The 70,918-nt window shown below is 34.8% G+C and overlaps 1 pseudogene; it reads left to right on the plus strand.

The window, feature by feature from the left end:
• Positions 1 to 44,048: 44,048 nt before the first annotated feature.
• Positions 44,049 to 44,187, plus strand: LOC145263981 (U2 spliceosomal RNA; annotated as a pseudogene).
• The last annotated feature ends 26,731 nt before the right edge of the window (positions 44,188 to 70,918 follow it).

Here is a 70,918-nt window from a genome sequence, read left to right on the forward strand (position 1 = left end):
ATATATATATTTAAATTATAGCTATAATTATAAAATTTTATTTTAATTATAACTATAACTATAATCATAAAATTGTATTTAAATTGTAACTAAAATTATAAAATTGTATTTAAATTATAAATGCCAAAGATTAATTTTTTGTAATAAACCACATATTTGTATGGACAACAAATATTTTTCTGCGATTTATTCTTAGTTGAAGAACAGTGCATATGCTGTGAAGTGCACGGTTAACACTGGTTATCTTCCCTTTTAGTAATTTTTAGGATAGTTCTATATATACTCTTTCTTACATATATATTAATTAGCGTTTCTGAAACGTATAGGTTTTATACATTTCATCTACTGATTGCTTCATTTTCGCGATAAAGTGGAAAACTTTAATTCGTTACCACCCGGAAAAAAGAGCCGCTAAGGGGTAAAAATTGAAAAAGTGGTACATGGGAGTCATCGGATCTTTAGCTGTTTGTCAAATGTTTCACGAATGTGCATGCGAGTTCACATTACAGATTTCTTATATTAAAAATAATTAGTTTGAATAAAAGCTTTTAAATTTTATACAATGTTACGATTATATTTATAATTTACATACAATTTTATAATTATATTTATAAATTAAATAAAATTTTATAATTATAGTTATAATTTAATTACAATTTTATAATTATATTTACAATTTAAGTAAAATTTTATATGTATAGTATTAATTTACATTACAATTTTATAATCATATTAATAATTTAACCACAATTTTATAATTATAATTATAATTTAAATACAATTTTAGGATCATAGTTATAATTTAAATACAATTTTATAATTATAGTTATAATTTAAATAAAACATTTTAATTATAGTTATAAATTGAATACAATTTTATAATTATAGTTACAATTTAAGTAAAATTTTATATGTATAGTATTAATTTACATTACAATTTTATAATCATATTAATAATTTAACCACAATTTTATAATTATAATTATAATTTAAATACAATTTTAGGATCATAGTTATAATTTAAATACAATTTTATAATTATAGTTATAATTTAAATAAAACATTTTAATTATAGTTATAAATTAAATACAATTTTATAATTATAGTTACAATTTAAGTAAAATTTTATATGTATAGTATTAATTTACATTACAATTTTATAATTATATTAATAATTTAACCACAATTTTATAATTATAATTATAATTATAATTTAAATACAATTTTATGATCATAGTTATAATTTAAATACAATTTTATAATTATAGTTATAATTTAAATAAAACATTTTAATTATAGTTATAAATTGAATACAATTTTATAATTATAGTTATAATTTAAATACTATGTTATTATATTTATAATTTAAATACAATTTTATAATTATACTTACAATTTAAATACAATTTTATAATAGTATTAATAATTTAAATACAATGTTATAATTATAGTTATAATTAAAATATAATTTGATTATTATATTTATAATTTAAATAAAATGGTATAACTATAGTACAAATTTAAATACAATTTTATAATCATAGTTATAATTTAAATACAATTTTATAATTATATTTTTTATTTAAATACAATATGATGATTATATTTATAATTTAAATACAATTTTACAATTATAGTAATTGTTTAAGTACAATTTTATAATCACAGTAATAATTTGAATACAATTTTATAATTATAGTTATAATCTAAATACAATTTTATGATTATAGTTATAATTATATATACAATTAATACAATTTTATCATCACGATGGTCTAATGGTTATCGTACTAAACTCACTGTCCTCAGTTTTGGATTCGATCTCAGCCCGAGTATTTTCTTTTACTTACAAGATGTGTATTGTTTAGAAATAACATAATACTAGAATGCACATGTCTCAGTTTCTGTATTAATTAAAATATAATATCTATGCGTATTTTTCGACCGGCCAACGCCAGGCGACCTGCTAGTATATATAATTCAAATCGTCTTTGCTTGTTTAAACCGTGAGTCTGGTTTAGGAAGTCTGGTTTGATACATACAGACGATATAAGTGAGATTTATTAATTAACAACAAATAACGATAAGACGATTGTTTAAAAGAAATAAATTAAGAAAAAAAGATAAATTTACGTGATTTTAAAAAGACATTTTCTTTGCCAAAGTTGTGCGTGATTAAAACAAGAACTTGATTAAAAAAACAAACAAAAAGAAAAACTGTCCTTTTTCGTGTTTGAACTTTTTTTATGTACGATTATTTTATTTGTATTTTTATCATAAACAACACAAAAGCAAACATGTTTTTCTAATGTAAAATAAACCAAAAAACAAACTAGGAGCTGCTAGAAAGGACTTGTCCTGCCTTGATAGAGTTCAAAATAGACTTCGTAGCCTCGTAGGAGATGTCCTTTTCTCTTCCCTGCAACCTCTATCTCACAGAAGAGATGTTGCGAGTTTGTCTCTGATGTATCGTTATTTTCATGGAAAGTGTTCGACTGAGCTTCAATCTATGGTCCCCCCCTCGCCAAACTTTCACAAGAAACACTCGTCTAGCTGTAAACACTATCAATAATTCCCCCCACTCTTTATCTGTGCCTAAACCTAAACGTAGATTCCATGAACAAAACTTCTTTCTTAGAACTGCACGCCTGTGGAATTGTCTTCCGTTTTCCTGCTTTCCGGCTGACTACAATATGGTTGTCTTCAAGTCTAATGTAAATAAGTTCTTGATGAGCCGTTCCATATAAGTTATCAAATTTACCAAATTTTCATTACTAATGATTACTATATTGTCCAATTTCTACTGTACACTCTTTAACCCTTATCCTCGAGTGGCCTCTTGGCCTTGATATTGTGGTGATGCCTATGTAAAAAAAAAATTAAAGAAAAACTATTGTTCATATTAATTTATTTTTATTTCGGACTATTATTCTCATCTTTATTAGTTGCTGTTGTAGCGGTTTCAATCCCACCCAAAGCGTGCCAGAGGTTTACTTGGCTAAAAATGTGGTGAGACGACAACAACTACGGATGGCAGTGATGGCTGAGAATGCAGTTAGGAGATTCGAAGTTCCTATCCGTCGCGGTTACCACCTGACGAAGGCCAGAGGAATAGTTGGCCGAAACGTTGTGAATAACCAAACCATAAAATATGTAAACAACAACTAATAAAGATGAAAATAATAGTCCGAAATAAAAATAAATTAACATATATAATGCTCATCTCAAAAATGGATTCCAATTAAGGAATAATATATAAACTATTGTTCAATTTACATATTAAAAAAATATTTGGGCAGTTTACCTCCTAAAAGGACACCAAAATCTACTTTTTTTGTCTAATATGTTTCAACGGCCTTTAAAAATGATATAAAAGGATTTTTCTTAAATAATTAAAATTTAATATTTTGGAGTGGGAGATAACTTTTCTATATAAATTTAATGTAAAATGAGACCCCACTTCTTTGCGACGTAGCGAGACTTGTAATCGTTAGCATTTTTTTTTCAAGTTTGGTGGCAGAAGGGGAGGGGGAAGGAAGACAGAATACGGAATGAGTAGGGGTGGGTTCATAAGTTCCAAGCATTTTAAAAATATGTAGAAACGCTTTAAAATGTATGCGAGGGGACTTTTCATTAAAAAAAAAAAAAGATTTGCTTCGAAAGGGTCTCACCATTAAATATTACTTCATTAGTTGATTATTATTTCCTGATATTTTAAAAACTGTTAACACACACACACACACACACACAAATAACTAGAGTGGACCTGTACAATGCACGCTCCCTCCTTTTATTTGTTCTTTTCGCTTTTATAGTTCAATTTTTTTCAACGGATTACGCCCCTCTTATAAAAAGGAATTTTCATTTAATCTAAGAGCACTGATTTTTATCATCCAATATATTCGGTATTGTTTTCACTGGTCGCCATGTTTGTTTTCGTGCGCGCGTGCATTCATATTTTTCATGCGCGTGAAATTGCGTATTGTTTTCACTGGTCGCCACGTTTGTTTTTGCGCGCGCGTGCGTTCAATTATTGCGCGTTTGTACATTAATTCTGTATACTCATTATTCCACAGCTAGCTGGAACATATATTGACCCAACGGGTCACAGGTAGCCTATATATAATTCGCGTCTTGGTGTTTTCCTTCGGAGGTAAGAATTTCGTCAGCGTGGCAACATACAAGAAACATTCAAAGGTGAGAGAAAAGGAAACAAGGCAACAAGGAATGTGCCTTATCTCGGCATTTCGGAGCAAGATATATATATATATATATATATATATATATATATATATATAATATATATATATAATATATATATTATATTATATATATATTATATTATATTATATATATTATATTATATATATATTATATTATATTATATATATATATCATATTATATTATGTATATATATATTATATTATATTATATATATATTATATTATATTATATATTATATTATATATATATATTATATTATATATATATATTATATATTATATATATATATATATATATATATATATGTAGTAAAAATGTTAATTAGTAAAAACATGAAGAAAGTGCTCAATACTATTGCAGAGCAAATATATATATTTTTTATTACCATTTTATTACCGAAACATGTGTAACTAAGCAGATAAAACGGTAATATATATATATATATATATATATTGCGCATTGTAATATATATATATATATATATATATATATATATATATATATATATATTCATTTTCAATTTTATTTTTCAATTTTATTTTTCAATTTCATTTTTTATTTTTTACTACTCACCTGAGGATGACCAATGGAGGTCGAAAACGTTCGCGATTATGGGAAATTTCTTTTTTCACTCGGAAAAAATGTTCGGAAAATGGTCCGACAAAGAGAAAAGGAGGATTACAAGAAAAACAAGCAAGAGTTATCTGTGCTATTTAATGAAACGTGCATAAAAGAAAAAATGCTACCTAAAAATACTAATATATATATATATATATATATATGAATTTTAAATGCAAAGGAAGAAACAACATGAGACGCTATCCGTTTAAAAAACTGTCCCGTTAAGAACCGATTTATAAACTTTTATATGTCCCGTTATAACTGTATAGATATATATGTGTGCGTGTGTAAATGTATATATGTAAACACACACACACACACACACACACACACACACACACACACACACACACACACACACACACACGCAATGAACATTATACACACTAGTTGATTAGACATATGCATGATGTGATAAACAGATAGTTAAGCATACAGTTATATAGACATGAATAACACCCGCCAGTTATACACACAGTATATAACTAGGGCTATGACAACAGCATATTCTTTTCATTGTTTTGGCACTCGAGTATATATCCGACACAGTTAGACGCAGTTAATCAACCGAGCATCGCATCACTCTATTTAAAAGCATATAAGATATCAACGGGTATACATTCGAGAGTCAAAACAGTGAAAAGGATATGCTGTTGTCCTAGCCCTATATATAACATATCACGATTTGGTGCTCGTTGACCAGAGGCTCCCCGAGTTTGTATAAAAAGAAAAATATGTTTACTAAGAAGAGAAAACGAAAAGAAAGGAAATATTAAACTGTAAGTGTACTTTAGAAGAAAAAAGACGAAAAAAGAAAGAGACGCATACACAGACATGTGGTGGGGGAAAAAGTCGATACATGTATTGCAATACTATTGAAATTGTTTTCTATAAGTACATACGAGTTGTTTTTGATTATTTGACAGCTTGCTGCTGTTGCAAGCATTGAGTCGGGTCAAGAATTTGTTGTCATAAAAATGAGATATCTTTGTATTTCGTATTATTTCGATTCTTCGTCTTCAGTGCCATTTTCACAACTTTATTTGGATTTTTCTCATCTCGATTGTCAATCTCACAACGTTTCGGTCAATGCAACCTCCGACCTTCTTCAGGTGTATCTTGTCGAACCCGGGAATGTTTCTGTCGAACTCGGTAATTTGAAACCCCTTAATTATTTCACGGGGGGTAGCATGCTCTCATTCCGTCAACCATGACTGGACAGAAATCCTAAGTGATTGGAAATTGTATTTTTCGGTTGCCCACATTGGGAATTGAACCTGAAACCTTCAGTAGAATATCACTTTTACAATTGTTTTTTTTTTCTTTCCAATTCTCTAATCACTGCGCCACGGTTCCATGCCAACAGAAACGTACTGTTTGTATTTTTAAAGTTATATAAATGAAATATACTTTTGTTTCGTATTACAGTATGTAATATCACTATATCTGTCTCTCTACCTCTGTTTATCTACCTCTGTCTCTCTACCTCTGTTTATCTACCTCTGTCTATCTACCTCTGTTTACGGCTCTGTCTACCTGTACATTTTATTTCCTTCTCCGACAGACCTAAATTTCTCGCATGAAGATCTAACCAGGTTCACCGTCTTGCATCTATTTGATCCTCATTCGAATTTTGAAATTCATTCTAGCCCGCTTGATCATGCATTATTTTGTCATCTGGTGCTGTGACAGTGTGGTTCGTGGCAATAGATTAGAAATCCATAAGTAGTTCACCGCACAGGTTCGAACCCTATTGGCTACGCCATTGTTCTGAGATAAACAATTAGCACTGCTTAGCACTTAGGCAAGCTTCCTTCTTGACCATTGAGTGACGGTTTATATACGCACTTTCTTACACTTAAAACATCTATTAAATACTAGCTGGACGCCCGGCGTTGCCTGGTCGTACAATGCGTTTAAACATGATATTTTGATTCATGCAGATTGTGTACGCATTATTATGAAATCAGTCCTCTATTGATTATTATATTGTACGAAGAATAATTTGCAAAATAAATAAATAAATAAATAAATAAATAAATAATAATGTCGTTCATCAAATTTCGTCTGTGTTTGTTTACAATACCACATCATCTGATATTTGGACTTGACGATGACTGTCCTGGAAAAGTCACTTTTGATTAATATTTAGTTTTAAAATATGCAAACGAAGAAATGATTTGCGGCGATTTTAAATGGTACCTTTTCTTTTATCGTAAATTGAAATCATTAATAAGAAAAAAATTAAAATAAAATGGTGAGGTAGACCCGGGCTTGAACAGAGGAACATCCGATCTGTAGTAGAATGCTCTACCAATGAGCTATATCTCTAGATGACAGTAAATCTGTTCTTTTAAGAAGAACTGATTTGTCTGAGATTGTATTATATCTCTTGGCTGGCGTAACGTAAAATATTCACCTGTAAACAATAGACTATAAAAAGAAAAACTTGTGCGTAGACGTGGGATATCGTCAGAGAATGGAAGCGGTATTTGAAAGAGATTCGAAAGACCGAGGATCACGTGAAAGAAGGACAGAGGTGGATGTGTTATGCAAGTGATAGGAAAGGACATGTAAATAAATGTCTGTAAATAAATGTCGGTTGTTTCACTTAAATAAAAAATGAGTCCAGTTATTCCTTTTCTTTTGTCCCTTGTGACGGAGTTTACAACGTGTTGGGTCTCTACGTATTAACGACTTAACACGCGCTAACACGTGGGTAGTGTTACACAAGGACATAGTTGTAAACACACCCAGACTTACCTAGTCTTATGGTGATTTGATGAATGCAATCGAAACCGCTGGTGAAACAAACGAAAAAAAACCAAAACAATGACACAAAAAACAAACAAACAAACAAACAAACAAACAAAAAAACAAAAGCAAAAAAACAAAAACAAAAAAAAACAAACTAGGGAACTTATATAAAGCAAGTTGACTAAAATACTAAATAAACAAAAGAGTAAATTCTAAATTAAAAAATATAAATAATAACAATGAGTATAATCAAGCAGAAACACTTCGTGGTATTTACTGTACACCTCCACCCTACACACAGATACCCGGTATACCCAGTGAACCAAGTGCCAGAGCGGTAAAAACAATTGCGCTTAATCGACGGTTAGAATCTTAAACAAAAGATGACTTGGATAGAAAATATGAGATAGAAGGTGAATGTTTAACATCCGATAGGATGCTTCATCGCCAGCTTGAAGAAAATGCTAAAACACCCACTTACACATACACACGCTCGTGCGAGCACACACATATATTTGTGTGCTTGTATGTGTAGTTCCCTTCAGTCTTGGCAGACTATGGATACTCACTGTAAGGGGGCCTGCGCGTGGAATTCTTGTGGCAAGAGTTGCGCAATATCTAATCACACCTCTCCTGAGTCGGCATTGTTAAATATCAGTGGACAAATGGAAGTTCAAGACAACTGAAACAATGCCGAGATAAGCAGAGAGCACACACAGCGGCTAGAATTCCCAAATGGTCGCCCATCTTGTACTAACCAGGCTGATGTTGCTTAACTTTCGTGATCTGACGAGATGCGGTGTGCGAATGTGATTATGCCGTATACTCATATACACTGATAAAAAGAGGCACACACACACACGCACACACACACACGTGTGTGTGTGTGTGTGTGTGGTGTGTGTTTCTATATATCGGTGTATATGAATATATGCACACAAATACACACACACATATATTTATATGTGTGTGTGTGTGTGTATTTGTGTGCATATACTCATATACACCGATATATAGACACACACGCACGCACGCAGATACAAAAGCATACACGCAATTTCGTGATTGCAGCAAATTTAAGAAAAACAAAACGAAGAAACTCGTTTTTTCGATAAAGATGACTCGGTTTGACAGGGGGTCGTATACGGCAGGTTGAATCACGCAAAAAAAAAAAAAAAAACTTTATTAAAACTTGTTCTGTTTCTGCCGGGACCTTAACGCACGGTACCCTGCACCACAGGCACGCGTCGGCGGTCCCCAACTCTCCACGAAACCCCAATGCTGTCACGTGTGGTGCTTCCTCTTCTTCTGGTGTGCAATTTGCGCGATCAGACCGACCGGCAACGCGGTCTAAACAATCAAGCGCAAATTATAGACTACGGTTTGCCGCAGACTGAATTCAAGGATGCGACCCCGTTCTGGTTCTAATTTAAGAAGAAGAAGAAGAAGAAGAAGAAGAGGAAGAAGAAGAAGAAGAAGAAGAAGAGGAAGAAGAAGAAGAAGAAGAATAACTGGGTGAATGGGAGGGGGGCACAAATGTTAGGGATGGTCCCCTTTTTTGTTTGTTCTATGAGTGGGAGACTGGTTCGAGCTATAAATATAAGTGGTTCAAAAGAATTCTTTCCTCTTTTACATCAATTTGGCGGGAGAAATTAAAAAAAAGGCCTTTGAAATAATTTATATAGGTTTTATCGCTTTTAACATAATTTTTGTTTTATATGAACGAGAATAGTCTAAATTTAATCTAATGACAATAGCATAATATTAATCTAACGACAATAGTCTAAACCGAACCAAAGAATACTAGTCTAAAGGCCACCTAAACTTAATTTACTAATGACAACGAATAATTACCAAAAACTAATCTAACATTAATTACCTAAACTTAATCCAACGATAACAGCCCAAACTAACCAAATGATAATCGTAAAATATAACGATAATACCGCAAGGCTAATGATAGCTCCAACCTACTCTAACGATAAAAAAATAAAGATAATCGAATAATAATAGTATAAAGGTTGGTTAACAATAATAGTTCAAACTAATAAAACGCTAATTTTCTCAAGCTAATCTGACGATAATAACCTAAAGCTACTCTAACGATAACCGGTTAAAGCTAATATGACAATAGCTTAAATCTAGATAATGAAGATTTACATACTTAAACCAAGCCAACCTAATTAAACACCCTCAATAAAACATCTGCTTAAACTCTGATGTTTCTTATAACATGTTCTTGTGGTATCATTTTCGTGCTCAATAGATGGATCTCAATAATTAACTAATCTTCTCCCCTAACATATATTGGGACAATACTCAATTATCTGAAGATCCCCAACAATATAATGTAATGGATAAATCTAGGAAATGAATACAAGGAATTACTAAAAAAAAAAAAATGACATGAGTCAAAAGTAGTAAAATATTTTATTTAGATAAGCCTAACTAAAGAACTCACAAGGGATTTTGGGTAGAATTTTTGGAAATCTTTGGAAAAAACCCTGGAAAATGATCTAGATTGGGATATCCCATTTTATTCAATAAAAAATAAGTTACTCTGACTTATATCCCTGGATCTCACAGCGTATGTTAAAATATCACGAAAAATGCAATTTTCCCCCATTTCTAGTAAAAAATTATGTTTAACTATAAATAAATGTCTCCTCGATTAATTTTCATAATATTTAGACATATTGTTGCATAGTATTTTGGGCAAAACCGGAATTAGTGCTGGTTGTACGCACACGCAATTATTGTTGACAAATCTTCAAAACAAGGAATGTCATCAGAAATCATAACATTAGAAAGGATGCACAAAAGCCTTGGAATTCAACATTCTTCAGCTGACCAAGTTTTCGAAAATGTAAACAACCACTTCGAACGTTGCTTTGCTTCGACAATATAAACAAATGAATTCGGGATAAAACAGATAGAGGGAGAAAAAGACAGCGGAGGAAGCCGACCGGAATCATCAGTCGTTAACAAGCCGCCTGTCACTTCAGATCTCTCTTTACCTCCTTCTATAGCATATTGTGAAATTATTGTTGAGAGAATAAATTGTTACTTTTTATGTACCCCAAATTGACAGTGTCTGTGATATATATTCGCCACGCATTTTGGCACTTGACTTATGAAGTAAATAGATGACACGGTAAAAACTATAGAAGTACAGCATAGCGTAACAACATTATTATTTTTTTCGCATGACAATTAAATAATATTATTTTTCCTTACGAGGACATATTAAAAAATCGATTTGTCGACTCTATCTAACAAGCACCCAATTATAATTTAAGAATAGTTGTTGTATTGTCGGGTTTATATAACTGTGTCTGTGCATGTATAGTGTATATAAGGTATATGTGTATCGGTAACCGATGCTCGTGTATCGTCTAGTGGTTAGAATTATAAGGATAGTTACTTTTCTTTGTATATGTGTTGATTGTCACGAAAGCCACATCGTTGTTTACTAAAACAAATACCAAATTAGATGTGTTCATGCTTTTTCTCTATTCATAACATTGGTCTTTGAGCCAGAATTCCCCAGTTAAATATTTAACATAAATATTTTAACTAACATTCTTTTTTATATATAAAAGAAAAATTCTGAGTATCTTTTCAACCTAAATAATTTAACAATTAATCATAATTATCGTTCTAACCCGCGGCAATGCCTACCACAACATAACATATATACTTTGATCATAGCCAAAGGGCCACACCCTAACTTGCTGTTTTCAGGAAGTTTCACAACTGTTTGTCTAATGTGACAAAGGATTACTTGAATTGACTTGAGTGAGTTATCAATCAATGCTGTAACACGTTTTATCTATTTTTGGTAATGCTACATGCGACCCGTAATTTTAAAGAACGAGGCCCTACAAATCAAATAGCACGGATACGTCAACTAGTGAATGCAGTTTTATAGTTGTTACAATGAAGGCTATTTGGTTCTGTCCCGCTGCAAGAACTTAGACATCAGGGTCGAAAAAGTGGGATTGAGAAGTCAGCTTCCAAAAAGGAGGAGGGGACACTCTGACCCGCAAAAAAAAATGCCTTGGCAGTCCGGTCGTTATTCCCCGGTAAGGGCGCCTCAGACGATTAGAATAAACTAACGACAGAGATGGCAAAGCCTGGGAAGGTGGACCTCCTAGAACTGCACAGGAATAGCATTATCCCGCAATCAACAGGGACCGAGTCATTTCAGGAATGATATAATCTAATGTCGATAAAAATCTATGGCGAATATTTGTTAAGCATAAAAGAAATGTAATAAAGAATTAAATTAACAATGACAAAATGGAATTTGATAATCATGAAAAGGAAACGACAAAATAATAATGTTTACAACTGTACGAGGTGCCTTCAGTACATTTCAGACCTTTTTCGTATGGATACTTTTAGTAATGATGCACATATGAAACTCTAGTCCCATTCGAAGTAATCTCCTTCGGCTGCAATGCACTTGTTGTACCTTCCAACAACTTCTAGAAGGCCCCATGGAAGTCCTCTTGTGTGAGCGTGTCAATAAACCTTGTCACAGCCTCTTCGTCGGTTCAATCGTCTCATAACGACAGCCTCTAAGATTTCCCTTAAGCTTAAGGAATAACCAAAAGTCACATGGAGCAAGGTCTGGACTATAGGGAGGGTGAGGAAATGTCTTGATGTCCATCCTGATCAAATAATCTGTGACATGGATAAAATTGTGGACTGATTTTCTTCGAGCAGCCTTGCGATCAAACTTTGCGCAAATCTTCCGCATCTTCAGTTCCACGCGAATAATTGACCTTGTAACGAGTGATGTAACCACTTTCCAGTTTACGACACCCGGTTACGCATGCGCGCATAAATATTAACCCATAACAACGTAAACAAATAAACACAGATCCCTTATTTTGCAGATTTTGACCTGCGCACTGAAATATTAACGTTATTATTTCGAAATTATTATTTAACATGGGTAGAGTGGGGGTGTTTTGCAACTATTCTTTATTACAACTATACTGTCGCTATTTTCTAACAACTAAACAACTTTAACCCGTTGAAAAACATAAGAACAATTGTAGTAAAGCCAAGACGACGACTACTACTACTACTACTACTACTACTACTACTACTACTCTATCCGTCCCTTTTCCTTCCTTCCTTCTTTTTTATTTTTTGTTTACATCAAAGTGTGCGTTTATTGTCTCAACAACGATCCTTATCCATGAAATTCTTTATTTGGCTAATCAACTCTGGTTATATGACTGCGTTACTCCTCCCACACCTCTCATCATCACTCAAAGACTGCCTGTCTTCCTTGAATCTCTTATGCCACTCAAAAACTGATGCTCAATTTGTACAAGACGGTTCAAAAGCAGTCTGAAGCATTCCATACATTTGTGTGGCATATTTCCAAGTTTAAAACAGAATTTTATTGTATATCGTCCTCACATACAGATTGCATTTTAGAAATTCACCAGTTGTGACAATTGGGCTTTAGTAGGGTGTATTCCAATTCCTGCTGTAGCTGTTCATTTGAACCTGAAATCATAAAAATAGGTCAGTCATCTCATGAGATATATAGAAATAACATATGGAATTTTCAAGAGTCCGCAACAATTTTAAATGCCTTTACAAAAAAAAAGTCTAGAAATTTAAGGAACCTCGTAGTTTTATGAGAAAAGAAGAAGAAGAAGAAGAAGCTTAATCTTAATCATAACTCATAATAACGAAAAAAGAAAATTTCTAAAAATATTTCCATTGTTAGAAAGAGAATAAAATAGCAGTAACAAAAGACAAAAACTTCCTTTCTTTTCATTTAAATTATTCTTATTTTAACTAGCGGGGATCCTCGGCGTTGTCTGGATGTGTAGAAATTTTATGGTAAGGTAAGCTCATAAAAATGTTTCAAAACGCCGTAAAAAATGAAAATAGCAGCGAGAACCCGTGCGAGAGGGGCAAGTAGTAGGCAGGTAGACAGGCTCGAACCTGTAACGCTAAGAGGAAAAGGAAGTGAAAAAAGCATAGAAGTTTAGTCGCCGCACTCACTGCGACAGACGACGTCTCCGCCGTAAGAAATTAACTTAGTCATTGCAAGGCATGAATGACTTTGCAAAAATGTCGACGAAAATCCTAGCCTCTCCTTGTAAAAAACGGCCTGGTTGACAATCAAAGATTTAATTTTTTGGCCAGTTTTTGGATATTTGTTGTCCGAGAGACTGAACTTTCAAACGATACCTTTTTTGTCAGTGTTGGTTGCGTGGGTCGAATGTTTTTGGCAGATATACACACAAACATACATTTTCCTTTTTATATTATAGATTTAATTTAGTTTAATTTTTTTTTTAATATATTAATTATATCTTCCTTTTTACCGATTAGTTTTGTTTCAATGGCTTCAAGTAGTAAATAAAATTAAATTGCGAAGAGATGCCGAGTAGACGAAATTAGCTCATAAGAAGATAAATAAATCTATAATATAAATCTCACCTGCCTGTTTAAATGTATGTATGTTTGTATGTCTGCCTAAAGCTTTCGACAGAGGCGACAGATTTTCACGAGATCGGTATCGTTTTGAAGCACGACCCTTCCGACGACAAATATCGAAAAATTGGCTAAATAAATTAATTCCTTCACCCTCAACTAGACACTTTTCTATAAGGAGGGGGTCGCCTTTTCGCCGAATTTTTCGAAAATCATCCCCTCTTTTCAATTGACTACCTTAGTTTAAACCTTCGCCACTTCCGGTTTGGCGATGGACACAACAACAAAGACGTCACGTCTTGTTTTTCACTTTCTTTTCCCCTACCTGCATACTACCATTTTATTTATTTTTTGCTCTTGCTCAACACACACCTCCAAACACCCGGGCAACGCCGGTCACCCAGGCTAGTTATAAAGTTAGTTTAACTTTGGAACGTAGAATATTTTGGGGGAATTATTATTGCAGTGTCGATGCTTCATATCTAATCTATGATTCGCCCACAAAAGATTATACTTTAAACAATCCAATATGTTCACCTTCTTTTAATCATCCCCAAAATACGTGAATTACCCAATTTTTATCATATTTTTTCCATTTATTCAATCAGTTATAATACATATTTATTTTTTAAAAACATCATAGTAATTTTTAATAATGTGGGATTTCAGTTTGAAACAGACTGACACACAATGCGCAGTTGGGCTTGTATGTTATCTCATCTATACATTAAAGTCAGTCTGTTTCTTGATTTTTGTCATCGATAAATATTTTTCTTTTACAAAATCAATATTCAATTCTGGTTTGTCAGTACTTTAGGTGGATCGTTGCAGCAAACACTCGACTATCTACCACCAGTATCAGCAATTCCCCTTACTTTCTATCTGTGCCTAAATCTAAGCGAAAATTCCAAGAGCAAAGATTTTTTTCCCTAGAACTGCTCGTCTGCGGCACAAAATAACGCAGAGCTGCTTCCCAGCTGACTGTCACATGGTCGTTTTCAAGTCCAACGTAAACAGGTTCTTCATTAACCGTCCTCTAAAATAAATTAAATCATCCAATTTCTCACCTGACTCCCATTAACTCTTATCCTTCAGTGGCCTCCGAGCTGTGATAATAACTGATTATATGGTAAAAAAGAACAATAATTTGTAGTCCCAAAATATACTTAGACCGAGTCAGAATTATTTTTATACGCGTACTACATTAAAAAACAAAACTACAAAAAAACAAAAACAAAAAAACCCGGACATAACTCTGTATTAATCAACAGAGAGTTATTTCCCCTTGTTTAGATAACAAATAATATCTGTAAAATCAACAACAAAATACGGCATTTATAATATAAACCTAACATCTCTGTTTAAGTGTATGTATGTATGTATGTATGTATGTATGTATGTATGTATGTATGTATGTATGTAGGCATGTCCGCCTAAAACGTTCGACAGATTTTCACGAGATCGATATCGTTTTGAAGCTCGACCTTTCGGATGACAAATACCGAAAAATTGGCTAAAAACATTACTTCCTTAACCATCAACTGGGCACTTTTCTACAAGGAGGGGGTCGCTTTTTTCGTCGATATTTTCGAAAGTTATTCCCTCTCTTTTCGATTGACTAGCCTTAATTTATACTTTTAAACCTTCGCCACATCCGGTTTGGCGATGGACGCAACGCCAAAGACGTCACGTTTTCCTCCTTTACGGTACGGGTTCGAGCATGCCTACGACCACTTTTTTTTCTTTTGCTCAACACACACTTCCAAACACCCGGGCAACGCCGAGCACCTAGGCTAGTATTAAATAAAACACAAATTGCAAGTAAAATATTACCGGGCAATGCCGGTTAGGTACAGCTATTAGTAATCTAATACAGGAACCAAAGTGTGTATTTTTCTCAGTTTTTGTCATCGATAGCTTTCTTTCTTAAAAAATATTTGATTCTGGTTCGACAGTTCGTTTGCTTAATCACCTTAACACTGTTTTACTTAAACACATCGAAGTTAAGCAAACATTGCTTGTCCAGTATCAGATGGGTGTCTACTTAAGAATATTAGACGTCGTATGTTAATTACATTCTAAAATAAAGTGGTTATTGATTAGATCATCGAAGTTACGCTGTAATAAAGAGCTAGCTAACAAAGGTTAAAAACGCTTTCTAGTGCAGACGGAATTAAGGGGTCAAACCAAATCAAACTGATTGATTCGGGCTTAAAACTGGAACAACTTTGACAAAAACGAGCGTTGAGTGTATTATGACGTGTTAGTGTCAGTGTGGTAGGGACCCATATCTCTCCTCTACCCCTAAAATATATATAGCAACGCACATGGGACATTTTGTTTAGTCAGTTGGTCTTAAGTTCGAGTCCGAGAGTCAGAAGATGAAGACTTCTCGTGGAAGCGACGGGAGGTAGTGATGTATGGCAGATGAATCGATAGAGAAATTCCCACCCTCCCCCTAAGGATAGGCAGAGAACAGTGGGGGGGCGACTGTGACCGTGAAACAAATAAAGTTCCAACTGTCCAGAGAAATGTTATGGGATGCGGAGACAAGATATAAAAGTACGTTCTGTTTCGTTCTTATGAACCCCTCAAAAGGGATGGTGTGTCGTAAAAATAAGCACTGACTCAATATAAGCAGACACCTCTTTCCCCCCACGCAACAACGCGCCGTGAATTTAATATTCCCTAGAAATCTCCACTTTTCGTGGATACTGAAATTCTTATCTGCATAAATGATAATATTTTCAAGTCTCTTAGATCAAACAGAAAAAGACACTTGTAATAATATGAGGGACGTTCCAAAACGCAGATTCCATGAAGCTTCTTTCATAGAACTGCCGGCCTGAGGAACATTGCTCCGCTGACCTGCTTGTCGGTTGAATACAACATGGCAAATTCTACCCAATTTACATCATTAACGATTACTAAACTACCACCTTACATTCATTAATCCTTATCCTCGAGTGGCCTTCTGGTCCTGATAAGTGATGACCTTCAAGTAATAAAAAAAGAAAAGAGCTAGATGGATGTTTTTTTATGAAAGTTATGCAACGGAAGAGGGCTATAGATTGAAGCTCAAGTGAACACTTGCCATGAAAATAACGATAGAGCAGAAACATCTCTTCTGCGCGAAAGAGGTTTCAGGGAAGTAAAAAGGACATCACCTACTAGATTTCGAAACCGGTTTTGAACTTTGTCAAGGCAGGATAGGCTGCTCCGAGCAGCTCCACCCAGGCCAAGATCACAGTGTAGTATCTGTTCTGATGCTGCACGTCATTTTTTTTTTGTTTTCGGTTATTGGAGGCGAAATCCTTCATGACTGAGATATAATTTATTTTTGTTCCTATCCAGAGTGCCCCTTTTTGGGAGCTGGATTTTCCCACATTAAAAACTGATCTTGTGTCTAATTCTGCCCTCGTGGGGAGGCAAGGACGTATCTGGCTGTTTTAAAAAGAGGTTTTGTTTTTCTATGTTTTCGTTTACTATTAATATAAATACATGCAATTCTACATGTTTAAAGGTCACTTTCTTGATTTTGGCCATCAATAGCCCCCCCGCCCCATCAATATTTGATTCTGTTTATTAGGGTAGAAGCAACTAGCTACCATTAAAACGGACAGGTTTGTATTACTGTACACATACATTCGAAAAAGTTGTCAAAAAACAAATATATAACAAATAAATGTTATCAAAGGCAAGATAAGTTACTTTCCTACCTAACTGGATATTTTTAAGTGCTTTTATTTAATGGAACATATTCATTCAGTTCGAAAAAACATACAGTGTTTACCGATGTATTGGAAAATTAAAAATAGCGCCCGACTCTCTCTTTGACGGTAAGTTTGGGAAAAGGAGATAAAAATGAAAAACTAGACAACATACTGTTAAAAACCCATCAAATATATGTCAGCCTATGTCACAGTACCATATATTGAGCGAGTTTCTAATTGTATTTTATCTAGTTTTTTTTTAATTCCTTTTCCCAAACTTATCGTGTCAAAGAGAGATTCGGGCGCCATTTTTAATTTTCCAATACATCGGTAAACACTGTATATTTTTCGAGCTGAATAAACATGTTACATTAAATAAAAACACTAAAAACATATCCAGTTAAGTAGAAAAGTCACTTATCTTGCCTTTGGTAACATTTATTTGTTATATATTTGTTTTTTGACAACTTTTTCGAATCTGTGTATAGTAATACAAACCCAAACCCATCTGGCATCAATTGAAATGGATGGCTCTCGTCTTGGGGAGGCTCCATGTTTTGGCAATCTTCTGGAATTGACCTTTTAATTCTGATCCGAAATGGAACATGTATATCAAATCTGTTGCCAAGGTCGCTGGAAAAATGGTGGGATCTTTCTACTGCTCCAGTAGATATCTCACTGCTGATGCAATTCTCTATCTTTATAAAAGCCAAGTACGTCCAAGGATGGAGTACTGCTGCCACATCTGGGCAGGAGCTGCTAAAAACAGCCTATCCTGCCTTGACAGAGTACAAAATAGACTTCGTAGCCTAGTGGGGGAATGCCCTTTTCTCTTCCCTGCAACCTCTCTTCCATAGAAGAGACGTTGCGAGCCGGTCTTTTTTTTATCGTTATTTCTATGGCAAGTGCTCGTCTGAGCTCCAATCTCTGGTCCCTCCTCGCCAATCTTTCACGAAAAACACCCGTCTAGCTGAAACCACTGTCAATAATTTTCCCCGCTCTTTATTTGTGTCTAAATCAAAACGTAGATTCCATGAACAAAGCTTCTTTCTTAGAAGTGCACACCTGTGGAACTCTCCTCCGTTTGCATGTTTCCCACTTGACTACAACTTGTATGTTTTCAAGTCCAACATAAACAAATTCCTGATAAACCGCCCCCTTAAGTAAGACACTTGATCAGATCTCTATTACTAGTGATTACTACGATATTGTCCCATTGATTACTGTACACGCAATAACCCTTATCCGCGAGTGGCCTCCGGGCCTTGATAAGTCGTGACTTTCTTGTAAAAATAACAAAAAACAACAACAAAAACAAACTTATATAAATTTCACGGCAATTTAAGAAAAGCGCCAAAAATAAATTTCCGATCGCGAAGTTCGTAGATTAGTAACGCTGATCTTGATTGCTATTAAGAATACTTGTCACTCATTCATTTTCTTATGAATCAGATGATACTGTTGTTGGCATTGGTTTTCCCGATATTTTTCTAGTTAGAATTCTTGATTCTTATTCAGAATTCGACTTAATGAAAAAAAAAAAAAAATAAATAAAAGAAAAGAAAATACAGAAAAATCTGGTACTTCTTCGTTATGAGAGCGAAATTCGAAAACCGAAATATTGAATTTCAAGTAAAATCTATGGTATCTACTTGTCTACTTGGCACTAATGAACATATCCAAAAATTACGAAAAACGATAAGGTAGAAAATTAATTACTAACGAAAACAGTTTTCAAAGACAATTAAAGAAAATTGAGTTTTGTTAAGTTGGCCTAAGGTTTTAGAAAAGAGTTATCTCTCTTGTTGTCAATAGAACTCGCCGGTTTTTGTATTTAGCGAAACTTAATTTTCACAAACTGTCTTTGAAGACTATTTTTATGAATAGTTAATTTTCTACCTAATCGTTTTTCGCAATGTTTTGATATGTTCATTACTGTGACATGAGAATTAAGTAAATACCATTGGTTTTACTTGAAATTAAATATTTCACTTTTTGAATTTCGCTCTAATAACGGAGAAACACCGAAAATCTTTATGATATACCTACTCGTCACGAAACGAAGATATTATATTCCAAAAATCATATAAATAATTGGTTAAGTGTTTTTTTTTAACAAACAACATTAAAATCTACGATTTTTAGCGATAACAAAGTGTTAATTATTTTGAATACAAAGAAAATCTAGGTAGTCGAATTGAGTTCTCGCTCTTGAATTTTAATATTTTCTAAAACAACATGGCGGCTCTCAGCTTTTGTTCCGCTTGTCATAAATTTGGATTTTCTTAGTTAAAAATATGTGAGCAATTTACGTGATTTTTAAAATATAATATTTTCGTCTCGTGACATCATAAGGATTTAACTATATTTTTTCTCCAATTAAGTCGAATTCTTAATAAAAACCGAGTTCTTTCTAGAAATACACATAGAAAGGACCATGTGAAGGTTGCCAATATCCTCAGTTAAAGTGTTTCTTTGGAACGAACTGGATTTGAAACTGGCACACCCAGGTTGTCAGCCTGTATAATTAACTCTGCGTTAGTCATCTAGGTGTTCCTAGCTTTGTTAGTCTCATATGGTGTTTATTCAAAAATATTTATAGTGTTTACTGCAGTCCCTATTGAATCGTTTGAATCACTTGTATCTTGTTGATATTAATATAAAATAATACAATAAAATAAATTATAAAACTAAAGAAAAAATTAAGATATTACATTAGCTAATCTTATAGTTACAAGACTTAAAAAGTAATAAATTGTAAATAAAATAATAATCCCATCAAAATTTATGATAAACAAAATACGAGAACATATTAATTCCATATTAAATATTACAGAGTAACCCAATGACACATAATATGCGCTTATATCTGCAAATTTTCATTCCCACTAGAAAAATACAAAAATATATAAATCATAAAATCATACCTACGTTAGTCAGCTAGGGTGACTGGACACCCAGAAGAACATAGTGACGTTACTTCCAAGGAAAACTGAGATACAACTGCGTCGTACCACGTGTGCTATATCCTGACCGAGTCAGGAGAGTACTGGGAGGGAGGAAAAGAAATAAGTTGTCAACTAGGAATTATGAGCATGCCCCCCCCTCGCCACACTTCAAAATAGACTTCGTAGCTTAGTGGGTTGGTTGGTTGGTTGTTTTTGTTTTACGGCATATCAACCCTTTTCAGGTTATTTAATGCCGAATCCAAAGATTTTGGAAAAAATTTTTTTAATAGAATATATTTATTGTTTTCAAGTCGGTTTCTATTTAACCCATAGTTGGGACCTTAACAGGTACTACCACTCCGGGTCAGAGCGGACCTGGGAGCAATGGCAATTAAAGGGTGGCTCCACACTCCCCAAAGTCCGCAAGCTGGGGCCTCACCACTGGATATAGTTTAAGGTCATATCCAGAACCTCGTAGCTTAGTGGAGGATGGCCTTTTCTTTTCCCTGCAACCTCTTTCCCATAGAAGAGACGTTGCGAGCCTGTCTCTGCTTTATCGTTATTTTCATAGCATATGCTCATCTGAGCTTCAATCTATGTTCCTCCTCACCAAACTTTCACGAAAAACACTCGTCTAGCTAAAACCATTATCAATAATTTCCCACACTCTTTATCTGTGCCTAAACCTAAACGTAGATTCCATGAACCAAAGCTTCTTTCTTAGAAGTGCACGCCTGTGGAATTCTCTTCCGTTTGCCTGCTTTCCGGCTGCATACAATATGGTTGTCTTCAAGTCTAACGTAAACAAGTTATTGATGAACCTTCCCCACTAAGTAATCCAATTTACAAAATTCCCACTACTTATATCTATTACGCTATAATCACAATGACTAATGTATACCCATCAACCCTTATCCTCGACTGGCATCTAGGCCTTGATAAGTGGTGACTAACATGAGGTTAAACACTTAAGCACCTTCACCTTATTGTCATTAAACGACATAAAGTGTAGTATCTTTTCTAATAGTACACTTTTCCTGTTCTCAGTCAGCGAAGGAGATATCTGGATTTTTCCCACATTAAAAACGGACCCTGAATCTAACACTGCTCTCGTGGGGAGACAAATAATTAGGGACACCTAAGTAGCGGGGGGTGGAGTGTGGTGCAAGAGACACACATAAGAGCACCTAGGCGTGTATTCTTTTATGTTTTTACGGTGTTCCCGTTAAAATATTTAAAACCGTGATTACCACAAACCCCACCCGTTTCGAAATAAAGCGGAGGGGGGTAAAGGTAGTTAAATAATCGCGTTCGACCGACGTACCCCAATTACCACCTTATCATCCCTTTCCATTTTTATTTAACCTTCTCTTCACCCATCCCTACTCCACCCCCAAAACCACCCTCGAAGCCTGTCACGAGAGTTGTAATACAAATCTTACTAGTTTCGCATATCAGCTATTGAACCGCTTGGAGAGTTCATAAGGAAGGGAGTGGCTGGGTTTCAACTTCCCTCCATCTACCGCAGAAAAAAAAAAAAAAAACACCCCGCAGCGTCAGCGACTTTGAAACACATGACTTTCCTCGTTAATGAAAAATAAAGTGACGCGAGAGTGATCGCACCTTAATAATAGAGATAATAAAATGTGAGATTTTTAACTGGAGGCCTTTTCTCTTTTTTTTTTGATTCTTATAATTTTACACAACTTTATATGCAAATGGTAAGTATTCTAAAATATGGAAGCTTTAAAGAGAAGAAATAATAATAATAATGATCATAATAATAATAATAATAATGATAACAACAACAACAACAACAACAATAACAGCAACAACAATAATAACAATGATAATAATAACAATAGTAATAATAATAATAATAAAAACAACAATAATAATAGTAATAATAATAATAGTAATAATAATAATAGTAATAATAATAATAGTAGTAATAATAATAATAATAGTAATAGAAATAATAATAACAACAACAATAACAATAGTAATAATATTAATAACAACAACAACAATAATAACAATAATAGTAATAATAATAGCAATAATAATAACGATAGTAATAATAATAATAATAACATTAGTAATAAAACAATAATAATAATAACAACAACAACAATAATAACAATAATAGTAATAATAATAGCAATAATAATAACAATAGTAATAATAATAATAATAATAATAATAACAACAACAGCAATAATAATAATAATAATAATAATAACAACAACAGCAATAATAATAGTAATAATAATAATAATAACAACAATAGTAATAATAATAATAACAACAACAATAATAACAACATTAGTAATATTAATTGCAATAATAATAACAATAGTAATAATAATAATAATAACAACAATAATAACAACAACAATAATAACAACAACAGCAATAATAATAATAACAACAGCAATAATAATAATTATAAATAATAATAACAATAGTAATAATAATAATAATAACAATAACAATAGTAATAATAATAATAATAATAATAATAATAATAATAATAATAATAATAATATAAACAAAAAACAAATACAACGCAACCTTTTGTGATGTAGTATCTATTTCTTGTTGTTGGTCTTACGATTTTACCAAACTTTATATGATATGCAAACGGTAAGCATTTTAATGTATAGAAGCTTTAAAGAGAAATAAAAAATAAAAAAATAAACAAATACAACGGAATTTTTTTCCTATACAGTATCTAATTTTTCTTTTTTTTTTTTTTTTGATCTTACGATTTTACCCAACTTATATGCAAACGGTAAACATTCTCAAGTATGGAAGCTTAAAAAAAAGTAAAAAAAAAAAAATATTATTATTATTAATAATAATAATAATAATAATAATAATAATAAACAAATACAACGCAAGTTTTTGTTATCTAATTTTTCTCTTTTTTTCAAAAGTGTCACTCAAAGAAAAGAGTTAATGAGTGTACGGTAGTCATTGGGACAAGTAATCGTTTGTAATGGAAATTTGATACATTCGATTACGTAAGAGGACGACTGATCAAGAACTTGTCTACGTTGTAGTAAGCTGGAGAGCAGGCAAACGGAACAAAGTTCCACAGGCGGACAGTTGTAAAACAGAAGCTTTGTTCATAGAATCCAGGTTTAGGTTTAGTTACAGACAAAGAGTGGGGGAAATTATTGACATTGATTTCAACTAGACGAGTGTTTTTCGTGAAAGTTTGGCAAGGGAGGACCATAGATTGGAGCTCAGACGAGCACTTGCCATGAAAATAATGATAGATCGAAAATAGGCTAGCAACTTCTATTCTGTAGGAAAGATGTTGCAGGGAAGAGAAAAGGGCATCCTAAACAGGCTACGAAATAATAATGTTTAATGTCCAAGACCTATTGTTAAAAATTCACAAAAATCTGTTCTGGTTTTCCACGAAAAGCCTCACACCTCTAATATATAAAATAAAGTTAGTCTATTTCTCGATTTTTCTCATGGATAGCTTCTAACCTACAAAATCAATATTTTATTCTGGTTAGTATTTTTTTTGGTGGATCGTTGTAGCATATATGTTTTAACAAAAGAGTTACGACATATAAAGGCCCGGAGGCCACTCGAGAATGAGGGTTAATGTGTGTATTGTAGTTATTGGGACAGTTGCGTTATAATCGTTTGTTGTGAAAATTTGGTATAATTAGATTATTTACGAAGATGGTTGAATAAGAACTTATTTACGTTGGACTTGAAGACAACGATATTATAGTCAGCTGGAAAGCAGATTAGCAAAACAGAGTTCCACAGGCGGACAGTTCTAGGGAAGAAGCTTTGTTCATGGAATCCATGCTTAGGTTTAGCTACGGGTAGAAAGTGGGTGAATTTATTGATAGTGATTTTGGCTAGACGAGTGTTTTTCGTAAAAGATTGGCGAGGGAGGACTACAGACTGGAGCTCAGTCAAACACTTTCGATGAAAATAACGATAGAGCAAGGACAGGCTCACAACATCGTGGGAAAGAGGTTGCAGAGAAGAGAAAAGGGCACCACCTACTAGATTACGAAGTCTCTTTTGAAACCTGTCTGGGCAGGATAGGGTACTTGGAGCAGTTCCTGCCCAGATGTGGCAACAGTACTCTATCCTTGGACGTATTTGGCTCTTATACTGGTAAAGAATTGCATCAGCAATAAGATATCTACTAACCATTATCCCAGAGACCTTGGCAACCGGTTTAATGTATGTGCCCCATTTCAGATCAGGAGTGAAGGTCAGAACAAGAAGCTTGTTTAAACATGGAGTGTCCTCAAGGCGAGAGCCGTTCATTTCAATAGGGGCAAAATAATGTAATTCAATTTATTTTCCCCCAGAAAATACTTTAATCGGGTCGGATTTATTTTTATAGAAGCGAGTTTTCATAAAATGGACCTAATTTTTTTTATCCGTCATAAACCATGACTGAAATAGAACGCAGAGTACTGGAATATTGAAGAGAGTTACAGTCAAGCAGATTTCAATGCAATCCACCGGTCGTTTTCAGCGATAAATCACTGGTAACGGTTAGCATAAAAACTCGAAGCGTGTTACAATAATACTTGGTATTTGGTGTCATTCGGGTTGTAGAGAAAAACCATTAGTTATTTATCAGCAGAAAATAAGTCACTGGAACTATTACCACTACTACTACTACTACTACTACTACTACTACTACTACTGAAATCTGACTGGCTAGTGTATTCGTACTAGGGGAATCATACTACTACTTTTAATCAATTTTCACCCCAAACAAGGCACAGTGCAACTTTGAAGTAGGGGGCTACTATCGGGGACACAAGTTGCAGGGGCATTATGAGGGGAGGTGAGTAGCAAGATGTCTGTTCACATTACACTTGAACGTCTGCATGTCAGTACAGTTGGGAAAGCAGAACCCCGCAAGAGAGTTACAAAGTCTTGCAGTTCTGGGGAAGAAACTATTGGAGTAAAAGGCTTTCTTACACGTAGGGATCACCACTGTAAAGGGGTGAGACTTAGTTGCTTGTCGGGTTTGTCGGGGGGGGGTAGTCACGTCGAGGAAGTACAAGTGGTTGTAGTTCGTCAGAGCATTCACCATTAACGTACTTGTAAAACAGGCAGAGGGATGCAACATGTCGTTGATGGGACAGAAGCTGAAGCCTAGATGACAGTTCAGGACCTATCAGGTTGGCGACTCTCTACTGAACCCTGTCCAGGAGTCAGAGACAAGCAGCAGATGCACCAGCCCAAATGTGACAACAGTACTCCATACACGGGCGAATGGTGGCCTTATTGAGGTACAGGATACTTTGAGGCGTAAGTAGTTTTCTAGCACGGTAGAGAGAGCCCACCTTCTTTACAGCAGCCTTGGCAATGCTCTCAATGTATATATTCCAGGTCATGTTTCCTGTAAACGTTAGGCCGAGGATTTTGAAGGAAGTACTATCAGCTAATGTGTTCTTGGCCATTGCTATTGGTGGTAGAGAAGGTTTCGTGTACTACTACTGATACTGCTGCTACTACTACTATTACTAATGAAAAAGGACTGGTAGTGGCTAGTGTATTCGTACTAGGGGAATCATACTACTGCTACTACTATACAGCTATTACTACTACTTCTACTGATAAATACCATCATTATCATCAACATCATCTATATACTATTAAAAGTTATGGAGTCTGCTCGTACGAAAATAAAAACATATTATTTATTCCCCCCCCCTAAAAAAGATTAGGATGAGCACACATTATTAAGATCATATTTCTTTGACAATACAGGAATTCGAATCTCAAGCAAGTCTAAAGATTTTATTCAAACGGGATAAAAATTTAAATCAATCAATATAACATAATAACATAGAAACATTATAAGCATTTTAAAAACTAAATGACCTATTTTTAGAAGCTACTAATAGTAGTATTATTATTAATCTAATATATAAAAATGCTGTATGTCTGTTAATCTGTCGTTATATTTTCAAACTCTATCTCCTCCGAAACTAAAAGTCGCAAAACGGCGCTAGGGGTCCTCAAATGATTGCCTTCTTTACGGACTACTCTTTTATGGGTCTTTAGCCGATTAAAATAGTTTTTAATGGGTCTTTAGCCGATTAAAATAGTTTTTAATGGGTCTTTAGCCGATTAAAATAGTTTTAAGGGGTAAAAAAAGGACTCAAATTTGAAAAATGTCGTGATCCATTTTGTACATTCATCTTAGTTCATTTTTAATTTAAAATTTTTTAAACAGTTAATCCGCGCGTCACGTTAGTGCAGTAGTAACGTCACCAGCTTTCAATGCTCCAGTTTTGCTTTTGGTTTCGATTCTAGCTGATGGCATTCAAATACCTTTTTTTTTTTTTAAATAACGACTCTATAATGATATGTACAAAATCTGGACAAATTAAAATATCATATATAAGTGTATTTTACGCCGAGGCAAAGCCAGCACCCCGCCTATTTGTAATGATATAAATAATAATATAAATAATAATAATAATAATAATAATAATGATAATAATCCCCCCCCCCCTAAAAAAAGATACCAAAGGGCCGAGAAGGGTCAAGAAGGACTGAAAGACCGAGGAGCGAGCGCCAACCAGACCTCGGCTGGACAAGCGCAAAGAGAACTGGGACCTTGGGGAGGTTGAGTGCCACTCAAATTCCAGCATAAACCAATGGCCACTACCAGCGAGAAATCAATGGTAAGCGGCTGTTGCGATGATGCAAATTCATTTGCAAAGTCTATCGAAGGAGGCGGAGAGGTCTGGACGTCTGAACGTCTGGGGAGACTTGTTGTCACTCAGCTTCCAGAGAATACCACAGGTTTCCAATCAGATCGTTTGCTGACTTGTGTGAAAGCTCCATGTGAGCCAATAATAGTAATGTTGGAAAAAATCTATCAGAAGAAAAAGTATTATATTGAAGGAATCTCGCAAAAAGAATAAATATCTTCGTAGTATCACTAGTAAGATATTAAGGACAAAAGAATTGGGGCATTGAAACATAGATTTAAAACTATTATTATTAATAATAATAATAAATATTCGTCCAAACTCCTTCTTGCCAACTCCCGACTTCAACTGTAATCTTCACCGACCGTTCTCTCTCTCTCTCTCTCTCTTTCTCTCTCTCTCAGCTGTCCAAAAAAGAAATGCTTTCCCCTTCATTCTTCATCACAACAGCCATTGTTCCCATATGCAAATTAATGCCATATGCATATTAATAAACCATCTATAGACGAAAGTTTTTTTTTTCTTTTCCCTTTCTTGATTCCATCACCCGAGAGGAGAAACAGAGGCGCCATCGCTATTATAAGTCACGGTTTGTATTACTTTTGCCGTATCTGACTAGAATACTAGGAAACTAATGATCATAAATAATCTACTACATCCGAAAGGTGATGCCGCCAGACTTTACCTAAAACAGAAAGGAGGAAAGAAGACTCGGTGGACGACACATATAAAAAAACTGGAAAAATTCATAACCCCGAAACGGTCAAAACCTAATTACTACAACAAGAGACAACAATAAAAAAAAACACAGGGAGCTGCGAAACGAGATACAAAGAAAGACATGTGGGGAGAGGAACAGCTACATGAACGATTCCTGAGTATGATAAAAGAAGCTAAGATAGATCAAACGAAAGAAACCAGTAAATATAGAATCTGTGGACAAAGTGACAAAACAGTAAATTACATAACAAGTGAACGAATACAAAAACAGATACGGCTGTGCAAGTATAAGGAATGCAGCACACGACTGCATTTTAAACACGCAAACAAATGGTACAAACACAAGCCAGAATCACTAGTGGCAAAACGAAAATCACAAAATCCACCGAGACATGGAGATAAACACATTCAAGCAAGAATACCAGATGTCCTACTAAATAAAAAGGGGAAAGACTTTCAAATCACAGATTTTGGCGTCCTAGCAGATAACAGGGTGACAATCACTGGGTCAGAAAAACGAAGCAAATATATGGACCTTGCTAAAGAACTTAAAGGGAGGTGGAGCATAAAGAAAGTCAATAGAATGCCAATAATCGTAGGAGCATTAGGAACAGTCCTCCAAAAACTGAAAAAAAAAAGACTAGGAGAAATTGGAATCAAAGGGAAGTTGAAACTATACAATGGGTGACAATAATGAAATTCCAGCCGTTTTCATCATTTCTGTCCGTTGGAAAATCCTTTAATACGGAAACCAACCCACATAAATTACAAACGCTAACCAAGCACGTGGAAGATGCAATAGAAATAAAAGTAGAATATAGAAAGAATGCCAAACACAACTAAAACTACAAACATTTTCATTTAACTACCCCTCCCAACACAAACACAAAATATTCGTGAAAAGGAGTCAAGCAAGATGTAAAAACCGTGGAAGCAGAGCACTGACCAGACTTCCACTGAAAGGATGCGGAGAATGCATGAAGCACAGAAATCCCAGCGCTGCGCTACAAATAAATTGCAAGCGATTGTTGCGATAACGTAAATGACTTGACGATTGTTATCGAAAGTACTGGAAATCTTGGAAGATTTGCTGTCACTCAAAATCCAGGAAACACCATTGAGCAATCACTGATGAAAACCTCTATGAGACCTCCTAGTGACTAACAAAAACAACAAAAAAATCAATAATAATAATAATAATAATAATAATAAAATAATAAAAAGAAGAAGGAAAAGAAGAAGAAGAAAAATAGGAGAAGAACGTGTAACAGCTGAAACTAATTGTAAGAAGAAACAAAAAAATCAGGACTTTGTAAAAAAAACATTCGATTTTTGTTAAGCAACGCAACACGTGCGTGACTAAAGGGCGAAAAAGTTGTTCGGGCATGTTTTACCATCTACATAGATTCGAAAAAAGTGGTCAAAATATCAAATATATAACTAATAAATGTTATCAAAGTCAAGATAAGTTACTCTTCTACTTAGCTGAATCCGTTTTTAATGATTCAAGCACTTTAAAGCCTTTATTCGTTTCGAAAAAACATGTAGTGCTGAGCGTTAGATGAAAACTAAAAAAAAATGGCCGCGAATTGACACCTAAATATTTAAAGTTTTAAAAATCCACCGAGTAAAGGTCACGCTAACATATATAAACGTTTTGCTAATTTTGATAGAAATTTATCAATCTTTGAAATAAGACCATAAAGAAACAAAACGTTTGTCTACGGGATCAAAACAATCACTGAAGTTAAAAACAATAAAAAACAAAAACAAAATGTGAACAAGAGAATCGATCTATGCTCTATCGTTATTCTCACAGCAAGTGCTCATCTGAGCTTCAATCTATAGTCCCTATGAAAATCTTTCACAACAAACACTCGTCTTTCTACAACCACTATCAACAATTTCCCCTACTCTACCTGTGCTTAAATTTAAAGGAAAACTTCGTGACCAAAGCTTCTTTCCTAAAACTGCCTGCTTGTGGAACTTTGTATCGCATGCCTACTTTCCAGCTACTTACAACATGGTCGTCTGCATGTTCAATATAAACAAGGTCTTATTGTCATCCACTTAAGCGAATTTTATCCAATTTCCATCAACAACGACCAATATGCTGTTGTATTATTGACCACCTTACACTCATTACCTCTTATCCTCAAGTGGTCTTCGGGCCTTGATAAGTGGTTACTCTCTTGTAAAAAAATAGCATGAGAGAAAGAGAGAGAGAGAGAGAGAGAGGGAGAGAGAGAGAGAAGTGAGATAGAGAGATAGAGATATTAAATAATGAAACGGCTCTATTTCAATGGCGAGTAAATAATCTAGTGTGGATTTTGACAAGGGTCACATTAAGTGCATGTTATGATGATACGAAACTTGCGTTTCCAGAGATGTAAGGTTAGTACGAGGGTCGTTCCAAAAGTAAAGCATCCTATGTTTTTAACTGTAAAAGTTGAAGAGATACGAAAACGGAAGTGCTACCATTAAAACGAGCGACCTTTTGTACCCCATAATTTATTTTTTCCACATAGTCACCACCATTCTCAATGTACTGTTGCCAGGAATTTAATGACGCATCTCTGCACCTGACACACGTCCATGACAGTGGTTACTTTCTTAGAGTCTCACGCCGTCAATATCTGCAACGGAGAGATGAAGCTTTCAAGTCATGAATGCATAAGTTCAATCATCATAGCAATGTAATTTGCAAAACTCCTCTGAGCCATTCGGGCGGAATAAAAATAGGAGGCATTACTTATTGGAACGACCATTATGCAATATAAGAGATTAAACGGGGTAGTCACATCAGGATGGTACCATCGCTTCCCCGGGGAGGGTTATTTGGTTGAGAAACGTTCTGGGAACGCAGCCAGCCACCCGGGGGTAATAAATGATATCCACGGATAAGCACATGTTGGAAACATCAACAAAATCGGGTCAAGATGTCGGTGTATCGAGAAGAAAATCATACCTGAAACGTTGGATGTGAGTGTGTGGCTCTTTCTCTCAAGATGACCTCTTCACCCTGGTGGCATTCTGGTTGCAATCTTCTTTCTTCGTCCTCAGGGCCACCTTTCGACTTAAGACATTAATGGAGACACTTATGGCAGACACAGAAAAAAAAATACGACACGCGACACAATTGCAATATATATATTATATAATCTTAACTATTTATTTTACAAAAATATATATCACAATACTGTTATACCGGCCTTCCTTGAACAGAGGAATTTACACCGATTAGCACTATAAATAGCGCTAGTAATTCCAACACCGGTGAGAGAGATGCGACTGCACTTCAACTGCTAGCCGAGTGCCCAGCAGATATACACGCTTTCCTATCTTTGTACATTATTGTTAATACACTTGTTCCTTAACCGAACCTCGACTTTATTGTTCTTATTTTCACTGTTGTTCCACGTCACAATAGATTGGCGACAAGGAATCGAAACGACCATCACTGCAGAGAATCAGCAAAAGTGATTGAAATAAAAATTCGTAAAATCTTTACGGCGGAACACCTTCGTCATTTCAATAGACATTTGGATACGCAAGGATTAACAACGAATTAATTACTGCAATAGTAATTTGGCGACGGGGAAAAAACTGGTAAATTTATACAAACACCGTGACAGCGAATTAACCCTAACCCTAACCCTAACCCTAACCCTAAACCCTAACCCTAACCCTAACCCTAAACCCTAACCCTAACCCTAACCCTAACCCTAACGCTGTCACGGTGTTTGTATAATAGTACCAAAAAACTTGCTACCAAAATCTACAGCGAAAAACGCGAATGTTGTCAATTATTTAATAATTGAACACACTTACCAAGTGTTTTAGAAAGAGAAAAAGGGTTAATTTTGTCTTCACCAGAAGCTATTTTTCCTACGGTAAGAATTTTATTCTGCAAAGTATAATGTCCAAAACCAACTAGCAAATACCGTGTAAGCTAATCGTTATTTCAATAACAACTGGGATTTGAAAAAAAAGAACACGCTTGATTTTGTCAAGAGAAAAAGAGACAGACCGTGACAAATAATTATTCGCGTACGTCATTCGTGCTTAGCAAACACGTAAAGAATCAAGTCATTTTTTGCAAAAGGCAAAGAGGTTAACCCCCCCCCCCAAAAAAAAAACCCCTAAAAGTTTCCCATTCGAATTCGTCGGATATTTAAAGCGACGGATTTTATTTTTGCTATGTAAAAACGCGTGCAAATAAAAAATATTAAACAAATGTTATTTCGCGGGATTGTTTCTAGTAAGACTAGAAATATAGCGTTCAACAAATTAAGTTACAAAAGGACTGCTAAACTGTTGTTCTTCAAATAAAAGAATTGGGAAAGAAAACTTGGTTGATTTTTTTTTCCTAAGAAATATTTATTTAATGCAAGCGTAAATTGTAAACTGAATTCGTATGATGGATACGAAATTCAAAGATTCACTGTTGGAATTGTTCTAATTCCAGGCAGAGCAAAATCTCGCGTTGTAAAAGCAGCAAATTCAACAAGTAAAAAGAGAAGAAAGATTTTAAACAAACATTTGAAGAAAAAATGCTTCAACAACAAAAACGCTTCGAGGAAATATTGATGAAAACACAGGAGGAACAAAGAAAAATTCTGGAGGCGACACAGTTAACTAAAGCGGACGATAATCATAACGCATTTTCTCAAACAGCTGTGTGGGCCGCTATTGAAAATTTCAATTATAATCTAGAAGACGATGTCACTTTCGTCCAGTACTATAGACGATGTGAGGATATTTTTATATCAGATTGTAGTACCTGGTCAGACGCGAAAAATGTTAGGCTTTTGCTAAGGAAATTGGAAACAGCTGAGCATACAAAGTTTGAATTTTTTTCTCCCAAAAAGACCAGTGAGTTGAGCTTCCAAGAAACAGTTACGCCACTTACAGAACTGTTTTCTGCATAAACGTCTCTTTTCCATAGGCGATATAAATGTATGAATGTTACTAGAAGAGAGGAACGCGACTACACTACTTATGCAAGTATAGTGAACAAGCATTACGACGATTTTAAACTGGAGGAATTATCAGCAGATAATTTTAAATGTTTAATATTTGTGCAAGAGCTGGTCTTTAATTAAGACGCTGAAATTAGGCGTCGTGTTTTAATTAAACTCGAAAACGAACCGAATTTAAAACTACAAGTCTTAGCGGAAGACTGAACAGTTTATTGCGTTGAAACAAGACAGTCGTGACATAGAGGAAAGCGGAGTGTCGCATATTAAAAAGAATGTGCTGCTGCCATTGCACACAGAAATCACTTTTTCCATAGCTACCAACGTTATAGATGCACTGAGACTAAAGCTGCTTTCAGGACCGCCAGCAACCACTGTAAAAGAGTAATATGCAAGAAAGCTATATGCCTAATCCGTTAAATCCAAAGTAGCTGAGCTGCGGCTTGGTTCCCACCAGTTCTGGCAAATAGCAAATAGGATCCTGAATAGGATCGTGCGTTCTATCCCAACCATTATCAATGGTCCAGAGCCTGTCTGTTTTATCGTTATTTCCATGGTAAGTGCTCGTCTGAGCTCCATTCTCTGGTCCCCCATCGCCAATCTTTCACGAAAAACACCCGATTAGCTGAAATCACTGTCAATAATTTTCCCCACTCTTTATCCGTGCCTAAATCAAAACATAGATTCCATGAACAAAGCTTCTTTCTTAGAACTGCACGGTTGTGGAACTCTCTGCCGCTTGCCTGTTTCCTCCCCGAATTCAACTTGGATGTCTTCAAGTCCAACAAACAAATTCCTGATGAATCGACCCCTTAAGTAATGACACATTATCAAATCCCCAATACTAACTATTACTACGATACTATCCCATTGATTATTGTACACACAATAATCCTTATCCCCGAGTGGCTCCTGGGCCTTAATAAGTGGTGACCCCCATGTAAAAAAGAAAAGATCCATAAAAAAAAATTCGACTTCAAAAAATAATCAGAAAGAAACAGTGAAAAGATCCACCTGGACCATGTTGGAGGTGTGGAAATAAACATTGGTACAATGAGTGTCCCTACAAATTCAAACAATGTGACAACTGCCACCAGAAAGGGCATAAAGCATCGCATTGTAGAAAAAAAAATCTGGTAGAAAGACATCCATTAAACTTACGAAAATTTAACCTGAGGAACAAAATATCCGAAAATATGTACAAGTCAAAATGTTTAAAAATCAAGGCTACAGCTTGATAGTGGGTCTGACATTTCCATTATTAATGTACAGACATGGAAGAGGCTTGGGAGACCCACTATGATTTAATCACATAAAACGGCGAGAAGCGTCAGTGGCGAAAAAATTACCTTCGAAGGAGAATTATTGACGAATATTTTTTCCAGAACAGGGCCGAAAAAGCAAGTTTAGATTATGGGATCTGCCTGTAAGCTCATTTTGCCAAAAGATTGAGGATTCGAATGCGCAGGCAGAAAAACTTAAGTGGGAGTTAAAAAGAATTTCCCAGACGTATTTTCAGGCGGTTTGGGAAGGTGTACAAAAGCGGTAGCAAAATTTGACGTAAAAGTAAATGAACAGCCAGTGTTCAGAAAGAAAAGAAATGTTCCATACGCCGCTATAGAACAGATAGACGGGGAACTAGAAAGACTCGAAAAATTGATCACAGTGAGTGGGCTGCACCAACGGTTTTCATCAAAAAGAAGAGTAAGGAGATTCGGGGTTGCGCCGACTGCGCGACAGGCTTAAACAGGGCATTACAAGATCACCATTATCCTCTTCCGAGCCCTGAAGAGATATTTGCCCGAGGAGGACATCATGGACACAGTGTTTGGTACTTTTCAGGTGTCCATACCAGAGACAGCCCCGGAGAACAGAAGATCAAGCAGAAAACGGAAATTTACAGAATTGATTAGGATGAACCCAAAACAAAAGCTTTATTAATCCCAGACGGGATATTTTCAAAGGAGGGTGTTATACCTGCCTTTCTTGAACAATTTACACCGATTAGCACTATAAATAGCGCTAGTAATTCTAACACCGGTGAGAGACGCGACTGCACTTCAACTGCTAGCCGAGTGCCTAGCAGATATACACTCTTTCCTATCTTTGTACATTATTGTTAATACACTTGTTCCTTAAACGAACCTCGACTTGATTGTTCTTATTTTCACTGTTGTTCTACAACACAACAAATACAATTTATATATCCTACAATTATTAAACTAACTATGCTTAACTAGTGCTGAGGGGGAGGGGTCGCCCCCTCTTGTTCACGGGGAGACAGAAACATGCGTGTTCACTCCATGTTGTCCGGACGAAAAGAAAGAGCGATCAAGGAAAGGGAATTCTGGGATTGCATTTCTTTGTATCTCTACGCTTATGGCCAAATCACCACCCAGCCAGGCTGAAGAGTGTTAGCAACTGTGACATTGAGATATAGTGTCACATCAGGAGAAAGTAAAATAATGGCGTCACGTTTTGTTGAGCCGAAAGAAAATAAATATTTTCAAATCAGCCGACAGAAGGATTACGAGGTAGTTGACCAATAATGCAGAAAAAATTGATAATTGTCCAATGCGAAATGGTTTTCTGGAGAATACTATTCTCATGCCACAAACTTTAAGAATTCTTCGTCAACCGTTGCTCTCGGGAGACGATTGTGTAGCAATGGAACTACATAGCCTGGGCAGGGTGATATGGAAGGACGGCAGAGGATCTAAGGGAAAGACAGAACCGATACACCTTTTTTTTTTACTTGGGAGTAACCACTTCTCAAGACCCGAAGGCCACTCGAGGATAAGGATTAATGAATGTAAGGTGGTAGTGTAATAATCATTAATGGTGCAAATTCGATCGAATTTGATTATTTATGGGAACGACTCAACAAGAATTTGTTTACATTTGATTTGAAGGGTTACAATGCTAAATTCAACCAGGAAGCAGGCCAGCGGAACAGTCTCACATGCGAACAGTTCCGGGAAAGAAGCTTTCTTCATGAAATCAGCGTTTAGATTTAGGCACAATTAGAGAGTGGAGGAAATCGCATATATTGATTGTAGTTAGTCAAGGTTTTTTTGTAAAAGATTTGCAAAGAGGAACGATAGATTGGAGTTCAGTCGAGTACTTACCATAAAAATAACGATAGAGCAGAGACAGGCTCGCAACGACTCTTATGTGGGAAAGAGGTTGCAGGGAAGAGAAAAGGGCATCACCTACTAGGTTTTTAAGTCGGGTTTGAACTCTGAAAATATTGAATAGGGCGCGCCGAGCAGCTCCTACCAAGATGTGACAATATTTTAGAACATGACTGGCTCTAATACAGATAAAGGATTGCATCGGCAGTGAGATATCTACCGGGCGGTAAAGTAATGCAACTCTTTCCAACGATCTTGACAACACGTTTGATGCATGTGTTCCATTTTAGAACAGGAGTGGAGGCTTGTCACAGAAGCTTGTCAACGCATGGAGCTTTCCCAAGACGAGTCACCCATTTATAATGGAGCGTGATGGGAGTTACTGCGATTTTGATGAAAGGAGAGAAGCTTGATTTCCGATGCATTAAAATTAACCAGAACCTTTTCCCCACTGCACCATGTTCTCAAGATCAGAAGAGAGAGAATCAGAAAGATCTTGGTCATTGCTAGCCTTTGAAGTGTTGCCATATATTGTGGTGTCGTCTGCATAAATGTCTATATAAATAGTCTTAATAGCTAAACCACATAAGAAAGCCAGGAGTTTTACTTGGTTGTTAGAGGCTATTTGAGACGCACACCATGAGGACATTTTTTTAGGGAGAGAGAGCTTATCCCCCACTACTACCCTCGGTTGTGACAACCTTTGGAATCGATCGTAAAAATACAAGTAAAATAATTATTTAGCTAAGAGAACCTTCGTGTCTTTTTTCTCTCTACTGTGTAAGTCAATTTGTGATGTAGCCGGGTTGAAGAAATAGTAGTTTCTCTTCAGCCAAGAAAACAAACTCGCAGCACAAATTCGTTCGTTAGAAAAATATAAAATTATTATTTTAGTTCTTACTTCGTGTACGCGCTTCAAGCGGTAGAAGGAGGAGGAGCAGGATGTGGCGAATTCAGCGACTTGTGGGTGCTATCGCTTTTTTTTTTTTTTTTTTTGAGTGACTCGCTTCTCTTCCGCATCGTCTGCTTTATATCGATCTGTTTTCTTGCAGGTGTTTCAAACCTGACAGCTGTGCGGTCAACTACTTGACCGATTCACTCCCGACAACGCCAGTTTTGACAGATTTACTCCATCACTCGGCGCCTTTAGCCTCAGGACGCCCTGTTTTTGTGTGTATGTGTGTGTGTATATATATGTGTGTGTGCAGTCTCAACGTGCGACAAATTCTCTGCAAGAATAAAACCTTAGAAACGCTCAGTGAACGTCTCTTTATTTTCCTTTCTGCACGAGAAGTTCTATTTTTCTATTTGTCTCGCTAAACTGATGAGATGATCGACGGACAACCATTGAATGCAGCGAAAACTTGACGAAGCATCAATGTGGAAATGAGAACAAGACGAAATGGAGACAAAGAGGCCTTGCGGAATAATACAATTCTGTGCAGTTCTAGGAGGTTCACCCTCCCAGGAGTTGCCTTCTCACTTACTGAAAAGGGCCATTTTTAATCGCCTGAGATGTCCCTACTGAGGAATGCCGATTAGAATGCCCAGACACCTTTTTGCCGGTCAGATTGCTTTTTTTTTTTACAATGAGGTCACCACTTATCAAGGCCCGGAAGCCACTAAGGGATAAGGGTTATTACAAGTACAGTACGTTAGTGTGGAGATTTGATAAAGTGTTTACTTAAGGGGGCGGTTCATTAGGAATTTGTTAACGTTAGACTTGAACACATCCAAGTTGTAGTCAGGTGGGAAGCAGGCAGACGGAACAGAGTTCTACAGGCGTGCAGTTCTAAGAAAGAAGCTTTGTTCATGGAATCCACGTTTTGATTTAAACACAGATAAAGAGTGGGGGAAAATTTTCACAGTGGATTCCGCTAGACGGGTGTTTTTCGTGACAGATTGGCGAGGGGGGACCAGAGATTGGAGTTCAGACGAGCACCTGTCATGGGAATAATGATAAAACAAGGATAGACTCGCAACGTCTCTTCTGTGGGAGAGAGGTTGCAGGGTAGAGAAAAGGGCATCCCCCACTAAGCCACGAAGTCTATTTTGTACTCTCAGGATAGGCCGTTTTTAGCAGCTCCTGCCCAGATATGGCAGCAGTATTCTATCCTTGGACGTACTTGGCTTTTATATAGATAGAGAATTGCATCAGTAGTGAGATATCTACTGGAGCGGTAGAAGGATCCCACCATCTTTCCAGCGACCTTGGCAACAGACTTGATGTACGTGTTCCATTTCAGATCAGGAGTAAAGGACAAACCCAGAAGCTTGTCAAAACACGGGGCTTCTCCTAGACGAGAGCCATCCATTTCAATTGATGCCAGATGGAGATCAGAGCGTTGATGATGTAAAGATAGGAGTTTTGTTTTAGATGCATTAAAGGTAACCAGCCACGACTTCCCCCACTGAACCACGCGCTCGAGATCAGAGGAGAGCAAATCAGAGAGAACTTTGTCATTTACAGCCTTTGATGTGTTGCCGTAGATGGTCGTGTCATCAGCATAGATGTCGACGAATGATTTAAGTATGTGTTTAGGGAGATCATTGATGTAGATCAGGAAGAGAGGTGCTTCCTCTCAGAAAAATGCACTAACTTTTCAATCCCACTTTCCGACTCTTGTGTCACGATTTTTCATCGCGAGATAAAATAAATAGAATTAATAATAGAGAAGGGAACAAATACAATTCACGTTTTATATCGATGAAGAACATTTAAGCTTGTCGCTGACTGTTAAACGGCGATGGAAGGAAATATTGAGTGAATGTAAGCGAAAACCGCGTAAAAGAAGAGAGCGTAAAATAATCTTTTGATAATGAAAACGTAACAGAGAGATAGATAGCTAAATAGATAGATAGAGAGAGAGAGAGAGAGAGAGAGAGAGAGAGAGAATAGGAGGGAAAGAGAAAGAAAGAAAAGTCAAATGTATGAACTCTTCTTCCTTATGTCTTGGCAGTGGAAGGTGACGGCGGATCAGTAGTTAACAAAACGGACTGACAACCTGCGTGTCTCAAGTTCGAATCCACTTCCTTCCAGAAAAATCACTTTCACTTAAGATGTTGGCAAACTTCATGTAGTCTCTTTCGTAAGCACCTGATATATTTCTAAAATCTCAGAGAAATTAATTCCAACAATAGAATATGAGGATTTATACGATGAAGCAGATAACGATGATGACAATGTCTTGTATATCGAGATGTTAGTTTAGTTTAATTTAAATTACCTAACGCGAACAAATAAGCAACAAATAAAGAAAAGTTTCAGTAATTTATCACTTTTTATTAAACTAGCAGTTCAGCCCAGCTTTGCCCGGGCCGGTTCATAACTTTATCTGCACATATATATATATATATATATATATATATATATATATATATATTAAAATTTTGACTCATACATAGGTAACTACATCTAAAATTTCAAGTGTTTAGACCAAAAATTGGCGTAAAAGTTTGGTAGAATCTGCAAAGATAAACTCTTTCAACTTTGAATTCTTGGCACCTAAATTTTCGGCCAAAAGCAAATTAAAAAGCTTGCTGCATGTCTGAATACCCTTTATATAAAATTTCAAATGTTTAGACCCAAAATTTGTGTAATAGTTTTAACTTTGACCCCTTGGCAGCCACATTTTCGGCCAAAAACCGATCACAAAGTTTGCCCTATGTCTGAATACACTTTATGTAAGATTTCAAATGTTTAGACCCAAAATTGTCTTAATAGTTTGCTAGAGACTGCAAAGGTAAAATCTTTTGAATTTTGACCCATCGGAACCCAAATTTTCAGAAAAAAAAAACGATTAAAAAGCTTACCTATGTCTGAATACATTTTATGTAAACTTTCAAATGTTTAGAGTAAAAATTGGCTGATTAATTTGGTAGAGACTGGTCAGGTAAATTAACCACAATTTTGATCCCTTAACATTTATTATTTTGTGCTCACATCAAATTAAAAAGTTTGATCCATGTCTAAGTAACCTATATCTAAAGTTTCAAGTGTTTAGGCCCAAAATTGGTGGAGGAGATTTGTAGAGTTTTCAAAGGTCAAATCTTTGAACTTTAACCCCTTGACATCCAAATGTTTGGCCGAAAACCGATTATAAAGATTTTCCCACATCTCAATACCCCTTATGTCAAATCTTGAGTCTGTAGACTGACAATTGACAGAGTTATTAGGTAGGGAAGTGTACACAGACAGAGGGAGAGAGAGAGACACACACACACATTTTCACTTTTATAGATATGTAGATAGATAGACTAGCATGGGTACCCGGCGTTGCCTGGGTGGAGATGAAGTTGGGTTTGGACACAGCTGCTAACTCGAAAAAAAAACAGCATAAAAACATGAAAATGTAATCGGGAAGAAAAATAAGAAGTTCTTGAAAACCAGCTTAAGCGAACTCAGTCTAAAAAGATGTCACAACGAAAACAAAGTGAGAATAATTTAGTTTAGAAAAAGCAGAAAAACCGCCATAGAAATGATTAGTTAAAAGAAAAAATCACATTACGTCACAAAAAAAAATCACATTACAAAACAAAAAAAGAATACATTACGCAACGAAAAAAAATCCACATTACGTAACAAAATCACTGTACGTAGCAAAACACATTACGTAAAAACACACAATACGTAATAAAACGCATTACGTAAAACACATTACGTAACAAAACACAGTACATAACAAAATGTTACATGACGCAACATAAACCAAGCACAGTACGTAATAAAAACACATTACATAAAAAAACACAGTACATAACAAAAACACATTACATAACAAAAACACATTACATGACAAAAACACATTACATAACAAAAAAAAAAAGAGATTACATTGCGCAACACAAAGCAATCACATTACGTAACAAAAACATATTACGTAACAAAGAAGATCACATCACACAGCAAAATCACATTACATAACAAAAGATCACGACAAAAACCCCACTTTATGTAACAAAAAAAAACATTACCTAACAAAAAACACATTACGTAACAAAAATCACATTACGTTACAAAAAATCGAAATAAAGAAATTGTTTTTAAAATTACAAAACAACCTTGTTAAAAAAAAAGAAAAAAGATCACTATTACGTGTCGTTACGGCATGTTTCAACGAAAACAAAATTAAAATAATTCAGTTTTAAAAAAGTAGAATTTGTTTTAAGCAAAATAATCATCATAAAAAAGTAAAACATCACATAACATAATGCTCGAAATAAGGACAATTTTATGGTAAATAAAAAGCTTTAACCGTGATAAAATGTTAAAATTTGCTTTTAAAACTTGTGATAAAAACGAAATAAGGAAATTGTTATTATAATTACAAAACGGTTATGTTTAAAAAAGGACATCCGTTACGTGTACTTGGACGTGAATCCTAAAGCTTCCGATGCAACCTCCTAATCCACTGCTTCACGATGCTAAGAGCAACATAATGTTGGAAATTTTGTTAATTCAACGAATAAATACATAAATATATATATTAATGCAATGCTTGACTGTGCATGTGCAGTTTTCGATGTCGTTTAGAAAGGTACGATTTTTCCGATCCTCCCTTTGGTTTAAACATTTATTTCTATATGAAATAATTGATTGTTTTTTTTTTCTAATTCTCGCATATTATTCGACCGAGACATTGCTGTTTTAGATCATATCGGTTCGACGCGTCTGAGAAAAGTTTTTGTGAGACATAGAAACGAACACACATACACATTTAAATAAATATTTGAAGATATAAACAACTTCAAGCAGAAATTCTTTTAAAAAAATGACTGCATTCGCCTTAAATAGCTAATAAAACAAGGAGGGGGTAATGATATGTGTTCATTCGATTTGTCAACATGGCGAAAATAGAGCGGGGATCTTATCACTCATCTCGGATACGATTGCATCTTTAATGAAAATCAGAAATAATATATGTCTAATGATTTACACGTGGCGCAGCTAAAGTAGTTTTGCATATGCATGGTGATCGATGGCGACCTGGTTCTTTCTTTTAGATAAAACTAGCTGGAGTACCCGGTGTTGCCCGGGGTGGTGGTGGTGTAGTAAGGATATTGAGCAACCCCTCACAAAAAAATTAGACGCAGTAGGCAGTCCGGCTGAAGAGAGGTGTGACCCCCCCCAAAAAAAAACACACACACAAAAATGTAATCGGTGAGAAAAAGAAGTACGTGAAAACCAGTTTAAGGGAACTTAGTCAAAAGTGAAAATAATTAAGTTAAAAAAAAATAGAATTTGTTTTTAAAGGAAAAAATCACATTACGTAAATTGTTTTAAGCAAAATAACCATTATAAAATGATAAGTTAAAAGGAACAAACCATTACGTAACCATCGAAATAAGAAAATGTTATGGTAAATCAAAAGCTTTTAACCCTGTTTGAATGTAAAAAAAAACCCCTGTTTTTTAAAGAAAGAAAAAAGACCACTATTATGTGTACTCGAACATGAAAACTGAAGCTAACCTCGATATCCACTGTCCCACGACGCTGTCAGAAAAATGAAGTTATTTTTTTATTATTTAAACGAATTAAAGAAAGAATTTCTGACGTACATGCGTATTTTTCGAAGTCGTATATAAAGGAACGATTTTTTCCGACCATCCCTTGTTTTAAACGTGCATTTTATACGGAATAACTGACTGTTTTTTTTAATTCGCACATATCATTCGATCTAAACATGGCTATTTCAGATGGTACCGGTCTCAACGATGCGGCTGATAAAAGTTTTTGGCTTATATACAAACACACACAACTGTTCACGACTTACGTCCCTTAGTCGTTTTTATTAGTCGCGTGCAAGCGACTCTATAAGTCACTCCGTCAGTCCGTCGGTCGGTCGATCGGTCTGTCGGTCTATCCGTAACATTTTTGTGCTTTGCCTTTTTGGTTAAGATCAAAGGTCTGTTGTTAATAGATGCTGTTCTTAGTTTTTAAGCTTTTCTTGGCGTTTTGGCCAAGATCAATGTGTAGTATCTGTTCCGGCAGATACTACACTTAAGATAATTTGTACCAGTCAATGGAGGGGAAACCCTCTATACTGGGACAATTATTATTTTTGGTAACCAGAGTGACCCCTTTTAGGGGAGCTGGTTTTTACCTCACATTAAAAACGGCCTTGTGCCTAATTTGCTCAGTGGGGGAGCAAATAAATACCATCTGTTCCGGCAGATGCTGCAAGCTATGACTAGCAAAGACCAGCTATGACTAGCAAAGACCAGATGTGGGGGCAACCCCACATGCCTGACCTTTAACCAGCTCCCATTTCCCACCTCTTGAGAGCTGGTCCCCTTTTTCCCTTCCCCCTCCCTTCACTCCTCACATTAAAAATCGGCCTTGTGCCTAATTTGCTCGGTGGGGGAGCAAATAAATACCATCTGTTCCGGCAGATACTGCAAGCAAAGACCATATGTGGGGGAAACCCCACATATAAGACCTTGGTAAATGTAGGGGAAACCCTTCATACCAATTGTCACTATCCAGCTCCCCATACTCCCCGAGGAGTTGGTCCCCATTTCACCTTCACCCCTCACATTAAAAATCGGCCTTGTGCCTAATTTGCTCGGTGGGGGAGCAAATAAATACCAACTCCACATATAAAACCTTGGTCAATGTAGGGGCAACCCTTCATACCAATTGTCACTATCCAGTTCCCCTACTCCCCGGGGAGTTGGTCCACATTTCCCCTTCACTCCTCACATTAAAAATTGGCCTTGTGCCTTATTTGCTCGGTGGAAGAGCAAATAAATACCGCTTTTCTTGGCCTTTTGGCCAAGATCAAAGTGTAGTATCTGTTCTTACTACATGCTGTACTTATGTTTGTAACTTTGTGATATAAAGTGGGGGATCACTTTTTTGTATTAATTTAATGTAAAATGATAACCCCCTTTACAACCAGTCAGTCTCAAAGCCATTCAAGTCATTCTCCAGATCATTCAAGTTGTTTTTGAAAGATTCCAGTTATTTTTTAAGCATTCAAGTCATTCTTAAGGTCATTCAATTCATCCTTAAGTTCATTAAAGTCATTCTAAGTCATTTCATTTTAATTTATTTAAGTCATTTCAGCCCATTTTTCGGTCATTTTAGTTTATCTTTAAGAATTTCATGTCAATCACGCATTCATTCATTACACGAGAGCACGCGACTAATGGCTATCGGCCTTGTTTTTATTTTATTTTTATCTTCACAGCCAAAAGAATAGACCAACAAATTGTGAATTGGAAACTTGACTGAAATCTCAAATCAACAAACTAAATAAAGAATCTAAAGTTGTGAATAAGATTAAGGAGATCATAAAACGCGGGTAAAGGAGAAAGCTGAACCAAGAAGAAACATGAAGAACTAAATCAAAAACATACTAACAGAAAAAAAAGGAAAACTAAGATACATATGAACAAAATAAGCAAATATAAAGAACTCTTGGAAACAATGAAAACCGGGTTCATCAAAAACATAAATGGAAAATAGTAAAACGCGGAATACAAAACTCAACACAGACAAGATAGTTCTGGGGCAAAATGACAAGAACACAACAGAAATCCGAGTAGCTGAAAAACATATCTTCATGATATCGAAAAAGAAACAGAAACCAAAATTAGTTAAAAAAAAACCTTCAACACTACTTAAAAAGTAAAAAAGGTAAACTGGAAAGCACGAAGTGATGAAAGCATGCATGAACACTAGTTTAAGAAAGTCAACAGGCGACATGAAAAACTAGCAGAAAACATAGGGAATATATACACAAAATGGATATAACAGAATGGATAACAAACAAAAGATCTACATTAATAAAAAAAAATCTAAGAAGGCAATGATACAAGCAACTACAGACCGATAACCTGCGTACCAACCATGTGAAAAATGTTAACAGCACAATTTAACAAAGAGCTTTATCATTCACTTAATTGCTGACTACTCCCTGAGGAAAGAAAGTCGATAAGAACCTGGTGAATAAAAAAGAATAGCAAACATTTGTATGCAAGAGAGAGAAATAATTATTTTTGAGAAAAAAATTTAAGCGAAATATTCAAACTTGTACTATTTTCGTATTATAGACCACACTTTGAATACTATTTTTAGCTTTAAATGTATCATGAAAAATAACTCATAACATAATTTACGTTTTTTTTAATCTCTCTATAAATTGGTATAGTAAGGCAACCCAGTCATAAAAAAAAATGTCTCAATCGATATTTGTCATCCGAAGGGTCGAGCTTTAAAACGATACTAATCTCGTTAGGATCCGTCGCCTCTGTTGAAAGATTTTTGCGAGACATACAAACACACACGCACACACATATGCACATTTTGCCCTTTATTTATATAGACTAGTGGGGATACACTGCGTTGCCTGGATGTGGTGAGGTGGTGTAGTAAGGAACCCCGGTAGGCAGCCCGGGTGGATAAAAATAATAATACAGTGGTGGGAAGATGAAGACACTAGGCAAACACGATACTTACAAATATTTGGGAGTTTTTGAAGCAGACACTATGAAATCAACAGAAATATGAAAAGAAGATTTGAAAAGGATACCTGAGAAAAAAGCAAGAAACTCTTAGAAACTAAATTATATATTAGAAAGAAAATTAGTAGTAGTGGGGTGGATAGGTTGGGGGAAATCAAAACAAGAATAGACAGCCCGGGTAAAGAGAGGTGTTAAGAAAACGTGGTAGTAGGTAGGCAGGCTCGAATCCGTAACGCGAAGAAGAAAAAGGTGTAAAAATCCCCAACGTCTTAGCTGATGGGTCCATCGCGAAACCAGAAGTCGCGAGCGTTCAAATTGAAGGTAGTCAATCCAACGGAGACGATGACTTGCGAAAATGTCGATGCAAAAACCGACACCTCCTTGTGAAGAACGTTAAAGATGAAGGAATTAATCTTTTTGGCCAATTTTTCGATATTTGTCGCCCGTGATACCGAGCTTTAAAACGATACTGATATTGTCACATTCCAACGCGTCCCCCGAAAGTTTTTGCAAGACATACAAACGCACAAACATACACACACATCCTCATATTTTGACTTTTAATTATTAGATAAAAGGTAATTATTAAATTGCTTCAATTAACTACTCTTAATACCGACAAAACTATTGCATATAATGAGGAAAATAGGACAATAAAATCATAAATGAATGACTCCAAACATCAATTTATTACGAACTGTTTAAAAAATAGTTATCTTGTACTTCGACAAGGCCATGTATGGAGTATTGTTGCCACATTTGAGCTGGCACATCTGGTGCTAACCTGTCTCTCCTAAACAGGGTTGAAAAAAGAATCGTCAACCTAATAGACCCGGCTCTGTCAACCAAACGCCAACCCTTGCCCCGTCGATGAAATGTTGCATCCCTGTGTCTATTTTAGAAGTATTTTAATGGAAGGTGCTCTGGCGAACTCCGATCTCTTATAACTCTTCAACGTAAATACCCACGACAAACCCAACAAGCAGCAAAATCCCACCCCTACACAGTAGATATCTCTAGATGCCGAAAAGCCTTATATTCTTATGTTTTTTTTTCTTTCGAATTGCTAGATTTTGAAATTCTCTCCCGGGTTCCTGCTTCCCTGACTGCACTGACATGCAGAAGTTCAAGACATCTTGCAACTATACTCTATAGATAGTGTCACTATTAATTATGTTACAAATAGTAGCTCCCTACATTAAAGTGGCGCCGTGCCTTATTTGAGGTAAAATAGGCATTTAAATAGTTGTCTTTGATTCTTTCGTCCATATTATATACACAGTATTTAAAAAAAAATCTTTATATATTATAAAAATTATATTGTCCGTCTGCGGAAGCGTCTCTACCAAAGTACTTTGTCAATTTTTAATCTACATACTTGAAACATGATATATGGGTTATTAAGACCCGTGGAATACAAATCGCTTTGGATTTTAGCCCAAAAAGTAGCTACCAAGAGGTCAACATTGAAAAAAATCGCTTTGGATTTTAGCCAAAAAGTAGCTACCAAGAGATCCACATTGAAAAACATCGTTTTGAATTTTAGCCAAAAAAGTACCTACCAAGAGATCCACATTGAAAAACATCGCTTTGGATTTTAGCCAAAAAAGTAGCTACCAAGAGGTCAACATTGAAAAATCGGCAGGAGTAATTCGATGTAATGTGCATTCTGTATTTGTAAAACAGAATGTCAGAAAGAATCTTATCACGGCGAAATAAATATTTAAAGATAAAATTACTTATGTTAAAATGTTTTAATAGAAAAGAATATTTGTTTTCATAACTTGCTCAAACAAAAAAATGTTAACTGGATGTTAATTAAATAGATGGTATTTAAGCTAACCATAATAATAAACAAAGGTACATGACAGAAAACACAGACTATTTGACAATCATGAGCATCAAGATAGTTTCTCACCCTCCCTATAGTCCAGACCTTGTTCCCTGTGACTTTCTGTTATTCCTAAAGCTGAAGAAAAATCTAAGAGGCTGTCGTTATAAGACAATTAAGGAGATGAAAGAGGCTGTGACGTCATTGATACATCACACAAGAGTAATTCCATGGGGCCTTTCAGAAGTTGTTGGAACGGTAAAACAAGTGCAGGAAACTACTTCGAATGGAGACTAGAATTTCATGTGTGTACTATCAATAAAAATACGAAAATGTCTGAAAACTTATTGAAGACACCTCGTACGTATTAGTCATTAGTTTGAAACGAACCTGTTTGTTTCCTTGTATTTGTTCTATTGTATTCTTTCAGCTGAAATATACCGACTGGATCACAAAAGATTGCTGTCAAATAAATGCCCTGTCTCCTGATGTTCAAATCTTTCTTCTGGGCCTAACCGCCTTTATAGAAAAACTAGCGGGGGTGCCTGGCGTTGCCCGGGTGTTTGGAGGCCTCTTTGCTGTTGCGTGCATCGCCAAACCGGAACTGACGAAGGTTTACATTAAGGATAGTCATTCGAAAAGAGGGGATGACTTTCGAAAATATTGTAGAAAAGTGGCCAGTTAAGGGTGCAGGAATTAATGTTTTTTAGACAATTTTTTTATATTTGTCGTCCGAAGGGTTGAGCTTCAAAACGTGAAAATCGTGAAAATCCGTCTCCTCTGTCGAAAGTTTTAGGCAAATATACGTACATACACACATACATACATACATACATACATACATACATACATACATACATGATGATTGCTGCATCTTTCAAGGTGATCGCCGTCACATGTTCTCCCAATCTTGTCTTCCATGCCATCTTAGATGACTCTGGACTCCCGCCACAAATTTGCACATCTTGAAGCAGATGTGATATACAAATTGAGCAATTTCTACCGAGGACTTTCTCTGGAGGTTGAAGGGTATTCCTATGACCAATCACATGTCTTCTCAAGCCAGCAGTAGACGTGCAAACTTTGCTGCATGTTAAACAGATCGTCTGGTTCAGACTAATAGGTGCAACGTTGACCTGAACAGAATTTTTGTGCAACTTAAGGTGGTTGACGTAGCCAGCTTTTGACAAAAGCACTCGTTCACAAGTGTGGCATTTCCAGTTCTGTGTGTCATTGTTAAGACCATCAATTAAACCTTTGCGAAGCTCTCGCTTCAGATTGCTGTCGGCCTGCTTTCTTTTCTCTAGAGCATCACAACTTTCACGTACAAGCATTCGCCACTTCGGACTTTTCAGAGTAAGTTCTTTCCATGTGTCCATGTCAACTTGCAAGACTTTCAAATTATTCTTTGTAGAGTCCCTGAACATATTCTTAGGCTTGTGTTGAGGGCGCTTGCCATTTTCCAGCTCCCCGTAAAAAATTTGTTTTGGCACCCTACAATCTTTAATTCGAACAAAGTGGCCCAACCAACATATGTGAGATCTGATTACCAGGGTATCAACACTAGAGCAACATGCTCTCACAAGGACGTCATCCCTCGACAGAGAAATACCAAGATACAGAAATGAATCAACTACTCCCAATCTAGCACTACAGACCGTAATGTTCGGCTCCACGTATGACTGGTCCGGTGCAGGAATGAATATCCCCTTTGTTTTAGACAGACTGATCCTCAGACCAAAGGCAGTGCAGGAGTCAGAAAAGCTATCCATTATATGCTGCATATCAGTCTCAATGTGCGACAAAAACAAAAAACAAAAAAAAAAAAAAAAAAAAAAAAACAGCATCGTCTGCATACAGTAACTCCTTGACCAAGACATGGTACAGCTTGGATCTGGCATTAAATTTTCTAAGATTAAAAATGTGACCTGTGGTTCGAAACTTTAACATGACACTCCTATCGCAACCTCGAAACGCATGAGCAAGTAGAGCAGCAAAATATATAGAGAAAAGAGTAGGGGCAGGAATATAACCTTGTTTGACACCATTGTCAACTGGGATTTCATCAGACAATTTTCCGTTAAACGAGACTCGAGCTTTCATGTCCCTGCGCATTTCCTTGAATATTCTAACAAAGGTTGGAAGACCCGCTACTTCCTCTAAGATTAACCAGATAGCATCCCTATTGACGGTGTCAAATGCTTTGGTTAGATCCAAAAACACTTGATACAGTGGTATCTGTTGTTCAATGCATTTCCCCTAGACTTGACGGGCTGAAAAATCATATCCATAGTTCCTCTATCAGACCTAAATCCACTTTGTGACTCTGGAATAGCATTAGGACAAACATCCTCCAATAACCTGTTTAATAGAAGTCTTTTAAGAGAAGATTAAATTCTGAACACAGCTCTGGTAGCTTAAGGCCATTTGCATTCATGGTACCGATACCATAGCGGCCAAGAGGACTCCAGGTCTCATAGTCTTTCCCAACACGGGCATTGAAATCACAAAAAATAACAAGTTTTTCATTAATAGGTGTAGATGCAACAACAGAGCGCAGAGGCTCATAGAAATACAAGATGTCATCTTCATTCGCATATATACACATCAATAAACACATCATATATACACACACCAATAAACACATCATATATACACATCAATAAACACATCATATATACACATCAATAAACACATCATATATACACCAATAAACACATCATATATACACACACCAATAAGCACATCATATATACACATCAATAAACACATCATATATACACGAATAAACACATCATATATACACATCAATAAACAAATCATATATACACATCAATAAACACATCATATATACACCAATAAACACATCATATATACACATCAATAAACACATCATATATACACATCAATAAACAAATCATATATACACACCAATAAACACATCATATATACACATCAATAAACACATCATATATACACCAATAAACACATCATATATACATATCAATAAACACATCATATATACACATCAATAAACACATCATATATACGCACCAATAAACACATCATATATACACACACCAATAAACACACCATATATACACACCAATAAACACATCATATATACACACACCAATAAACACACCATATATACACACCAATAAACACATCATATATACACACATCAATAAACACCTCATATATACACATCAATAAACACATCATATATACACATCAATAAACACATCATATATACACACCAATAAACACATCATATATACACATCAATAAACACATCATATATACACACCAATAAACACATCATATATACACATCAATAAACACATCATATATACACATCAATAAACACATCATATATACACCAATAAACACATCATATATACACACACCAATAAACACATCATATATACACATCAATAAACACATCATATATACACGAATAAACACATCATATATACACATCAATAAACAAATCATATATACACATCAATAAACACATCATATATACACCAATAAACACATCATATATACACATCAATAAACACATCATATATACACATCAATAAACAAATCATATATACACACCAATAAACACATCATATATACACATCAATAAACACATCATATATACACCAATAAACACATCATATATACACATCAATAAACACATCATATATACACATCAATAAACACATCATATATACGCACCAATAAACACATCATATATACACACACCAATAAACACACCATATATACACACCAATAAACACATCATATATACACACATCAATAAACACCTCATATATACACATCAATAAACACATCATATATACACATCAATAAACACATCATATATACACACCAATAAACACATCATATATACACATCAATAAACACATCATATATACACACCAATAAACACATCATATATACACATCAATAAACACACCATATATACACATCAATAAACACATCATATATACACACCAATAAACACATTATATATACACACCAATAAACACATCAGATATACACTCCATGTTATACCACTAGACGATATGCAAATTCAAAAAGGTAAACATACAAAACACACGTATATACACATGTCATATAGTTGACTGTTACACGTATATACACTTTAATACAGTCTAACAACTAGAAGACACATGTGCGCATGTATACATCTATTGCTGCACAACATATGTATGTATGTATGTATGTATGTATGGAATACACATTTTACCATCAGTGTGTATCTCGATAACAAAAAGTCTGGCGTTAGCCTAAAACGGCAAACGGACACTCAATGAGATCTGATGGGAATATAGTCGTCAATAGAAATAAAGGCTCTGGAGCATCCAAGGTCTGGTCTGGCAGGTGTTCAGGGCACTACAGCCTAGATCCGGTCATCGGCAGAGATGTAGAAGGTTCACAGAAGTGACCGACCGGCACGTGCTGCTAGTGGCGCTCATGTCTGCCTCATTTGAGCCATAAGTGTATTAAGTAATGGCAATACTCGAGAACGAGTTTGCTGCCATCATGTATGTACGGCATGATCTCGTTGACACACTAGTTCTCGTCAGATCCCCGAAGTTAAGCAACGTTGAGCCTGGCTAGTACCAGATGAGTGACCATTTGGGAATTCTAGGTCCTGTATGTGGTCTCCGCTTATCTCGGCATTGTTCCAGTCGTTCCGAACCTCAATTTGCCACTGATATTCAACAATATCGACTCAGGAGAGGTGTGATTGGATATTACGCAACTCTTGTCACAGAAATTTTACGCGCAGGCACCCTTACAGTGAGTATCCATAGTCTGTCAAGACTGAAGGAAGCCTTTTTTATGTATGTATATATGCATGCTTAGGTAAAAGTAAAATGAAAACGACATACAATGTGCCTTCAATAAGTTTCAAGACTTTTTTCGTATGACCACTTTCATTGATAGTGTTATAGGAAAAGAGTTGTCCCCTTTCCATGTAAATAAGAAGAAGATTAGATAAGTGCAAATGAGATTAGGATAAGCCGAGACTCGAACCTTGTAAGCAAGGTTAAGAAATAGAATGTTATAAATCGGAATGTTAGAAAGGTCTAGTGTTAAATTCTATTAGAAATAGTTAGATATTGTTTATATCGTAAAAAGAATCGATTGTTTATTCTTTTATAAAACTGAATATTAAAAATGTCAGCTAAAAAGAACGAACAATACAAATTAAAAATACATTGTTAAAAAATAGGTTAGAGTATATGTTGAGAATTCTTTTGGTGTCAAAAGCGTGTTTGGTAAAACGTGTGCATAGCCACGTGAATTGGTCACGTTTGGGAAACACACTTCTGACGTCATACCAAAAGGGGGATTCTAAATATAGGAGCTAGAGTTAGTCAGATCAGGACAGAACAGTCAGCAGAGTCGGTCGGAGAGAGTTGATCAGCCAAGAGTTGACATGGTTAGAGGAGGGTCCCCTTAGAGGAGAAGGGGTAGAAGATTAACCACGTAGAACGAATTTGAATTCCTGACGTCATCAGCATTCGACCGGTCCAATGAATAAAGAATCACCTTTGCGTTTTTGTAACTGTTGTCATGTGTCATCTTTCAACACCCAAAAGGTAATGTGCTAATAATCTTGTAACGAATTCTTGTGTAAACCATTCCAAGTATTATGCGTCCCCACCATCAGCAATAACGAAAGTTTCTCCCTCTCCTCCTCTGTGTTAAGAACCTCCACACATCTCCAATCACCATCTATATGAAGTCCAAAGCAAAAGAGAACTGTATAAATGTCGTCTCTTCTTCTGTTCGCCCTCATCATCGTGCTATATGTTCCCGTCATATTTCTTTAATGTGAAACCCTGGTATCCAACAATAGTACACACATGCAACTCTAGTCCCCTTCGAAGTAATCTCCTTCGGCTGCAATGCACTTGTACCGTTCCAACAACTTCTGGAAGGCCCAATGGAAATCTTCTTGTGTGAGTGTGTCAATGACCCTCGTCACAGCCTATTTGATCTCCTCAATGGTCTAATAAAAAACCGTTCTGTTACTTTTTTTACTCATATCATGTTGAATGTTTGTGCAAAATTTCAAAACAAAAATTCCAACGCATAGCGGACAGACGAACAGATGAACGGACAAGGGTGAATTTACAGGTCCACCCTCCTTTTGTCGGGGGATCGACAGACATTGTTAATGATCGTTTTGGTAGAAAAATAAGTCAACTTATGTTGGCTCGGTGCTACGAATTCGGAATACGAGACAGTGTAGTATAAATAGTGTTTCTTATTTTTCACCTTTTCAATTAGTTTTAAAGTTTTCTAATTCTTTTTGTAAAAAGCACTCACTGATTATAATTGTATGACTGTTCGTACATATCTTGCGTGCTTTACCCTCAAGTATGACGTCATTTTCAGTGACTAGGCCTCTTTCTATTTTCGAAGGCCACGACCTGGCTCGAATAAACTTAACCGCTGGACTCACCATTGGTATAAGTTTATGTCTGTGCATGGAAGTGTGTCCTCGTGTTACTAGAAAACAAGAAAAAGAAGAAAAAAATTTTTTTTTTCTTTATAGAAAACCTCTTCAGTTTTTTGACTGCGCAATAACAATTTATTTCTACTTCAAAAAAAAAAAAAAAAAAACAAAAACGCGGCGTATATTATGTCCAAGGAGACAGCCACGTGGAGACATTAAAGAATCACTTGGGGTCTGGAGAAGAAGGCTAAGACCTTAAGAAACAAAAGCGAATAAAACACAACAAAAATGGACTAACCTTTTCGGAACACGTGGCTTGGAACGGTCAACAAGCTCGATCGAAACAGCAACAACAGCAGCAGCAGCAACAACAACAACAACAACAACAGTAAACCCCTTCTTGTTCTTTAAAAAAGTACCATAATAATAAAAAAATAAATAAATAAAACAAGTTTATGATTTGTTAAGTCTTAAATAAAAAAGTGAGTAGGCGAGGTCAGCTGCTTCAAAAAAAAAAAAAAAAAGAAAAAAAGTTGTTGATACCTAAGTTCTCTTGATTCCACTACCGATTATTATTCAATGAAAATTTAACTATATTGAGACCCCACCCCCTCGTTCCACAATACTGACGCCTTCTCTCCCCTCCGATCCGACCGAATCTTTGGAATGATGTATTGTCAAAAGGGACGTGTAAACCGCAGTGAATGGCAGTGGTTACGGCCAGTGACAAGGAGAAAGCCGTTGTCCGTGCCCAAGAGAATGGCTCGCGGGGCCTCCTGCTGTCTGGGGGGTCGGGGGAACGGGGCGGCGCATCTATTATTCCTCCTTGATGAAATATATTCATTATCCTCACCTTGGGATAATATTCACGTGAAGTGATCGGAGGTTGTAGGCCATTGTGAAACGATAAAGAAAAAACCGGAAGAATTATAAGCATGAATTAAATAGATCTTAATGAAATGTGGTTTCATATATATATTTTTTGGTGTATTTTCCTGTTTTTTTTTTTTTTTAATTATTTTTATTTAAAAAAATATGTTATTTCAAGAATAAAATGGCGTATAGCAAAAACGTAAAATAAAATAAATAAATAAAAAGTAGAAGATAAAAAAATCCAAACGAAAAAAGAATTAACGCAGGAAAAAAGAAAAAGATTTTTAATAATAATAATAGTAACTGGACTTTTTAGTCCATTAAAACTGAGACATATGAATGCGAAAATAATATTTTTTTCTAAACAGTTTACTTCTTATAAGTAAAAATAAAAAATATATTCAAGCTGAGATCGAAACCAAAACCAAAAGACGTTAAGTATGATAACCATTAGGCCAGCTTGACACGTTTTGAAAAAAAGCGTTTTCAAACCTACTTATTTAAAAAAAATATGTTATTTCAAGAAGGATGGAATACTGTTGCCATATCTGGGCAAGAGCTGCTAAAAATAGCCTATCCTGCCTTGACAGAGTACAAAATAGACCTCGTGGTTTAGTGGGGGATGCCCTTTTCTCTACCCTGCAACCTCTCTCCCACAGAAGAGACGTTGCGAGCCTATCCTTGTTTTATTGTTATTTCCATGGCAGGTGCTCGTCTGAACTCCAATCTCTGGTCCCCCCTCGCCAATCTTTCACGAAAAACACCCGTCTAGCTGAATCCACTGTCAAAAGTTTCCCCCACTCTTTATCTGTGCCTAAATCAAAACGCGGATTCCATGAACAAAGCTTCTTTCTTAGAACTACACGCCTGTGCAACTCTGTTACGTCTGCCTGCTTCTCACCGGACTACAACTTGGATGTGTTCAAGTCCAACGTTAACAAATTCTAATGAACCGCCCCCTTAAGTAAACACTTCATCAAATCTCCACACTAACGTAATGTACTTGCAATAGCCCTTATCCCTGAGTGGCTTCCGGGCCTTGATAAGTGGTGATCACTGTGTAAAAAAAAAAAAAGAAAAAAAAGGAAGTGGAGTATTGCGAAAACATAAAATAAAATAAAAAAAATAAAATAGAAGTAGAAGGTAAAAAAAATCCAAATGAAAGAATTAACGTAAGAAAAAAAGAAAGATAAGAAAAAGGTTTCTTTAATGATAATGATAGTAATTGGACTTTTTAGTCCATTAAAATAGAGCAAAAGTTATAGGGCGTTGACTTAGAATGGTCTAGTTGTACGCCTGGCGTTGCCCGGTCGTACAATATACTTAAACACTATTATAGAATTAATCCTCTATGATTACGTGAATATTTACCCAACGTTTCCTGTAATTTTAACATAACGTTAAATTCCTTTGAAAAAAACTGAATTTAAAAAAATACGGAGAAAAACTAATATGCATGCGAGTATTATGTTTTTTTCTAAACAGTTTACTTCTTATAAGTAAAAATAAAAAAATACTCAAGATGAGATCGAAACCAAAAACTGAAGACAGTTAGTCAAGTACGATAACCATTAGGCCAGTTTGCCACATTTTGAAAAAGCGTTTTGAAACCTACTTATTTAAAAATATGTTATTTCAAGACGAAAGTGGAGTATAGCAAAAACATAAAATGAAATAAAATAAATAAAATAAATAAAAATGAAGAAAACTTACCTAACGTTATCTGTAATTAAACATAACATTAAATTCCTTTTAAAAAACTGAAGTTAAAAAAAAAAAAGCCCAGACATATGCAAGCTGAGATCGAAACAAAAACCTAAAGATAGTGAGTCAAGTACGGTAACCATTAGGCCAGCTTGATACATTTTGGAAAATGTGTTTCCAAACCTAGTTATTCTTAACATAAGAAAGCTGTCATGTGAAGCTGTCATGTGATATTATTGTAGCCCTTTTATTAAAACTGCAAAAATATTTATCTAAGCTTGCAGGGGGGGGGCGGCTTTAATATGATATTTTGACTTAATGCAGATTTCATATATATTATTATAAAGTCAATTTTCTATCGATTCATATTAATTGTAAAGAGTTGTGATATATATATATATATATATATATATATATATATATATATATATATATATATATATATACTAGCAAAAGTACCCGTATTGACTGGGTTCAAAAACAGCCTACAGAAAATGGACTCTGATTTATGAAAGTATGATAGGTTATGAAAAGGAAGGGTTGTAAAGAGATAGCTTCGAATTCGGGGGTATCAAAACCAAAGCAAAATATGATGAAAGTAAAAATAAAATAGATAAACTCCATAATTTATTATACCATACCTGTTCACAGTGAAACACTTATCACAATATTCTGTGGATCTATATTAAAAAACCTTGTTAAACTTTGTGACATATTTCCATTCTATGAAGGTCAGGCGCGAACGAACACCCAATAATTTTATTATATCATATTTCTTCAAAGTGAAACATAATTATCAAAGTATACTTACGCAGATAGATATGAAAAGTCTTTATTAAAGTTTGTGCCTATTTCCATTCTATGGAGGCCGGGCGCGAACGCAGACCCCACAATTTTATTATACCATCCCCATTTAAGTTAAAACATATTATCAAAGTATTATTATGCACGTCTATACAAAAAAAAAACACACTTGTAAACGTTTTTTTTTTACTTTTAAAATTTTTTATGTCCATACTTTGTGGACCAGGCGCGTACGCAGACCCCACAACTTAAATGAATTATCATTATGCCAAATCAAACATACCCATTCGTGTGTCTCGATACATCTTCTATCATTATATGTGATCGATTATATTTTATAATAGTCAACCATATAGGAGCCTATTCGTGACCAGACACACGCACACAGACGTTCAGCTTTATATTATACTGCAGAATTACCCGTCCTTGACTGGGTTCAAAAACAGCCTACAGAAAATGGACTGTGATTGATGAAAGTATGATAGGTTATAAAAAGGAGGGAGTTGTAAAGAGATAGGTTTTGATACTCAAAAAATTTTACCCTAAGCAAAATATGATGAAAGTAAATATAATTTTCGCGATAATATTTTGTTTTTATATCAACTTTGTTTCCATTCGTAGCCAAGAGTGACCAACAAAATGATGTTTCCTTACAAAGAGAAAATGTTATATATATAATAATATAAATATACAAGAAATAAATGTTACCATAGTCAATAAAAGTTACTTTTATGGTAGAAAAGTTCATCGGTTTGTATTTTTAAGTAGTTTGTAAAAAAAAAAAATTCTTTAATTCACGAACCGGATTAAACAAAAATCAAAATGGCAGCGACTTTGAAAGGGAGACCCCGTTTTCAATTTGAAGGAGGGGCACCTGAGCATTCTGTGTCAACAATTTAAGACAGTTCCGTTAACGTAAGGAATATTTATAAACATATTTTACTGTTTTCCGTTATTTTGTGCTTGAGGAATATTCGATTATGGCATGCGTAGTTTATATAAAAAGTCATTTAAGTAGTTATCGCCTCAAATTTCGTTTCAATTTATGTTCGCTGAAATTATTTCAAGTAAAGAGCATTAACAACTGTCTCAAAACAACAAAAAACAGGAACTGAACTTTTATTGACTATGGTAACATTTATTTCTTGTATATTTATTTTTTTCGGGTAGTCGTTTGTTGGCTTTTCTGCTAAACACTCTTACTAAATAATATCGACGAAATATCGAAAAACAAAGAAACAAAAACAGTTTTGAAAAATAATGAAGCTTTACTTACTTTAGTAAAATAATCCGAAACAGCAAAATAGGATATTAAAAAAGTAAACACGTAATTACTTTAGTTTTTTAAAGCAAAGACTCGATATAAATATTAATAAGAAGAAAATGGCGTCCATTTAAAACAGAACAGCTTCCTTTCAGTTTTACAGTATTGAACGGTGTAGTATTGCGCCGTCGGATTCGGGGTTGTACTATTGTAATGTAAAGAACACGCAGAAAGGGTTGTAATCAACTGAATTCCTTCTAGTATACTGACAAAAAAGCTTAAACAGATATATAAATAAAAATAAAAAGGTTATGCAAATGTTTTTAAAAAGACACATAATCACTTGAGCAGGTTTTTTTCGTCTTTTGACACGATAACAAGAAACGTTCTTATTTTTATTATTTATCTATTTATCTATTTTCGAAAGAGTGCCACGTGCAAGTGGAGAAGGAAAAAAAAAACAGAGTTATGCAAAATTTGTGTCGAGAATTGTCTAAAGTTCCGACTTTTTTTGGCTTTAACTTTAATAAGAACGTGAATTTATGAGGTGAATTTATTCGACACAATATGATTCAACTAAAAATAAATAAATAAAAAAAACCTAACGTGAATTAAGATTAAAGTAAAGGTGTTATTGTGGACCCTCACACGTTTAAAAAAACTTGTTAAACTTTGGGACATATTTATATTCTATGGAGGTCAGGCGCGAACGAACACTCAATAATTTTATTATACCATATTTCTTCAAACTGAAACAAAATTATCAAAGTATACTTACACAAATAGATATGAAAAGATTTTATTAAAGTTTATGCCATATTTCCATGGAGTACAGGTGCGAATTTTATTATACCATCCCTATTTAAGTTGAAACATACTTATCAAAGTATTCTTATGTACATCTATATCAAAAACACTTGTAAACGTTTTTTTTTTCCATTTTTTATTTTCATACTTTGGGGGCCAGGCGCGAACGCAGACCCCACAATTTTTATGAACCACCGTGCTGCCAAATCAAACATACCCATTCCTGATCCTCGATACATCTATCATTATATGTAATCAGTTTTTTAAAATAGTCAACCATATAGGAGCGTATTCGTGACCAGACACACACACAGGCGTTCAGCTTTATATCATAATATATATATATATATATATATATATATATATATATATATATATATATATATATATATAGCAGTCCACATACAGTACTGTTTAGCTGTATCACAGCTAATCAGTGCGCTAGACAGGCAACTACCTCAAGCCAGGAAGTGGTTTTTGTTTTGATTTTTTTAAACGATAGTAATGTTTATGTCTCCGCCTCGAAGAACATGTGTTTTTCTTTGAAAGTCGCCCAAAATAATACGTCCAAATAAAATTGGGCGACTTTCTAAGAAAAACACCGGTCTCCGAGGCGGAGACATAAACATTTAAACGTTTAAAAAATCAAAACAAAAACCACTTAAACAGATGAACGATAAAAACGAAGCAGTAACTTGTCTATGGCAACATAGCGCAGTGGATTCGGGCGCTGGACTGAAATACATAATGTCCAAGGTTCAAATCCTACCAACAGTCAAGCTATGCTGAAGAGGAGTAGGGCTCCGGAACACGCGTGTCCATAGATTACTGCTTAAAAAAAATAATATATATATATATATATATATATATGACTTGGGTGCATCAACTGGAATCGAAACCGAAACTTATGAAGAAAAAATATATATTGCCTTTTTGCGTATGTACTTTACTGGTTGCGGTTGGTAATATTATTGCTAGTTAGTTATCTTACTCATTGGGAATCACCGGATTTTTATCTGTTCGTAAACTATTTCAGGACTGTGCATGCGCGAATCGTTAAGAAATAGTAGGTTTGAAAACACTTTTTGAAGAGCGTTTCAAGCTGGCCTAATGGTTATCGTACTTGACTCTCTATCTTTAGATTTGGTTTCGATCTCAGCTCGAGTTTTTTTTTTTTTTGCTTACAAGAAATTAACTCTTAAAAAAACATAATACTCGAATGGACGTCTCTCAATTACATTCTGTTCTTTTTTTTTGTGGGGAAGAGTGAGGAGTCGGTGGTCATGTAGCATAGCGCAGATGCGGTGGGGAAAAGGGACTATAAAAAGACAAAGAGAACGATAACGTAAGAGAGGTGATAACGTTCGAGATCACATAAAATATGTGGAGAATATTCTAGATCACGGAAGTGACGTCACGGTTGTACCAATGAGGAAAAATGTTGTTTCTACAAAGAACAAGCGAGTTGGAGTTATTTCCTATTTTTTGTCTTGTTGTCCTTTGCGACTGAAACTGCACACAACGTGTGTTGGTCCGTGGACAACGTTACAATGATACATCCAATTCGATTTGGATGTCCGTAGTAATGACCCTATTTCTCTCCCCCTTTGCACACCGTGGTTCCCGGACAACGTCGGTCGAGAAAGCTAGCCATGATGACATTTAATGGGTGGATTTCTAGCAATATTTTGTTTCGTTTTCGAATTCGGAGCAATTATCGAGATTCCCCTGGTGACCGTCTCATGTCGGCCATCTTGTCATCGTTCTAACTTAGCAACTCGGCACTACTTGTCTTTCGAATAAAATAAACGCTGGAAAATAAGTTAAAACAAAACAAAACAAAAAACTAATCCCGGTAGATAATTCATCTTGCCTTTGGTAACATTTATTTGTTATATAGCTGATTTTTTTTTACCTCTTTTTTGGTTTGTTATCTATAGTACTAAATGCCCATTCTGAATGTGATCGCAAAATGAGTTTAAAGTTTTTAACATTTAATTTTTTTAGTTAAAAAAATAAATATCTTAATATATTTATTATTTTCCTGTCGCCTTAGTCCCACTACTTCTCATCTTCCGCTAACCACCAAAATATACCACCCATAAAAACTCGATAAGACAATTAAAAAAAAAAATCGGAAAAATAAAGAAAAAATAAATTCTGTGAAACTTCCGTTATCAAAGTTTGGTGTCAATATCCGTTTTCATTTTTTTATTTTTTTTTTTTTTATTTTCCGGTGGTTACGAGACACTAGTCGCGAACCCCCAAACCGACACCAACCGGGTAGATAGCGAGAAGACGACACCGCCACGTGACCGCAAAATTTTCGTCGTCATCATTTTTTGTTGTCTTTCTTTCATTTGCGCGGGAAGACGGCTCACGCCGCGAAGCGTGTGAGGTCGCGCCCAGCGTAGACAAAGACGCAGCACTGGTGCTTAGGAACAAAAATATCGGTAAAAGAATGGTCGACTGCGGTTCCAGGAGACGAAGTGTCTTCTCCCTTCTCCTCTCGGATTACGGAATAATCGCCCTCTATCGTCTAACCTCCATTTTATTAAAAAAAAAAAGAAAAAAGAAATTGACTCAAGATGCGCACACGTGACCGCGGGTTGGAAACATGTCGGATCCATTTCGTCGGGAGGCGGCGGCAACGGCGCATCGTTTTCTTCCTCCTTGTTCTTCGTGCTGATTGGGCAATTCGTTTTCAATATTAATAAAAGAAGCAGACGGTTAGATTTTGTAGTGATAATTAATGAAACAGAAAGAAGAGGATGAGGAGGAAGAAGAAGAAAAATAAAACAGAAGATGGAGAAGAAGAAAAAGAAGTAGAAGAAAAGGTAAAAGAAGAAAAAGAAAATGAAAAAGAAGAGAGAAGTAAAAGAAGAATAGGAGGTAGACGAAGAGGAAGAAGAAAAAGAAAAAAAAGGAAAAGAAGAAATAGAAGAAGATGATGATGAAGAAGAAAAAGAAGATGATAATGAAGAAGAAGAAGAAGAAGAAAAAGAAAAATTAGAAGAGAGAGAAGTCGAAGAAGAATATCTTATAAATTTAAAAGCAGAAATACAGAAAAATAATTAATTTAAAAAGTGGTAAAAATTGTACAAACGTTCACGTTAGAAATGTACGGATGTACGGCTGAAAAAAAAAGAAGAAAACTAGTCGGTATTCACCCTCTCTCTCCCTTCAACCACCCGACGTAATTTTTTAGATAGCCTTTTGACTTTCTGACATTTTGGGCTTCCGTAGAATAGATAGACGACTTTTCATTTGTTTTGATTGTACGAAGCCAGACTCTCCATTTTTGAGTGCTAATTAAGCTAATTTTTCGTGCAAACAAGGTATTTTTTAAAAATTTAATTCAATATCTTAGGACTTTACTAATTATCTTAAAAATAACCCCAGAAAACTAATATTTATCTTTCAAGGAATTTTTAAAAACCCACCGAATATATGTCAGCCGATGTTACGGTAACATATATTGAGCGAGTTTCTAACAGTATTTTGTATATTTTTTTATTTTTAACTCATTTTCCCAAACTTACCGTGTCCAGAAGGGAGTTCGGCGCCATTTTCAATTTTACAAACACATCGGAAAATATTGTATGTTTTTCGGGCTGAATAAACATATTACATTAAATAAAAAATACTAAAAACATATCCAGTTAGGTAGAAAAGTCATTTATCTTGCCTTTGGTAACATTTATTTGTCATATATTTGTTTTTTGACAACTTTTTCGAATCTATGCGTATAGTAATATAAACCCTATATATATATATATATATATATATATATATACATATATATATATATATGAGTGTGTGTATTGTTTATAATGAGTCTATTAACTTATGAGTGTTAAACATTCTGATATGCGATTGGCCTAGTGTATTCTTTATTGTGTGTTGATGTGTGTATACATATTCTAACACTTTATAGACAGGGTGTAAACAAGAGAAAGACCGTTGTTGGTTGGAACACCAGCAAAAACACATATCTCCAATTTTCCTTCCATGCACCCCCTCCATGCGTCCTGAAATAAAAGGTGCTTTTCTCCGAAAGTGAAAACGCTCAGGCGGGAATTATATTTTGATAGAATTATTTATTCCTTGCTGGGTTTCTTTTCAGGGTTGGTACGTTTGGTGTAAAATCACATTTTTGTAAGTCGCCCTCTTCTGACTTCCATGAGCGTCCTGTCCAAAAACCTCGTCAGTCCGCTAACCCGTTGCGTATCGAACTGATTTCCCTTGTAACTAAAACTCTACGTTCCAAGATCTATCCTTTTCATTACGTACATCATTACACGTAACCTAAAGATCCTTGCTGGGTTTTTGTCACGTATCTTTGCTTTTATGATGGTTAGCTTAAATTCCATCTATGAAGTTTACATTTTTGTTTTTGCAAGTAATGAAAAGTAACATTCCTTTTAATTTTAACACTAGCAAAGATACCCCGCTTCGTTGTATGCCGGGTACCCGCTTTGCGGGTACTTGAGCGTAATTTTATGCTGAGAGAGCAACTATTGCTTAAGATGTTTAAAATTATTTTAACTACTTCCTGAAGTAACTAAAATGCAACTATGCACTTTAAATCAAATAGGTTATATCAAAGTTGACACTTAGATCGTTACACAAAAAAATATAATCAATTACAAAGGATCACAATGGTTAACATTTGTTTGATATCACACACACATTTTATCAAAGATAAAGCAAAGATACCCCAAATTATAAACTAAAATTATTGCTTGCATTATGAAGGAGCAATAAATAAGATTGTTAAACATTTTTTTTATGCAAACATTTTTGGAGAATTCTCCATTATTGGAAGAGATCCACGAAGATAAAAAGGTTGGGAAACACTGTTATAGACAAACTAACAAAGATACCCGCACTTTTGCGGGACTTTTCTGTGCGCTTGGGTACCCGCTTCGTGGGCACTCTTGCAGTAAGTGAATGTTGTAAGACCAATTATTACTTAAGATATTTAACATTTTTTTAACCCCTTAAAATAACTGAAATGCAAATATGAGCTTTAAATAAAAAATACCACTTATATTATTACACATAAAAATTGAAACAATTACAAAGAATCAAAATAGTTAACTTTTGTTTATTTGGTTCAGGGATGGTGGTGGTAGAGGCGGCCAATCTGATTCAAATTCACAAATAAGTTGGTCGGCGCCATGGTAGTTGCCCCCGGGATGGTGGCGAACCTCAACTTGGTGTGCATTAACCATCTGTAGGTTGGCGAGTTTACGAAGATCCGCACCAAATATGACCATAACCTTTGACTTTGACCTTGAAAAATGGTGTGCATCGTCCTTAGGTCGGAGACCATCATTATTTCAGGTTTGGTCGTGATAAATCCAGTGGCATGGGCTGTAGAACAGCACGCACGCACGCACGCACACACACACACACACACACACACACACACACACACACACACACACACACACACTATATATATATATATATATATATATATATATATATATATATATATATATATATGGGCTATGATCTTTACTTTTGGCCTTTACCTTGGAAAACAGTGTGCGCCATCCCTAGGTGGGGTAGGTTGGCGATCTTATGGAGAGCCGCACCAAATATTACCACAACCTTTGACCTTGACCTTCAAAAATGGTGTGCACCATCCCTAGGTCGGAGACCATCATTATGTCAGGTTTGGTGATGACAGGTATAGTGGAGTAGGCTGTAGTAGTGTGTATATATATATATATATATATATATATATATATATATATATATAGAGAGAGAGAGAGAGAGAGAGAGAGACAGACAGACAGAGAGACAGAGAGACAGAGAGCGAGAGAGGTAGGCTATGACCTTGACCATTGATATTTACCTTAGACAATACTGTGCGCCATCACTTGTTGAGGTTCATCATTATGCCAAGTTTGGTCCTGATCGGTTTAGTGGTGAGGTATGTAGGAGAATGTATATATACATAGCCTTGACATTTTACATTTATCCTGAAAAATGGAGTGCACCATCCCTAGATAGGGGACCATCGCCATGCGAAATTTGGTCATGATCGGCCCAGTAGTGTGGGCTGTAGGAGAGTTGGATACATACACACACACACACACACACACACACACACACTGATGCCACTACTATATATATATATATATATATATATATATATATATATATATATATATATATATATATATATATATATATTAGTTATGGGACGATTCCAATATTTTTTCGGATTCCGATACAATTACCGATTCCAATTGCGATTCTGTATAAATATCTAAATATTTTAATATAAAATTTTTATTTTATCCCGATTACTGTGAAAACACACCTTAAAGCTGAATGTATTTTCTCTAACGTAAAAACACACTTGTGATCTAGAGCTTTTAGTCTTACTGAAAGTTATTTATTATTTTATTATTACTACAAGCAGTGGAAGGTGTTGTTATAAAAATATAAAAACAAAATCAAATCAAATAAATAATTAAAGGAATAGGTTTGGCATCGGAAAATAGGCTCAAATTTTCCCGATTCCAACATCGATTCCGATATTTCCAACAGCTCCGATTTTTCCGATTCCCGATTTATCGTCCCAACACTAATATATATATATATATATATATATATATATATATATATATATATATATATATATATATATATATATATAGCGATTTAAAGGTTATAAGGGTTTTTTGAAGCATGAAAAACTATGTTACTTTTTGTATTTAATATTTTTATTGTTATTTTTTTTATTTCAAGCGGACCTCCGCTCTCGGTCACAAAAAAGTATCGATTTTCGATTGTTATTTTTTATATTTCAAGCAGACCTCCGCCCTAGGTCACAAAAAAGTCTGGAGGTCCACTTGTAATATAAAAAATGACAATAAAAATATTAAATACAAAAAGTCGCATCGTTTTTCATGCTTCAAAAACTCTCATAACCTTAAAATCACTATCCTAGAAGCATCCGATGACTTTTAACATTATATATATATATATATATATATATATATATATATATATATATATATATATATATATAGCCAGTAGAGTTCAGTTTCCTAGAAGTACATCCAATGAAACAACATGTGTCTACCAAAGAGTGCTCAATGAGTGAACAGAACGCCATTAATGTTTTTATAAATGAATTATATATATATATATATATATATATATATATATATATATATATATATATATATATATATATATATATATGTGTGTGTGTGTGTGTGTGTGTATGTGTGTATATATATATATATATATATATATATATATATATATATATATCGTCGACTAGCACACCTTTCGGCGTCGCCGGGCGAATATCTAACATGACAATCATTTCACTTGCTTAACATTTATCCTCAAGTACACTTTGGCCTTTATACGCGGTGATCCTTTCTCATAAAAAGAAAAGAAAAAAGAAAATCTTTGATATTTGGAAGATTTTTTGATAGAGGTTAAGGCAAGGTTCAGCCATGTTTCAAAACCAAAATGGCAAAATAAGCGATACCTCGTTCTTTTGGGTGAAACACTGCTATAAAAAAAAATCATCCATTACACAAATATAAAAAGAACGCAACACCGGCTGATCGATGAATAAATCTCTCGTGTTTTCCGCCTTCGATACCAACTCACCGGAACAAAAAAATCGAATGCCAATTAAGTTATCAATAATATGTTGCCATATTCGCCATTTGTAAGTCAATAATAATTGTGACTGAATCCTCTCATTTTTTGTCAAAATGGTCGACGCGCTTGAACTTATTCAATTGTATATTCCAATTAGTGTTAAAGCTTTTAGTTATTAGTTGCGGGATTGTCGTTGGCAGCGAACAAAATAAACAGCGGCCTTGTTGGTTTATTCACTTAGCTGAACGGTGTGCGGTGGAAACTATTAAACTCTTTGATGTTCAATGAAACGCTAGGGTAAAAAAAGATCGTGTTACGCAGCCGGTACAAATAAATACATAAATAAATGCATAATTAGTTTTCTTTCTTTGCATTATTCTACCGTCTTCTTTTAATTTCATTCTTTTTAGTCTTTTGACTCGAATATACATATAAATACATACATACATACATACACACACATATATATATATATGTATATATATATTATATAAATATATATATATGTTTATATATAAAATGCATACATATATATAAATGCATATATATATAAATAATATATATGTATGTATATACACATATATATAGATGTATGTACATATGTATATATTATTTATATATATATACATTTATACATATATATATATGTATTCATATACATATATATATATATATATATATATATATATATATATATATATATATATATATATGTACTAGCGCGTCACCCGGCATTGCCCGGTCGTAAGATACACTTAAATTATATTGGACCCAATATATAGTAATAATTTAGGAAGTTAAAAAAAAGAATGACTCGTGTTCCACCATCAATAATCCAAACTGAAACATTTAGCTTACGATTTATTTTTTCATTTGACGGTAATATCTTAGCTATGAAGACATGCTTGCTGCAACGCTATAAATTAAAACATGGACCAATAACTATTACGTTACGCATGTATATTCGTAATGCCGACGTTCGACCGTCACCTGGTAAGTTACATTTGTTTAATTTTTACACTTTTGCATAGATTTTCCCCGGCTAAAACCCAAATAAAAGGTTTCGCATGGGTACGAATACCCTATATATTAAGTTTCATGTGTGTAGACTCAAAACTGACAGAGGAGTTTGGTAGGCAAATTAAAAAAAAACAAATATATATAAACGCATACATAAATATATATAGAAAGAGGTTTGTGTTTACTAAAACCTTTTTTGGCAAATATTACTCAAGTATTAATCATGTAGAATATTTGCATGAATATAATTACACGTAATAGTAAATTAAAGATGATCATCCCATAAGAGAACCGAACAAAACTAATAGGGAATTAAATTATGTTAAAAAAATATTCAAATAGATATTTTGCAGATGAATGCAATTCCACAGCCAATATGTAACATAGTAGTATTTCCTTTTTAAATAAATAGGAAAAAGGGGGTTTAATATGAATATCAATACTACACACAAAAAAACCCAAAATCAAATTTTATATACATATATATTGCCCCCAAACCTCTGTCCTTGATGGAGCGGAGACTAAAACTTGCTGTTATGGTTTCCAATTATCTGAAATAATAGCAAGGGGAGACTTGATTCCAAATATTTCTCATAGGTCATATCTCCCCTTTTTTGAAAATAGGGTACGATTATGAATATCTCCAGTATCAGACAATCCTCATACACTATGAAATTTACTTTATGAATGAAAACCACAAAATGGAGATATAATATACGAGAAATATTGGGAATCAAGTCTCCCCTTGTTGTTATTTCAGATCATTTGAAACCATAGCAGCAAGTTTTAATCTCCTCTCTATCAAGGCCAGATATTTAGGGAAAAATATCAGATATGTTGTGATTCATATGCAAATCTTGGAAAACGAATGACTATGATATAAACATTTTATAGCTGTAAAAAAAGTGTCAAAGATAGGTTCGGCATCATAGATGATACTCCTAATGTATGACCTTAAGGGCAAATGTCTCATAGCCAACTACAGAATTTGGCAATTTTATTAGGCCCAAATCTCACCGACTACTGATCAGAATTAAACAAATGAAGACTTGTTAGAAACGTAAAGACCTGAATTTTATAGTGGGCTATGGGACAGTTGCTCTTATAGTCACAAATCAAGGTGATCATCCATCATACAGAGCCTATTCTTTGGCACTTTTTACACCCATAAAATGTTTCAATCATAGTCATTTGTTTTACTAGTTTTGCATATGAATTACAAAATATCTGATATTTTCCTCAAAACCTCTGGCCTCAATGAAATGGAGACTAAAACTTGCTGCTATGTTTAAATAACGGCAAGGGGAGACTTGATTCCAAATATTTCTTATATCTCTCTTCTTTGGTTTTCATACATAAAGTAAATTTCGCAGTGTATAAGGATTATTTGATACTGGAGATATTCATAATCGTACCCTATTTCCAAAAGAGGAGATATATGACATATGAAAAATATTTGGAATATATCTTATATTTCGTCCAAATCTCTAGCAATAATGGAGGGGAGACTAAAACTTGCTGCTATGGTTTCAAATGATCTGAAATAACAGCAAGGGGAGACTTAATTTCTAAATATTTCTTATAGGTTAATTTCCCCGGTTTGGTTTTCACACATAAAGTAAATTTCACAATTATTTGATACTAGAGACATTCATAATCGTATCCTATTTTCAAAAGAGGGGAGACATAACATATGAGAAATATTTGGAATCAAGTCTCCTTTTGCTGTTATTTCAGATCATTTGAAATAATACCAGCAAGTTTTAGTCTCCCCTCAATCAAAGCTAGAGGTTATAGGGATATATATATATATATATATATATATATATATATATATATATATATATATCGTTAATTGTGATCCCTGCACTGATAATTCCCGAAATAATGAAACGCTAGTGTTTGTAGGTATTTAATAATTATTATAGTAAATAATTATATATATATATATATATATATATATATATATATATATATATGACTACTTAATTTAATCACATAAATTAATATACGAAAGTATTATTTAATGCGTAAACTTTAAGTATTTACTTCAACAGTGCTCAATACATAGGTAGAGCAAGGTAGTAAGTTATAAAAATATATATGGTAATTAAGCTACACAGAATATTCCGCGTTTCATCCACGCTCGGTTAAAAATGGAAGCCTGACGAATCCTAGCGTGGATGAAACGCGGAATATTCTGTAAGTGCCATATATATTTTTATAACTTACCATATATATATATATATATATATATATATATATATATATATATATATATATATATATATATATATATATATAGAGAGAGAGAGAGAGAGAGAGAGAGACTTATATGTAATATACTGAGTTCGTGTAATTCAGTAAATTTTCATATACCAATAGATTTTATTCCAAAAATGGTTGACTTAAGGATTAAGCTACAAAATTATCACATTTCATAATTGAGCATTAATATACTGTGTGTGCAAAATCAAGACTTCCAGACAAGGTGTTGATGTTTAAATGGCTTAGGGCTCTCCATAGAAACCTCACATAACTCTGTCCGTAAATAAGGATACGAAAATTAGGCGATACATTAATATTTAAATGGCCTTTTCCGTAACCACAACCAAGGTAAATGTTTCTCTCATGCTTTTCCCGTTAGGGATCCCCCTTTTTTTTTCTTTCTATTCAAAAAATGCTACATTGCCAAAAGTGTGTTTATTCATAAA

Source organism: Euprymna scolopes, chromosome 39 (assembly GCF_053919585.1).
Source record: "Euprymna scolopes isolate OS-2025 chromosome 39, ASM5391958v1, whole genome shotgun sequence".
Classification (NCBI taxonomy): Eukaryota; Metazoa; Mollusca; class Cephalopoda; order Sepiida; family Sepiolidae; genus Euprymna; species Euprymna scolopes.